At 52.4% G+C, this 55,927-nt stretch overlaps 3 protein-coding genes across 8 annotated transcripts in view; 2 read left to right on the forward strand and 1 right to left on the reverse strand.

The window, feature by feature from the left end:
• Positions 1 to 92, forward strand: part of MMP11 (matrix metallopeptidase 11) — an 11,864-nt gene extending 11,772 nt beyond the window's left edge. For all 3 annotated transcript variants that reach the window (XM_036076488.2, XM_036076486.2, XM_036076487.2), the window contains one exon: positions 1 to 92. This exon is cut by the window's left edge and continues 758 nt beyond it. The gene's annotated coding sequence lies outside the window, so the exon portion shown is untranslated.
• Positions 93 to 1,252: 1,160 nt separating this feature from the next.
• Positions 1,253 to 37,027, forward strand: SMARCB1 (SWI/SNF related BAF chromatin remodeling complex subunit B1). 3 transcript variants are annotated; one of them, XM_036076489.2, is made up of 9 exons: positions 1,253 to 1,509; positions 5,170 to 5,308; positions 7,064 to 7,193; positions 11,488 to 11,625; positions 13,698 to 13,825; positions 22,364 to 22,530; positions 28,733 to 28,923; positions 36,158 to 36,289; positions 36,680 to 37,027. In XM_036076489.2, the coding sequence occupies exons 1-9, from the start codon at positions 1,417 to 1,419 to the stop codon at positions 36,717 to 36,719; spliced, it is 1,158 nt and encodes a 385-aa protein (XP_035932382.1). In that variant the 5' UTR covers positions 1,253 to 1,416; the 3' UTR covers positions 36,720 to 37,027. The 3 variants fall into 3 exon arrangements, with proteins under 3 accessions (XP_035932382.1, XP_035932383.1, XP_077916828.1); XM_036076490.2 differs by having other exon boundaries at positions 5,170 to 5,281; XM_078060702.1 differs by lacking the exons at positions 36,158 to 36,289; positions 36,680 to 37,027 and adding an exon at positions 34,419 to 36,146.
• DERL3 (derlin 3) lies at positions 36,930 to 41,571 on the reverse strand. 2 transcript variants are annotated; one of them, XM_036076494.2, is made up of 7 exons: positions 41,435 to 41,571; positions 41,256 to 41,321; positions 41,102 to 41,175; positions 40,890 to 40,983; positions 40,191 to 40,386; positions 39,588 to 39,678; positions 36,930 to 38,639 (listed from the first exon to the last, which is right to left on the reverse strand). In XM_036076494.2, the coding sequence occupies exons 1-7, from the start codon at positions 41,525 to 41,527 to the stop codon at positions 38,636 to 38,638; spliced, it is 618 nt and encodes a 205-aa protein (XP_035932387.1). In that variant the 5' UTR covers positions 41,528 to 41,571; the 3' UTR covers positions 36,930 to 38,635. The 2 variants fall into 2 exon arrangements, with proteins under 2 accessions (XP_035932387.1, XP_035932386.1); XM_036076493.2 differs by lacking the exon at positions 36,930 to 38,639 and adding an exon at positions 39,228 to 39,482.
• Positions 41,572 to 55,927: the final 14,356 nt, after the last annotated feature.

A 55,927-nucleotide genomic window follows, 5' to 3' on the forward strand; every position in this document is an offset into this window, starting at 1 on the left:
GGACCCTCCAAAGTCATGTAAATGTGTGTACAGTGTATACAAAGCCTTTTTTTTTTCTACTGAGGACTGTCATTAAATATGGTTATTTTCTACTTGCCTGCCTGAGTTCTTTCTGCAACTATGAGGCCAGGAGGGGAAAAGAGCTGGGGAGGTGGGAGCAGGCTCAGGACCTACTCCACCCACCCACCCAAGCTTCTGGTCCTTGGGGCCGGACACAATGCGGACGGCTCCTCTTGCTCCATTCCTCCATCTTGTTTGGCTGGACACCTGGAGTGGCTGTGTAATTGATTCCAGGCTTCCCCTGCTGGCCCCTCAGGGCATCCTCCACGAAGTGGTGGTCACTTTATCCGATCATGTCCCACCCCAGCCCCGATCCTGTAATACTTTGTTTCTCACTGCTGTCAGGACACAGAACAAAACTCAATGGTTACCACAGCCGACCCCACTTAACTCTGAAGGGTGGCCTTGCCCTGCCACCAAGCCTCACCTATCACAGCTGCAATTGTACTAGACTGAACCACGTGAAATTGTCAGCAGTGGGCCGTTTTTGATCTGCTGCCTTGTGTAGCCGGACACGCGGACGCTTTGATGCTTTCATTAGTGTCAGCTCCACTCCCAGCTGTAAGCTCTGCAGGGCAAGGCTATCTAGTTTCGCTCACCACCCCACAGCTGCGCCTGTTGTAGGCACAAAGTGCAGAGTTAAGGAAGGAATGGAGAAGTTTGCCTCCCTTCCAGCTCACTGATGCCCCAGCCAAACCAAACACCACCTGGGTCCTGGAATGCTGCCAAGCCTGGGGAAACTTTGCCCATGCCACTTCCCCACCCAGTGTTGTCATTCTGCCCATCTCCACAGCCGCAGGAACAGCTGTGGACCCGGAAATAGGGTATCTGTTCCTAGGATCCCTCTTATCTACTTAACTACACTACGTTTTCCAGGTGGGGAAACTGAGGCACGGATAGCTCTGGCCTCCTACCGGCCTCAGACCTCATTTCACTCCTCCTCCACTGGACTGAGTGTCCAGCTGTGAGGCTGGGAAAACCACCGCTTGAGCCAGGGCCTCAGTTGCTATTTCTGTCCGTGAGAAGTTCTGCCCGGTACCTCCACTTGGGAAGCAGCCTGGAAAAGAAACGGTCGTGGTTCCTTTAAAGGGCCCGAAGAGGCGCGCCCCGGCCTTTTGTTTGGGCGGCGGCGGCGGCGGCGCGCGCGTCAGCGTCAACGCCCCGCGCATGCGCGCTGACAGCGGCCTGGTCGTCGTTTGCGGCGGCGGCTGAGGACCCCGGCGGCGGCACGAGCACCGGATCGGCCCGCCCGTCGCCTCCCGGCCTCGGCTCTCCTCAGCTCGGCACGCCGCGGCTCCTCCTCAGTCCTCTCGATCCCTCGCAGCCCGGCCCCGGCCGCCCGCCTCCGCCGCCGCAATGATGATGATGGCGCTGAGCAAGACCTTCGGGCAGAAGCCCGTCAAGTTCCAGCTGGAGGACGACGGCGAGTTCTACATGATCGGCTCTGAGGTAGCCCGCGGCGCGTCTTCGCCCTCCGGCTCCGACCCCGCGGCAGCCTCGGGGCGGGTCTGTGCGCCGGGAACGCGCGTCTCCATTCATCGCCGCGGGCGGGCGGGCGCGCGCGCGGGGTTGTAGGAAGGGGCGGGGCGGGGCCTGTCTGGCTCCGCCCCGCGCACCTCCGTGTTCAGGGTTTGCTTACTCTGTTCGCTGCCAGGGCTTAGGGCAGCGCGAGGAGCCGCTGGTTCCGCCCTGAGTTGGTACAACTCCAGGCAGCCGCCGAGAAACAGGATGTTTCGGTTAGCCCCTGGAGCGCCTGGGGGAGAGATTTTGAAAGCTTCCCATGCACCCCTCTTCTATTGCTACATCTGGGATCCTGAAATCGCAGGTTGGAAACGGGGGCTTACTGACGTCTCATCCCTCACTGTGTTGGTTATTTCTATTTACCAGTGAGGAAATAAGGAGGAGGATGCTTGCTTTTGCGTAGATAAGGCCCCAGTCCCTGAGCTAGATCAATCAGCAGTTCAGAAGAAATTGACACTTGGACTATCCTGAACTTACTCTGAATTTTGAGGGAGAGATTCTAAATATTTTCAATTCTGAACCAGAAGTGACAGCATTTTTTTGAATCAGCTGGACAGCTGACTTTAGGAAAACCCTACAGTTGGTCTTTCTGTGGGAGTTTGTACTAAAAACTAAGCTTTTTTCTAGATTACCTCAAACTAGCCCTGTTTGATCCAAAGGTAATCCCAAGCTAGTGTATATTCCTTTTTTTTTTTTTAAATTGGGGATATGCAGTTCAGATGTGCAAATACCCAAGCTGTAGAGTCTTTCCTGGGTAATGAGTTAAGTGCCAATCCTGGAGAGCTAAAGCAGTTACAAGACGCCCAGGGTTGTTTCTCCTTGTAGCAGTGTTCAGTATCATATGCCAACATTTCATTCCCGTTTTTAAAATAATGGGGGATTTTTTCCTTTGCGATTGAACATAGCATGAATGAATGGAGCCTCATGATGGTCACACTGAGGCTTTCAGGATACCCTGTGATTCCTGGCTTGTTACAATTGTATCAGGTTAGGAGACCAGTATCGTCAGTAGCATCAGGAGTTTATTGTCCATTTTTCAGCAACTTTTATAAAACAAAAAGGGCAGGATTTATAAATCAGTTTTTCACATTATCACATCAGTGCTGTTCTTCAGACATAGCAGGGAAGCGGAGTCCATGCCTGTCTGTGTGCCACAGCTCAGTGACCTGTAGGAAGCGCCTAAATGCAGGATACAGGGCATTTGAGGAGTTTCCTTTGATATTGGGCACATTATTTAAAGAAGCCCTTATCTGATCTAATGGACAGGAAAAGCACTCAGTTTGGCCTTGACTCTGAGTGGATGCTCCTTGAAAAGCAAGCTTTCAGTTATTAGGTGGAGTATATTGAGAGATGGGAAGAAGGAGGCCTGGTTCCAGCCCTGCTCTGCCTCCTCACTTTTCTCATGTATGTGAGATGCTTAGACTCGATGGTCTCTAAGATCTTACCCATAACACCTCTTAGTTTCTGGAAGGCTAATTGTAGGCTTCTTTTTCAACCCTGTTGAGTGAGAATCGTCCTGAGACCCAGTCTTTAGAACCTAGATGGGCGAGGGGAGAGGCATCTGCTCTCTTGGGCCGGGCTGAACAGTTGTCAGATCTCTGGAGGTCTGCAAAGGATTCAAGATCAGGAGGCTGACTATTGATAACCAGTAACTCCTGTCACAGCATTGGGTAGAAGGCCTCTGGGCCCCTTCCCCTTGGAAAACAGACACCATATTCAGAGAGGTTGGGTCAGCCACAGTAACAGCCCCAGGGCTGCCATTCCTCGTCTGTGGAGCGGCTCTGGGGAGGCATCTGCAGTTGCAACAAACGTGTGTGTCCCTGTTCTCCTGCCGTCTGCGTTCACCAAGCCAGAGTCACAGAGCTGAGAGCACCCTAAGAAATCCCCAGGTTCACACCTTCGTTGTTTTTTTTTTAAGATTTATTTACTTATTTTAGAGAGAGAGCACGAGCAGAGTGGAAGGTGCAGAGGGAGAGGAAGAGAGAATCTCAAGCAGACTCCCTGCTCAGCATGGAGCCGGACTCGGGACTTGATCTCACGACTCTGAGATCCTGACCTGAGCCGAAACCAGGAGTCGGATGCTTAACCGACTGCGCCACCCAGGCGCCCCAACCGTCATATTATGTTTGGGACACTTGGCGTCAAGAGAGGGTGAAGGCCGGTTTAGGGGAAAGCCAGGAAGGCAAGTCCTGGTCTCCCAAGTTCCAAAGGGGTCTTGGGAAGGATCTAGGTGTCCTGGAGCCCTACAGGACCTGCGAGGTAATGGTGGGGGGCATTGTTGTCAATTTCTTTCCAAAAACCTAGTGGAAACTATCCATTTGCCCTTGGATGATAATGGTACTCAAGCCAAATAATGCAGAGAGGGGTCTGTGCCTTCTGTGTGGAGAATGAGCAACTCGCTGTGGCCACTCTTCTGTCAGGCAGTTCAGCAGCCCTGGTTGTCGATCATAAAAATCTTTGATTCATGAAAAAGGGAGAAACCCATTCTAATTTAACAAATAATATTGTGCTGGGTAGGTAAATGGGAAGAATAATAGAAATGGTCTCCATGGGGCAAAGTTCAGAGTTGCTGCATGTTTGACGGATGAGTGAGGAGACCCAGAAAAGGGCTGTGCTTTGTGGCCCTAGGTGGAGCCACACATGGCACTCGGTCTACTGACTGTCCCCTTCCAGGGGACCCAAGTGGTCACTGTCTGTGAAATAATCGAGTTTTTTTTTTTTTTTTAAGATGTTATTTATTTATTTGACAGAGAGAGGGAACACAAGCAGGGGGAGTGGGAGAAGGGAAAGCAGGCCTCCTGCTGAGCAGGGAGCCCGATGTGGGGCTCGATCCCAGGACCCTGGGACCACGACCTGAGCCGAAGGCAGACACTTAACGACTGAGCCACCCAGGTGCCCCAGTAGTTGAGTTTCTTGACAAAAACTTGGAGACTAGATTTCTTTTCATTAAGGAAGTCATACTTTGAGTATCCGGTACAGACAAACTGAAGCAGTTGTTTGGGGCAGCAGTGATTTATATAGCAATATGCTGATTGCCAGTAAGTGCTTTTTAAACTCTTTGGAAAATTCCTTTGGTGTTCCTGGTTTGAGTTTTGTTACTAAACAAAGCCAACAGGGGCTATGGGGAAAATTATCCTGCATCTGTCTAAAATTAAAAGACCTTTTTGGTGTTTATTACATCATAAAAATATCAAAGTCTATTCTTAAGATAAAAGAAAGTCAAAGAGGCCTTACATTTCTGGAAAGGGCCCGGGATCCTTAGTCTAAAATCAAAATCATCACGAGCTTCTCAGTGAGCTCTGGGGGCCTGCCTCAGAAGCGTCTGGTCAGGCCTTTCAGAACTTGGTCCTGTCGTCAGGATGCAGATGTTATGGCCCCTGCCTAGAGGGGCAGATGTGGGCCAGATGTGCACTGCTGTTGAACCCTCGATGTCAGCAGAATGTGTTTTTATGGCTGCAGAAAGCCTGGTGCCCGGAGGCTAACTCGTGTTCTGCTTGTCACTCAGTCGGGCAGAGCCTCTGCACCACAACCCTCTCTTTCTGTGTCGAGACATCACCCTCATAATGAGCCTTCTTGCTTTACTCATAGGTGGGAAACTACCTCCGTATGTTCCGAGGTTCTCTGTACAAGAGATACCCCTCGCTCTGGAGGCGACTAGCCACTGTGGAAGAGAGGAAGAAAATAGTTGCATCGTCACATGGTAAAAAAACAAAACCTAACACTAAGGGTGCGTCTTCACGAGGGTTTGTAAACCTGTTTCAAAACCACTCGCTTATGTCATGAAGATAAAACGTTTTCACTCCAGAGTGTCTTCACTGCAGCCGTGACCTTAGTGTGGCAGGGAGCATCCGAGGGGCAGGGTCGCCCCGGAGCTCGCCGCGCAGCTCAGGCGAGAAAGCGGCTCCAGGGAGCTGGTGGTCCCTTGTCAGGTATTTTCAGCAGGGCCAGCGGGGGCGTGAGGGCGGCGGGGCCATGAGGGCGGTGGGGCCGGGACACGAGTGGGTGCTGTGAAGACATGTTGGTCTCAAAACGTTTTAGGAATGCTGTGATGCTCTGCCATCTGCCGTGGGCTTGTCGCCATAGTCACCCTCCATGCAGCCCGAGCGGCGGGTGGTGGCCCCAGCTCCCACTCCCCTCTGGGGCTTTCACCGCTTCGCTTCCCAGAGCACATCCATCCCGTAGCACCTCATTCTGACGACCAGCGTGCTAGTGCTCATGTGCATGTCCCTGCTCGGTGTGACTGAGGTGTGCCTGGGGCTCGCTGGCTGAACTGCCCGACACTCGAGAGCTGAGTGGGCTTTGGCAGCGGCAGCTCTGCGCAGGCCCAGAAGATGCTCTGCAGACGCTTGGAGGGCTCCGACGGGAGCGTCTCCCCTTACCTTTCGGGTTGGACGCGGCGTGGCGTTTGGCAGGTGGCGAAACTGCTTCCGCTTGGCAGTGGCGCCTTATAGAGAGCTGCCCAGGCCTGGGTGAAGACTCTGCCTGAAGCTGTGCATGCGTGTGTGTGTGTGTGTGTCTGTGTGTGTGTGTGTCTGTGTGTGGACGCGCGTGCGCGCACGTCCGCCTGTCCTGTTTGGTTGTGTCTGTAGGTACTGCTGTGGTCTTGTCCACTGTGGGCAAAGTAGTGGTTCTTTTAATGCAGGAGCCGGAGCTTCTTTTTTTATGTGCTGCTATAACATTGTCACTCACTTGCTTTAAAAAGTCTCCTTTTTTGTCCTCCCTCTGCCCCCCCGCCCCCCCAAGTGGAGCACCAGTCACTAACGCAGTGAGTTCCTAGCTTTGCTTTCACCCCCGCAAGCCTCAAGTGAAGTCTCAGTGGCTCTTCTGCCTTGTGCTTTGGAGACACGTTCCCCATAACCGATTTGTTTCTCCAGGAGAAGCCAGGCTGGATGCGCAGACAGGTAGCAGCTCTTGACCAAGGTTCCCTAGAAGAGCTATGGGTCGAGCTGCCTAGAACCTGTCCTGCTTCCCAGACGGCGTGCGTTGACTGGCACAGGGCCGGAAATTGACGTTCGGTGTGAAGCAGCTCTTTCTAACTCTCTGGGCTCTTGTTTTAAAAGAAAAGTATTTTTCATCTTTCATTCCATCTCTCCACTTTGCTTCGTGTCGTGGATTGCCGTGGTGTCAGACCTCTTCCCACTGGTGGTATTACTCTGGAGCCTCCTTCCCACCCCGCCCAGAGGACCTGTTGGCTGTGCTGTGCCGTGGCTGCTGCCGCCCCGGGCGCTTCCTCTGTGCCCCGAGCCGGTGCTCCTGGCACAAATTAGCATGAGTCAGTCCTCTGGGAGTGCTTCTTCAGTAGGACCCTGAAAGCACTCCGTCCAGATTGCCCTTTTGGAAGAGGCCAGCATTTAGCAGTAGTAAGGTTGACACCTGCTTTTCCCTCCTCGTGCATGTGAGGACCTCGATGTGCTGCATCCACTGGCTGTCGCTCCTCGCTGCCCCGCCAGCAGGGTGACCGCAGCGGCATCTCTGCTTGCAGATCACGGGTACACGACCCTGGCCACCAGCGTGACGCTGTTAAAAGCCTCAGAGGTGGAAGAGATTCTGGACGGCAACGACGAGAAGTACAAGGCGGTGTCCATCAGCACGGAGCCGCCCACCTACCTCAGGTAGTACACCCCCGGCCGGGGCATGCTCTCGGGAGACAGCCGCAGGTATTTTTCTCATACTCTAGAACTGATTGCGATTCAGTTGAACTGAAATACTTTCAAAGGTGTATTTATTTGAGAATGAGAGAGAGTGCGCGCACAAGTGTGCACGTGCACATGCAGGGCGTGGGGTGGGGCAGAGGGAGAAGGAGAGAGAGTCTTTTTTAAGCAGACTTCCCTCTGAGCTTGGAGGCGGATGCCGGGCTCGATCTCAGGACCCGAGATCACGACCTGAGCCGAAACCAGGAGTCAGAAGCTTGACTGACTGCTCCACCCAAGCACCTCTGAACCAAAATACTTTTAAACACTTCACCCACTGTGCTTACAAATTGTCTTAGCCAGGTTTCCAAGTTTCTTCTGTATCTTTGGAATTTCTAAGAAACATAAGCCAAGTCTTGGGTTCTGGAAAGTCATTAGGAATGCTTTGAAAGTGGGACTAATCTGTTCGAAAAATGAGTGGCCCAGATAAATTCACAAAAGAAACGAACAATAGCTTTTAAGATTTATTTATTCTTTTATTTTAGAGAGACAGAGCACGCATGTGCAAGCCTTGTGGGAGGCGGGAGAGGGAGGGAGAGAATCTCAAGCATACTCCGTGCTGAGCGCAGGGGGACTCAACCCCATGACCCCGAGATCATGACCTGAGCGGAAACCAAGAGTTGGATGCTCAACCGACTGAGCCACCCAGGTGCCTGTGAATGATAGATTTTTTTTTTTAAGATTTTATTTATTTATTTGACAGAGAGATAGCGAGAGCAGGAACACAAGCAGGGGGAGTGGGAGAGGGAGAAGCAGGCTTCCCGCCGAGCAGGGAGCCCGATGCGGGGCTCGATCCCAGGACCCTGGGATCATGACCTGAGCCGAAGGCAGACGCTTAACGACTGAGCCACCCAGGCGCCTCGAATGATAGATTTTAATATAGAAGCTTAGAACCTTTGAAAGAGTATTTACAGTAATAATTAGGTAAGTAATTGGAGGGTGGTTACATTATAGAGTCTGTTCATTCAGATTTATTTTTTAATTTTTTAATTTTTTCATTTTCATAGGTAGTTTTATTTGGTTTTTACACATTCACATTTATAAGAGAAACCTGGATACCCCGGTAGCTAAATAGGTAAAGAGTGGGCCCCCCTGGAAGCACATGGAGTAAACAAATAGAGGAGACGATGTTTGGCCTTGTGTGATGTTAAGAATTCAAAGTAAAAGAAAATAAATGACTAGCGACAAAGAATTGGGGAAGGTAGGATAGAGCTGGCGCACTCAGGCACCCTGCAGAGGCTTTGTACAAGGCCATGGTGATGACACCAACCTGTTTTTGTTCTCTGGCCCATTAATGTCACCCCTGGGAATGTGTCTCAGACAAATAATTTAAAAGGCCACCACCACCAGCAGAAATCATCATATGCACCAAGAGGCACTTGGTAGCATCCTGAGTAATGACGGACAGTATGGAGCCACTTGAGCATCCAGCCTTAGGGAGAGGCTTGAGTGAGAGAACGTGCAGCCAGCTGAGTAGACTAGGGTGTGACAGACTAGGCTATAGACCAGGAGAGACTATATCCTCGAACCAGATAGACTGGGACATAGGTAACTGTTTAGGTCATAGTTAATTAGACTCTGCGGCAACCAGAAACATGGTTCGCGTTAGTGAGCTGTGCAGGATACCTCCGTTACCCTCTCAGCTCTCAAGAACACATGCATTTAGATGCACAAAACCCTGGGGACACTGAGGGTGGGGGGAAGGAGGCTTATTGTTTTGAGTGATGTGGTTATGGAAAAATCATTTCTTTCCAGATTGTCTTTCAACTTTACTATTGGGTCGTTTTTATAATCCTCCCCCCACCCCCACCTAAAGGTGACACACCCCACCTGGCCAGTGTTAGAGATGTGTGCTCTGCAGATTCCTCTTTCCCCGAGGGATGTGGTAAGAACATAAGGACGGCTAGACTTTCCTAGGGAAGTGGCAGAAGGAAATCATGTACATATGGCTGGGGCTTTCAAGTCTGCACATGTCAGCCAGGAACCTTTTATGGGGCAGTAAACACTTCTTGAAGATTGTGTCACGTGAGGAACAGCTGAGGGAATAGAGTATTGTAGTTACCCCAGAGCCCAAAACTACTGGGAGGCAGGCACCTGAGTGGCTTCATCGGTTAAGTGGCCAACTCTTGGTCTCAGCTCAGGGCTAGATCTCAGGGTCGGGAGTTCCAGCCCCGCATTGGGCTCCTTGCTGGACATGGCCTACTTAAAAAAAATAAATAAAACTGCCGGGAGGGTTGGGGGTAGAGGTTGAGTGAAGCTGCTTTCCTCGGGCCCTGTGCTCAGGAAGTGCCTTCCCACTGCCCAGTCAGCTCCACAGGAGGACTGGCACCCCCCCTCCTCGTCACTGGAAAGGTAGGGCAGAGGCTGGATATCCCCTCTTGGGCAGACCTGCGTGTAGCAGAAGAAGGGTCAAATCCCGCCAGATTCTCGGATTCAGTGTCTGGCTCCCTCACTGTGTCTGGGACAGGATTTGCACGCTGCTTGAGACAGCTACCTGACAGAGGGGCGTGGCTGAGCCGCCCAGGCCTGGGAATGAGCGAGATCTCTGCTGAGATAAGGCAGCATTTTTCTGGCAGAGGGGAAGCCTCGATGCCAGCTCTAGGAGCCTCAGGAAAGAGGTGGTGGTCTTGACCTGAGGTTCCCAAATACAGGCCCCGCTGCACCAGCATTGCCCAGGGAAGTTGTAAAGAACTTGTATTCCTGGGCCTTCCTCAGGCTCAGAGATTTCCTACCAGAAATTTTGCACTCTTAACATGAGTCTGTGTAGCCAAGATTCGAAACCACTGGCCCAGATGGACTGTGGTAGGGGACCCCAGCCTTGCTGTCCTGTAAGCCCTGCCCGAATTAGTTCCACGTTCCTCCTTCTCCTGGGCCTCTGGTATGTGGTAAGGCCGGTCATCAGATGAGAGTAAGACGTGGGTACGGGGGACTTGAGAGAGTCCCAGCCGAGTTTGGTACTGTACATCTCTCCCTGCCCCACCCTTAGAAAAGGGGCGTTCTGGAACTATAGCATGGGAGACGAAGGTGGTCCCAGCTTTAGAAAAGGAAAGAGTCAGAGGGCCTGGGGCCCGGCAGGTCATGGCCACTGCTTCTGCCTTCCACCACCCCATGGAGAGAAGGGCTGCTAGCCGCGTCTCCCCGCCCCTCCTTGGGGACAGTGATGGGAGGGAAATCGCGCAGTTGCTGTCACGTTCTCTGAACGGTAGCCCACAGTTATTGAAGGAGATGTGGTACGGGTGTTGGGGATATAAAAGCAAATGACACACAGTCAACGCTGCCCTCACATTGCTCAGACTCACCAGGGAAGGTGGCCCTGAGGATGATAAAGTGATAACACAGGGCATAGTGGGAACCCGAGCACTTGTCTTTCAACCCAGCCCAGCCCTGGAGCCTCGGTTTAAAACAGCCTTTTGGTATTTTCCTGGTAGTAAGAGGAACCTGTAATTTGCAGAGAAGAGTGAGCCCTTTTATGGTATGCTACTTGAATTACTTTGAGCCTCACTTTCTAGAAAGTTTTCACTAACACAGCTTCTCATCAGCCCTACTGGTCTGGAAACCTGGAAGCCAGAAGCGTTGCCTTGTCCATCTCAAGCTGGCCTGTGTACCTAAAAGAATAGTCTGATCTTGTCTCTCCCTTCTTCAAACTCCTCGGGGACTCCTAGCCGCCTGCCGAGTGCAGTCAGTTCTCATGGAGCATGCCAGCCCCTGGGATTGGGACCCTCTCCTTGTCCCGCCTCTCCAGCCCCAGCCAAGCCCACAACCTATCCAAGCTTCCTCTCTCCTGCCACCTGTGCGCTTCTGGAAATGCCCTACCCCCCACTCCCAGTGAGCCCCAACTCAGTGCGTAAGGCTCCACTCCAGGGTCTGCTCCCCTGGGAAGCCTCCTCCTCATGTACATTCCCTGCAGAGGGGATAATGCTTCCATGGAGTCATGCCTAGCACATACCGTGTTATACTGCGACTCGTGTGCTGGGCTGGGCACTGTTCTGCTATGTCTGAAGCCCCTCTGCACCCTTCCCCTAGCACGGGTGCCTCTGAATGGGTGCCAGTGGGAGCCTCAGGAGTAGACACGTGCAGAATCCAGGGTGCTTAGGGGTCCCCACGGGGTCCTGGAGCCTGGCAGGGGTGCAGTGGGTGTCCACTGACCATGACTTGGAGGCTGATGGTCAGTAGTGGGTTCCTAGACTGAGCAGGGGCATTTCTCGTGTCTCCCCAGGGAACAGAAAGCCAAGAGGAACAGCCAGTGGGTGCCCACCCTGCCCAACAGCTCCCACCATCTGGATGCTGTGCCCTGCTCCACGACCATCAACAGGAACCGCATGGGCCGGGACAAGAAGAGAACCTTCCCTCTGTGGTGAGCATGCCTCACCCCCCCACGGATTCCACCTCAGTTTTAGCTTCTTCCCTCTGCCTTGACCTTGTGTTCCCTAAAACACTATGCTGCCTTCTTGAAACTGTCCCTTCGGCTTCTGGGACAGCCAGTCTCCAGCTTACTCCAGCCCCGGGCTCTGCCTGCTTTAGTCTCGCTGCTCTCTCCTGTGTCCCCAGCGCCTCCAGTGGGTGCTCCTGAAGGTGCAGCCCTTGGATCTTGTGGTTTGAGATGCCATCCCCCTGACATCCCTACTGTTAGTTCCCTGTGGCTGCTGGAGCACATCACCGCAAGCTGGGTGGCTTAAAACAACACAAATCTATTTCTTATGGTTCTGGGGGCAAGAGTTTCAGTGCAGCAAAATCAAGGTGTTGGCTGGACCCCACTCCCTCTGGAGGCTCGCGGGGGGAAGCTGTTCCTGCCTCTTCTGGCCTCTGGTTGCTGCCAGCATTCCTGGGCTTGTGGGTGCATCAACAGTTTGTGTCTCAGCGGGTCACAGGGCCTCCTCCTCTGTGTATGTGAAATTGTGCCCTGTCTTCTCTTAAAAGGACGCTTGTGATGTGATTTAGGGTTACTTGCGGAATCTTCTCTTAAGACCCTTAATTACATTTGCAAAGTTCCCTCCCCCGCCTTTTGCCATATAATGGTCACAGGTTTTAGGGATTAGCACTGGATATCTTTTGGGAGGCATTTTTTCAAGTTTCCACTTTCATCTCTGCAGCCCAGCCTCACCCCTACATGCTGTCCTCGGGTGTCCGTCACACACTGCTTGCAGACTTGTCCAACCCAGGACACAGTAATCCCATCCTTCCTGCACTCAGGATGAAACCCCAGAACTTCCTCCTTCTCATGCCACAGAGCTAGTCTCAGCAGATTTCTTCCTTCTCAACGTGCCAAATGTTTGGAATTGGACCGCCCTTGGCCAGCCCCCACTCAGGTGTGGGCCCCCTTGCCCAGGGCAGATGGCACCACTCCTGTCGCAGGTCTTCCAGATACCCTGTCACGTGTCCGCCAGGGAGTCCTCATAGCGGCCACCGCTCTCTGGCTTCTTCTCTTGCCACCCTCACTCACCCTCAGGCCCATGAGCCTCCACGCTGCTTTGAGAGCCACCCAGAAGCTTCTGCCCTTGGAGTTCCCTCTGCTGAGAGCTCACTCCTTGCCACCGTCTGCATGGCCGAACCCCTTCTCCCTCTTCCTTCCCGTCACTATTTGAATGTCCCTTTCCCAGAGCTGCTTCCCCCTCTTTAGAATGGCCACTCCTTTCCCTTTCCCTGTCCATGCTTTCCAGAGCATTGGTGTCTGGCATACAGTGTGTTTTCCTCATTTATTTGTCTGTTATCTGTGCCCCTCCTGAGAGCAGGTCTCAGCCGTCCGTATTCCACAGACACCCTTAGGGTCCCCTTACCCTCCAGCATTCCCCCATCTGCCTCACCACCCCAACCTGTTCCCTCTTTGTCTGCCTACAATACAGATATGACCTGCCTTGCTCTGGGTTCTCCTGGGGCTCCCTCAGGGTAGAAGCTGGATTCCGTAGCCTGAGGTGGAGAAGCATGGGTACCTGGGTACCTGGACACCCTGTAGCTTCTCTGCGTCCTCCACGCTGCTCCCCCCACTCCTCCCAATCTGCACCCCGCCTTCGGTGTTCTTGCTCTCGCTCCCTCAACAGCTCCTCACCGCTCCTGCCCCTTGGCTTTTGCTCAAGTATTTCCTCTTCTGGAAATACCCTTCCTTTCCTACAGTTTTCTGTGAAAGTTAGGCCTGCTTTGGGGCTTAAATCTCCTTTCCTTTGGGATACGTCAAGGTCATCTCCCGCTACCCAAGGCTGCAACTCCCTCTCCCTTCCCTGTGTGCCCTTGAAGTGTGGAGCTCTGCCCTTGTGGCCGCAGGACCCCTGTTGGCTCGTCTCTGCTGGCTCAGCCCTTAGTTGACAAGTTGCCATAAGAAGTAGACTTTTCCCCTCTGGCCAGGTTCGCAGTGACCAGCAGCGCAGAGAGGGAGGCCCTGAGCGTGGAGACACACAACACCCCTTGCTGACTTTGCTGCCACTTCTCTTCCAGCTTTGATGACCACGACCCAGCTGTGATCCATGAGAACGCATCCCAGCCTGAGGTGCTTGTCCCCATCCGGCTGGACATGGAGATCGACGGGCAGAAGCTTCGAGATGCCTTTACTTGGAACATGAATGGTACGTGGGCGGTTGGGCTGTGCGCAGCCCAGGCCCGGCTGTGGTGCGAACAGTCCTTTTTCTTGACTACTGCTCGTTGGGATCCTGGACTCTGAACGCGACATTCAGAGCCTCGTGGCATAGATGGGGAGGGTGTGGACTCTGGGTTCAAATCCTGCTTCTGCCTCCGTTTCCTGTGGGTTGGGCACATGAGCCTCAGGTTCCTTCCTCTCCCAGTGAGCTTGGGTGGGTCAGGGGCCAGTCATGATGCAGGCTGTCTGTCCACAGAGCTCGATGATGACCTTGATGCTGCTTAGACCAGTTTGGCCGCATGGCCCTCCACGCACCTCCCATCAGCCCTGTGCACCCCTCTGGTCTTTCACGATGCTGTGTGTGTATGTGCTCGTACCTCTCTCGGCCCCTCGAGGTCTGCCCTCACTCTGTCTGTTCTTCCTCTTCCCATCCTCGCTCCATAAGTCCCGGGTCAGGTGCCTGCTCTTGCCTGGCTCCCAAAATCTGAGCATGACTCCGTGCAAATGAGCAAGCGAAAGCATAGGAGATGTTCGCCAGAGCGTGTCGTCCTTATCTCATGCAGGAAGGAGGATTGCACCCGTGCTTATTTTTTCTTTATTGTTTTCCTGAATCTTTCAGACTTTTTGCAACAAACACATTATTTGCATTCAGACCAAAACCAAACAACAACAATGAAAAAACCCAGTGAGTATCATTTTTAAATGAAGAAAAGTTGAGAATCCCCGGAATCTCACCGTCCCTACTAATAGTTTCCCTGCCAGTCACTTGCACGTGCAAACATATTTAACAGAGTTGTAGTTATAGTGCAAGTATAATTTTATTTTTCTTTGCTTAGAAGTATCTTCCTGGTTTCTTTGGGCTTCATAATTGGCGCACAATTTTCTGATGAGTTGTAGCGCCTCTGTTTGCTAAAACTCCTTCTGCTATTAGACGTTTCCAGGGCAGAGAACATAATCGCTAACAACTTTTTTCTCCCAGAGGGCATTTCCTCATGGAGGAACGTGTGTAGTTGTTGATACGTGGTTGCCTGGAACTTTCTGGAGGCATTAGCCTGCTTCCTTTGGTCATGTCCTGGCACTTGATGTGCCAGGCCTGAGTCCAAGGGCCTCTGCCCAACTCTGGGAACAAGGCCTGAGAGCCGGGTGCCTGTCCTCCAGGGCCCATGGGTTAGCTGGCGAGAGAGGATGTGGCCAAGGGGAGATGTGATAGGGGTTCCAGGACGTTGTAATGAGTGTAGACAGGGCAGGCGTGGTGCTCTGGTGATGCTCCAACATGGGGACAGGACAGCTGATGAGCGCCAGGCGGTGGCCTGTGCCGCACATTTCTGTTACACCATTCTCTGCTCATCTCAGCTGGCGTTTGTTAGAGTTAATTGTTAATTCATCTTTCTCTCTCCCCATTTCAATCCCTTCAGGTCAGGGAACATGTTTTTTATCACTGCTTTTATTACAACATTTAGCGTAGAAACTGGCCATAGGCCATGGCATGGGAACTTAGCTGTTCCAGTTGACTCCCTACACGTATTATCATGTTACTTTTCTTTCGATAACATGTAGAAAGCTCAGACTATTTATACTCCCACCCTGGTCCAGAAGGGATAAGGCATCTTACATGAGAATGCTTGGTAGGAAAGAATAAAGCAAATGCAAAAGATGCCGTGAGGAAAAATTGGATGAAGCGGAAAATGAAATGAGAAGATACAAAATGAAGCCAGTGCTCTGGGTCATATTCACAGTTCAGTAGGCGTACGTTGCGAGGGCAGGGCATGACGCTCGGCCCTTTAGAACCAGGCAGAGAGCGACAGGATGATCAGTTCTGCGGTTCCCAGTGTGGTCAAGATGAGCAGCCACTCATGGGTCAGAAGCCACAAAATCACACATAGTACTTGAATCCAAGAGAACCTTTCCCTCTGGCCCTCAGGAGGACACAGTATAATTCAGTGAAGACCTATATCTGTCTGGGAACCCTGCCATGAGTTTCTCCAGGCTGTTCCTCAGAGGAGTTCTCCGGTAACATACCATATCCCCCACGAAGTATAATTTGTACAAACCCTTGGAGAACCAAAATAATTTTGTTCTGTGGACTCTTCCTCAGCCCACAGTGGTATTTAGCATATCTAAGAGCTGTAATTCTTAACTGGTGGTTAGGAAGCTGTGCCCCTGGCATGAGAGTTAAAATTGCATGTTCAAAATCGCTGGTGTTTTTCATGGTCATATCTAATTTACTTTGAAATTTCAAGTAATCATAAAGGTGGGTGTGAGACATTTTATCACAAAGGGACTAAAAATGTTGAGCGGCATGAATGAGCTACATGTCCTTCAGAACCAGGACATTCTTCATAACCAGGATTTGTCTCCGACAAACTTTGGGAAGGTATCTGTTAACAACGAGTTCAAGGTTATCTTCTCTTAGAAGGACATGAAAGAGAGCTTATCTGTGAGTTGCTGGTGAAGTATGACATTACTGTCTCAATAGCCAGCCTCCTTGGGGTATGTTGAAATCCTCCAGAAAGGATGAGCTGCTGAACAAGAACACATGGATGCTAGTATGGCCCCACCAGGGGATGAGGGGATCCCAAGGCAGGGCCCTGAGCTGCCTCAGGAGAAGGTGTGGAATCTGCTCCTGCACCCAGGCCAGGGGTGACCCGGGCCCCGCAGGTTAACTCTGCCAGGCATGGCTACAGGAAGCAGGTTCTAGAGATTTGTGTCCATGTGTTCACTTTGGATGCCTAAAATCCCCAAATGACAGATTCAGAAAGCTGAGTGGATCCCAGCAATATAAACCCAAGGAAATCCATGCCAAGACTCATCTTAGTTGAACTTCTGAAAACTAAACACAAAGAAAAGATCTTGAGAGCCAAGAAAAAGAACACCTGACTTAGAGGGAAAGACCTGGGATGACAGCAGATTTCTCATCCAAAACCACGGAGGCTGGAGGAAATGGCACATGGTTTTTCGAGCCCTGGAAGAAAAGGACTGCCAATCTTGAATCTTACACCCAGTAAAAATATCCTTCAGGAATGAAGGGGAAATCCTCAGATGAAGGAATACTATCGCCTTTAGATCTAACTAAAAAAAGGGAGATGATAGGGCGCCTGGGTGGCTCATTTGGTTAAGTGTTTGCCTTCGGCTCAGGTCATGATCCCAGAGTCCTGGGATCGAGCCCTGCATCAGGCTCCCTGCTCAGTGGGGAGTCTGCTTCTCCCTCTGCCCCTCTCCCTGCTCGTGCTCTCACTTGCTCGCTCCCTCTCAAATAAATAAAATCTTAAAAAAAAAAAAAAGGGAGATGATAAAAGAAACTGGAACATCAGGAAGGAAGAAAGAATATGATAAGCAAACGTACGGGTAAATATAATCTTTCTTACTTCTCTTGAAATTTCTAAATTATTTTTAGTAGTTGAAGCAAACGTGGTAATGCTGTCTGATATGGTTCTAAATGTATGTAGAAGAAATATTTTAAGATACTTATAAATGAGGAAATGTAAAGGGACATGATGAGAGGTACGGTTTCTATACTTTATTTGAATTGGTAAAAATGAAGAAACCAGTAGACTGGTAAGTTATGTGTATATGATGTTACATAGAGAAGGGCACTTAAAAATTCTACACAAAGAGATATACTCAGAAATACTACAGATAAATTGAAATGGAGTCCTAAAAAATGTTCAAGTAACCCACAGGAAGGTAAGAAAAGAAAACAGGAAAAACAAAAACAAAGTGGCAGATGTAAGACTTAATATGTCAGTAATTACCAGTTAAAAAAAGCAGAGATTCTCAGAGTGCAGTTTTTTTTTTTAGTATTTTATTTATTTATTTGACAGAGAGACACAGTGAGAGAGGGATCACAAGCAGGGGGAGTGGGAGAGGGAGAAGCAGGCCTCCCGCGGAGCAAGGAGCCCGATGTGGGGCTTGATCCCAAGACCCTGGGATCATGACCTGAGCTGAAGGCAGATGCTTAACGACTGAGCCACCCAGGCACCCCCAGAGTGCATGGTTTTTAACACTTCATTTTTTAAAGTAACCTCTACACCCGACATGGGGCTCGGCCTCACAACCCCGAGATCAGGAGTCACATGCTCCAAGAACTGAGCCTGCCAGGCACCCCTGGCAGAGTGCATTTTTTAAATGACCCAATGATATATTATCTACAAGAAACTTATTTCAAATATAATGATTAGGTAGGTTGGATGTAAAGTCATAGGAAAAGATACGTCATGCAGGCATTGATTAGAAGAAAGCAGAAATGGTAGCGTTAGTATCAGATAAAGCAGACTTAAGAGCAAAGCAAATTACCACAGGTAGAGAGATTAAATACAGTAGTACCCCCTTGTCCACAGGGAATATGTTCCAAGGCCCCCAGTGGATGCATGAAACTGCAGGTAATGCCAAGTCCTATATATACTATGTTTTTTCTTAAGCATTCCTACTTATGGTAAAGTTTAGCTTATAAACTAGGTACAATAAGAGATTAACAACAATAACAGGACAATTATAATATTGTAATAAAAGTTGTATGAATGTGGTCTTTCTCAAAATATCTTAGTGTACTGTATTCACCCTTGTTCTTGTGATGATAGGAGATGATAAAATGCCTACATGATGAGATGAAGTGAGGTGTAGGATTAGCCTACTGTGATCTTCTGATGATATATCAGAAGGAGGATCATCTGCTTCCAGACCAAAGTTGGCTACAGATAACAGGCTGTGGAAAGCAAAGCCACAGATAAGGGTTGGGGGGACTACTTTAATGATAAAAGGGTCAGTCCACCAAAAAGACATAGCAATCCTAAGTATGTATGCACCAAACAGCAGAGCTGGGAAAGATGTGAAGCAAAAACTGATAGAACTGAAAGGAGAAACGGACAAATCCACAATTGTACTGGAGACTTTGACACCTCTCTATCTCAACAACTGAGAATAACTAGACAGAAAATGAGCAAGATGATATAAACCCAACAACACCATCAACCAACAGTATCTGGCATTTATAGAACACTGCGTCTATCACAGCAAAATACATATTTTCTTTAACTTCATATGGGACGTATACCATACAAACCATGTCATGGGTCATAAAACAAACGTCAACAAATTTAAAAGAATTGAAATTTTAAATTATGTGTTCTTCAACCAGAATGGACGCAAATGCTTGTTAGCTAAATAACACATTTCTAACTAATTCATGGTTCAAAGAGGAAATCTAAAGGGAAATAAATGTATACATGGACCTGAATGAAAATATCACATACCAAAATTTGTAGGATATAGCTAAAGTAGTACTGACAGGGTAATTTGTAGCATCAGTGTTTACAGTAGAAAAGTTTGAAATCTATAAGCTCCCACTTCAAGAATTGAGAAAAAGAAAAGCAAAATGAAACCAAAGTGAGCAGAAAGCAAAGCATAAGAGAGCAGAAATCAATGAAATTAAAAACAGAAAAACAGGGGAGAAAATTAATGAAATACACATGATAATTTGAAAAGCTCAGTAAAGCTGACAGACCTAGCAGGACTGACAACAAAAGATGAAAACAAAAATTATCAAATTCAGGAAAGAAATGGGCTATCATTACAGACCCTGTGGATATCAAAAGGGAGTACCACAAAAGCTCTACACACATAAATTTGACAATTTAGACAAAATGGAGCAATTTCTTGTAAAACATATGCTAACACAGTTCACTCAGTATCAAATAGATAATTTGAGTTGCCCTATCACTATTAAGAAGTATGATTCATAATTTAAAAACCTCCCCAAAAGGAAACTTCCAGGCACAGATGGTGGCTCTGGAGAATTTTACCAAACATTTAAAGAAGAATTAACATCAATTCTCTGCAGTCTTTTCCAGAAAATAGAAGAGGGAACACTTCCCAATGAATTTTACTTTTTTTCCCCCAATGCATTTTATAAAGCTCGTATTACCTTAATATCAAAACTAAAGACAGTACAGAAAAAGTAAACTATAGACCAGTATTCTTAATGATTATAGACATAAATCCCCCCCCCCTTTTTTTTTAAGTAGGTTTCATGCTCAGTATGGAGCCCAACGCAGGGCTTGAACTCAACTCCAAGATCAGGATCTGAGCTGAGATCAAGAGTCAGACACTTAACCGACTGAGCCACCCAGGCACCAGGACACATAAATCCTTAACAAAACATTAACAAACAGAATTCAGCAATATAAAAAAGAATTATACACCATGACTCAAGTAGGGTTTGTTATTCCGGGGATGCAAATCTAGTTAAATATTTGAAAATTGATCAACATAATCCACCATATTAACAGACTAAAGAAGAAAAACCATGATGATATCAATTTGATGCAGAAAAAAAAATTGACAATACTAATTCTTGATTAAAAACTTTAAGAAAAATGGGAATAGTGGGAAACTACTTCAATTTAATAAAGAGTATCTACAAAATATCCTATAGCTAACATATTTAATGGTGAGAGACTGGATGCTTTCTGCCTATGATCAGGGACAAAGCAAAGATGTTTGCTCTCATCACTCTTGTTCCTAGCCAGTGCAGTCGGGCAAGAAAATTAAATAAAAAACATACAGATCAGAAAGAAATTAAACTATCCCTGTTTGGGGGCGCCTGGGTGGCTCAGTCAGTTAGGTGGTTGACTCTTGATTTTGGCTTGGGTCATGATCTTGGGGTCCTGGGATTGAGCCCCATGTTGGGCTCTGCACTCACCGGGGATTCTGCTTCAGGATTCTCTAACTCTGCCCCTCCCTCTGCTCACACACTCTCTCTAAAATCTTAAAAAATAAATAAGTAAACTGTCCCTATTTGTAGATGACATGATTGCCTACATAGAAAATCCCAAGAGATCTACAAAAAATCCTGCTAACACTAGTGATTGAGTTCATCACAGGATACAAGATAAACATGCAAAAATCAATTGTATTTCTGTGTACTATTGGTGAACACATGGACACTCAAAAATACATTACCATTTATATTCACTCAATAAGAAAAGGAATACTTCGGGGGCACCTGGGCAGTGCATTTGGTTGAGCAACCAATTCTTGGTTTTGGCTCAGGTCATGATCTCAGGGTTGTGGCATTGGGCTCCACGTTTAGTGCAGAGTCTGCTTGGGATTCTCTCTCCCTCCGCCCCTGCCCCCCACCCCATGCACACACGAATTCTCTGTCTCTAAAAATAAATAAATCTTTTAAAAAAGAAAAGCAATACTTCGGTGTAAATCTAACAGACATGTATAGGACTTGTATGCCAAAAACTACAAAACACCAATAAAATTAATTAAAAAGATCTAAATAAATGGACAGGCATACCATTTTTATGGATTAGAATACTCAAGATGTTAGTTCCCCTAAATTGATATGCAAGTTGGATGCAATTCCTGTGAGAATTTCAGCAAAACTTTTTGTGCATATAGACAAAATTATCTAAAATTTATATGGAAAGGCAAAGGAACTAGAATAATCAAAGCAATTTTGAAAAAAAAAAAGAATAAAGTAGGAGAATCAGTTTCCCCAGTCTCAAGTCTTAATATATAGCAACAGTAATCAAGACTGCATATTAATCTATAATTATCTCAAACTAAAAAGTTTAATAATGTTCTGCACATTGTACTCATAGGGTGCTTCATAGGGCACTTCAGCTCCATGCTGCAATCTCCGAAATTAACTATGCTTGCTTGCTATATGAGTTACTGATCATAGACTGGCTGAGTGTTCTGGGTCTGTCCTGATGGTACTGTTAGGATGGCTGGTCTCTAGCCCTTCTGGGCTAGTAAGGAAATAGTGGGGTAAGTTGTTGAGCAGACCTGGTTCTTGATGATGGAATCATGCCATGTACCAATAAGGGGATTCATCCTTGACTTTCTTCTTGTCTGTGGCTCATCCCAGAAGTGGTGTGTGGCTGTTAAATTTGGGTTACAACAACAGGGCAGAACAGAGAGAAAACATTTGACCACATGGGACCTTGCTGTAATCTGGCCAGTTGCAGATGGCCCCTGCAAGTTCATACCTGGTATGGCTATATTTCCAGGATCCAGGGTCCATTTACACCTGCATATTTGTCACCTTGTTATGTGTATGTGCTGCCCAGAGAGTCGGAAACTGAGGGAAGGTCCATAAAAAGCCACAAGCGGCCTAATATCTCAGGGATTTCTCTACTGGGGAGGAAGTTGGTGAATGATTGTGTGCCAGTGGGACACTGACCTCAAAGTGACTTATCTGGAAGGAGACTGTGCTATTTTGCTTGGGCTTCCATATCAAAGTACCAGATTGGGTGGCTTAAACAACAATTTATTTCCTCTCAGTTCTGGAGTCTAGAAGTCCCAGATCAAGGTATCAAAGGATTGTGTGTGTGGAATGAGGGCCAGAAGGGGGTGATGCTCGTCCTGTGCTTCCTCCCCCAGCCCCATGTCTGGGAGGGTCACCCTCAGTTATCATTCTTTGTTGGGGATGTCTAGCAGAGGAGGAAGGGGATGGGGAGGCTAGGGCCAAACATGGTGAAGTTAGGTCCTGTAATCAGCTGGCAATTCCTGATTTCAGAGAAGCTGATGACCCCTGAGATGTTTTCAGAAATCCTCTGTGATGACCTGGATTTGAACCCACTGACATTTGTCCCAGCCATCGCCTCTGCCATCAGACAGCAGATAGAGTCCTATCCCACGGACAGCATCCTGGAGGACCAGTCAGACCAGCGTGTCATCATTAAGGTGGGCAGCTCTTCACCGTGCTCCGGGGTCTTCCTTGTCCTGGGTGGGTCATAGGGTGCTGAGAGTACATTGAGGCCTTGGACCCCCCTGGTTTTGGGTCCATGCTGTGGGATTGGACTTCTGGAAGGCTGCCTTAAAGGTAGTATGTGGCTGTTTACCCCAGGAAGGGTTGTGGGCTTTCTGATTTCTCTGAGTAAGAGTTGTATTCTGGATGTATTCAGGGCACCGCCAGGTGTTGAACAGAGCCTGGGTGATACAGAGGAGATGAAGCCAGATGCCAGGCAGAGCAGGGAAGCCCACAGTGAGATGAACAGCAGTGTGACACTCTTCCTGTGGACTAGCTGGGTCAACCACACTTCCCACTGTCTAGTAACCCACCTCAGTTCTGGAGGAAGTTGCTGCCTTACCCGTTGTGTTACAGGTAAAGAGGTTGCCACATGGAGAGGTTACACATCACCTGCCCCATACTGTCCAGCTGATAAGTGGTAGTGCTAAGATTTGGGCCTTAGGCCTGCCTGCTGCAGAGCCTGCTTGGTGTGAGGTGTTATCTCATCGTGGCTTTGGTTTGCATTTCCGTTAATTAGTGACATTGAGTATCTATCATGTGCCTATTGGTCAGTTGTAGACCTTTGGAGAAATGTGTGTTCAAGTTCTTTGCCTTTTTTTAATCAGATATTTTGTTCTTTTGTTGTTGAGTTTAACAAGTTCTTTATATATTGTGGATATCGATACCTTATCAGATATGTGATTTGCAAATATTTTGTCCCATTGTGGAGGTTGCCTTTTTACTCTTTCTTGATAGTGTCCTTTGATGCTTAAAAGTTTTTATTTTATGAAGTACAATTTGTCTTTTCATTTGTTCCCTGTGCCCTTGGTCTCATATCTAAGAAATCACTGCTAAATCCAATGTCATGAAGCTTTTTTCTGTTTTCTTTTAATAACTTTATAGTTTCAGCTCTTATATTTGGGTCTTTCATCCGTTTTGAGTTAATTTTTGTAAATGGTGTTAGGTAAGGGTCCAACTTCATTCTTATGGATGCAGCTAGCCTCTTTCCCCAGCATCGTCTGTGGGAATGATTGTCCTTCCCACATTGAGTGGTCTTGACACCCTTGTCAAAAATCATTTGCCTGTATATTTGAGAGTTTGTTTCTGGGATTTTGTTGGTCTATATGTTTGATTTATGTCAGTACCACACGGTTTTGATTACTGTAGTTTCTGAAATTAGAATGTGTGAGTCTTCCAACCTCGGTTGTCTTTTTCAAGATTGTTTTGATTCTTCAGGGTACTTTAGATTCAGTTTAAGTTTAAGATGGGTTTTTACTCTATTTCTGCAAAAAACATTGTTCAAATTTTGATAGGGATTACAATGAATTGTAAATTGATTTGGATAGTCTTGACATCTTAGTAATACTCAGTCTTCCAATCCATGAACATGGGATGTCTTTCCATTTATTTATGCTTTCTTTAATTTCTTTGAGCAGTGTTTTGTAATTTTTGTTATACAAGTCTTTCACCTCTTTGGTTAAGTTAATTCATAAGTATTTTATTCTTTTTGATGCTGTTCTGAATAAAATTGTTCTCGTAATTTTTTTTTCAGATTGTTTATTGGTTGACGTATAGAAATGCAGCTGATTAGTTGTGTGTTGACTTTGTATCTTGTTGCTTTGCTGAATTTATTAGTTCTAACAGTTTTTTGTGTGTGTAATATTTAGGGTTTTCTACATATAAGATCATATCATTTGTAAATAGAGGTAACTTTACTTCTTCCTTTCCAGTTTGGATCCCTTTTATTTCTTTTTCTTACCTAATTTCTCTGGCTAGAAATTCCAATACTGTGTTGACTAGAAGTGGTTAGTTCCTGATCTTAAAGGAAACGCTTTCTGGTTTTTACCATTGAGTATGATGTTCATTGTAGGTTTTTCATATATGGATTTTATTATGTTGAAGTAGTTTTTTTCTTTTTGTAGTTTGTTGAGTGTTTGTATCATGAAAGTTTGTTAAATTTTGTCAAATGCTTTTTCTACATTGAGGTGGTCATGTGGTTTTTCAGTCTGTTAATATGGTGTGCTACATTGGTCAGTTTTTGTATTGAACTATCTTTGCATTGCTAGAATAAATCCCACTTGGTGATGGTATATAATTCTTTTAATATGCCACTAAATTCAGTTTGCTAGTATTTTGTTTAAGATTTTTACATCAAGGGACGCCTGGGTGGCTCAGTCGGTTAAGCGGCTGCCTTTGGCCCGGGTCATGATCCCAGGGTCCTGGGATCGAGTCCCACATCGGGCTCCTTGCTCAGCAGGGAGCCTGCTTCTCCCTGTCTCCCTCTGCTTGTGTTCTCTCTGTCAAATAAATAAAATCTTTAAAAAAAAAAAAAAAAAGATTTTTACATCAAGTGTATAAGGAATATTGGTATGTAGTTTTCCTTTCTTGTAGTATGTGGCTTTGATATCTGGACAACGAGTTACGAAGTATATTCTGTCTTAAATTTTTTGGCAGAATTTGAAAAGGATTGCTGCTAATTCTTTCAGTGTTTGGTAGAATTCGCCAGTGAAGCCATTGGGACCCAGGGCTTTTCTTTGTGGGGAAGTTTTTGTTTACTCATTCAGTATTCTTACTAGTTAATTTCTTTTTCTTTTTCTTCTCTTTCCTTTTCTCTTTTTCTTTCTTCTCCTCTCTTCTTTTCCCTTTCCTTTCCTTTCCTTTTTCCTTTCTTTTTCCCTTAACGTTTTTCCTTTCCTTTCTTACGTGGAGCTTGAACTCGTGACCTGAGATAAAAAATTGTATGTTCTGGGATGCCTGGGTTGCTAAGTCGGTTAAGTGTCTGCATTCAGCTCAGGTCATGATCCCGGGGTCCTGGGATCAAGTTCCGCATTGGGCTCCTTGCTTGGTGGGGAACCTGCTTCTCCCTCTGCCTGCTTCTCCCCCTGCTTGTGCTCGCTCGCTCTCTCTCTGACAAATAAGTAAATAAAATACTTAAAAAAAAAAAAAAGCACCTGGGTGGCTCAGTCGTTAAGCGTCTGCCTTCGGCTCAGGTCATGATCCCAAGGTCCTGGGATGGAGCCCCACATCGGGCTCCCTGCTCAGTGGGAAGCCTGCTTCTCCCTCTCCCACTCCCCCTGCTTGTGTTCCTGCTCTCTCTCTCTCTCTCTGTAAAATAAATAAAATCTTAAAAAAAAACAAAAAAGAATTGCATGTTCTACTGACTGAGCCAGCCAGATGCCCCACTGGTTAATTTTTTTGAGAGAAATAAGAATCTTTTTCTTAACCCATTTTAGTTTCATATTATGGCCAACCAGCAGCAAAAGGGCCTGACTGAGAAAGAAGAGGAACTTCACAGAGAAATGGGAGCCTCACCTGCATTCTTCATGCCTAGCCTCTCACCTCTAAAGGATGGCCCTGAGGACTCTGCTCTGTGCCAACTCTTTGTCCTGTAACTGTAGTGGGGAAGTGGCCTCATGGAGTTAGCCACACCCACCAGCATGCTGCCAAATGCATGGGGTTGGCCACGATCAGGGTCCTCATGAGTCTGACCAGCTGGCTTCCTGATATTTTTCTCAGAATTTTTTTTTGTTTTAAATCCTGATGGAGCTTGTGGGCAGCCGTACAGAAAGTTGTCAGGCAGTTGCAAATCTGCCAGGAGTTGCCACCATCTCTCCTGACCAGAGGCTTTTTTGGCTACTGGACAGCTGTGGGGCCCCTTCAGGCCCTCCATCCCACCTGTCATCCCCACCCCCAGGTTGGGTTTCCTGCCCGGCTCTGACGCAAGGGCTCGCTGGCACCAGGGTCGGACACAGCTGGCCCAGAGAAGTTTTGCTGCTATAGGACAGTGCTGTGTCTATCAGGTCAGAGCCCTCATGGGCATGGTGGCCTAGGGGACAGCACCCATCTTGTAGGTGAGGAAACTGAAGGTAACACCCCAGGTTTGGGTCACAGGGACTCAAGGAGAGCTGGGTACTTCTGTGAGGGTATTCTTTATTGTCTGGCTCCTGGGACATGGTGGAGGGCTGGGAGCTTGGCCGCGACGGCACCTGAGGAGTGTCTCTTCACGAAGGGGTGCCTTAGTGTGGAGTGGCCATTTACAGATGTTCTTGGGGACTCTGGGACTACAGCCCAGGCCTGGCTGCCTTTACCAGGGCACCTGGAGCAAATTGGCTCTGCTCAGTCTCAGGGGGCTGGGGGGCTCAGTGTTTCTTACACGTCAAGCCATGAGGCTCTGCAGGGCTGACTGGGCCCGTTCTGTGCAGGTGTATGTGGTGATAAGGGTTGGCGGTTGGGGAGATCGCTGGAGCCTGGCCCCAGTGCTGCATGCCTACTTAGGGGTCCTGGCCCTGCCTCATCTCTGAGCCCACTCAGAGTCCAGCCACTCCTCACCACCCCACCATCCCCACTGCTAGACGGCTCCCTCCAGCAGAGGTCTCAGTGGCAGCCAGTGTCTCTTCTCTGCTCAACACACTCCCCAGGCCTTCCAGATCCCCTTGTGGAGGCTGGAGCCCTTCTGACAGCCTCAGGCCCAGCTCTGCCCAGGACCCTTCTCTCCAAGGAGCCACAGGGCCTGCGCTTTTTGCCCATTCAGTTCTTCCTAAAACGCCACCTCCCCCAGGGAGGCCTTCTTGGCCTCCTGTGCACTTTCTATCCTTCCCCTCATTTTCTCTTTAGGACTTGGCCACACATGACAGGTACCATACATTCACATAATTAACTTGCTTAGGTATCTCTCCCCCAACTGGAATGTCAACCCATGAAGACAGTGTTTTGTTGGTCGTACTCACCATTGCATTCCCTGTGCCTCTTCCTTGGTAGGCACACAGTCTGTATTTTTGAATAGATGCAAGCATTAATGACCAGTTACTGGCGGGGCACAGGCACCCCAGTCTGCGCAGTGCCGCCTGGTGGCTAGGAGGACTCCTGCCGTTGCAACCGGGGCAGGGCTTGCTGGGGCTGCGTGTGCACGGCTACACCCGTTGCTCCTATTTGGCCCTGTTTGATGTTTTTCTGTGGGCTGCCTGCTGCTTCCCATCTTTTTGGTTCCAGCGTGCCCTCGGGGCTCACTGGGCATTCGGTTCCTATTAGGCCAAGAGGCAGCTCTTCTGGTTCCATTCTGTTAACCATCATTGGTTGGTCGCCCAGCGTGAGCAGAACACGGAAATGGGAAAGGACAGGGGGCTTGTTTGCAGAGAGTGAAAAGTGGTGTGCGGGGTCCAGAGGTGCAGGGCTTTGTGAACGGGGACAAGGAGTGAGGTCCCACACTTCTCTGAGGGCAGCAGGGTGGGCCCTGAGCAGTGGCCACCCTGATCTTTGTCTTAAAAAGCTGAGCACGGGGTCGCCTGGGTGGCTCAGTCGGTTAAGGGTCTGCCTTCGGCTCAGGTCGTGATCCCAGGGTTCTGGGATCAAGTCCCGCATTGGACTCCCTGCTCAGTGGAGAGCCTGTTTCTCCCTCTCCCTCTGCTGCTCCCTCTGCTTGTCTGCTCTCTCTCTCTGTCAAAAAAAAAAAAAAAGCTGAGCACACAGGGATAGTAGGGTGAACGGGCAGGTGCATTGTGGCCTGCTTACCTGGAGAGCAGCAAGGGGTGCTCCCAGCCCCACAGAGCCATAGGAAGGAGACTCGTGGACACGGCGCCCAGCGAACACAGCCAGACCCTGATGAGTCCTTCCTGTTTCAGAGCAGGCCTGCTCATCTGTGGTGTGACGAGTAAAGATGGTGGTTCTGAGTGCAGCTGTCAGTGGGGAGCCCCCGGGGCTCAGGCTGTGTTCCGTCTTGGTCTGGGTGCTGCACAGGCAGGGCCCGGACTCTCTCCCGGTGGCAGGTTGCATGTCAGCAGGGTGTCTGCTGGGAGCGTGGTGGGCGGGGCTGGCCGTGGGCCTCTGCTGCCCACCCAGGCTTTGCGGGCGCCTTGTGGGCTATTCAAGTGGGGTGTGCATCTGTGATCACACTTATTAAGTAAGATGGGTGACTGTGCCACGTCTTGAGCCAGAGCCCCTTGTGGCATCCCAGTAGGTATGCGGTGTCATCTCCGTTTTCTGGATGGGGACCTGTGGCCAGAAGGACAAGGGCCAGCCCCAGTTCTCAGCTAGTAAGTTGTGGGCAGGGTCCAGCCTGGCCTGGTGGCTCCCTAGTGGGCTGTCCCACCTCCTTGAGGTCTCCCAAGGTTGGGCACCATTCTGACTCCTCTCACTTGTGTTCTTTGGTTCTTGCCCCAGCTGAACATCCACGTGGGAAACATTTCGCTGGTGGACCAGTTTGAGTGGGACATGTCAGAGAAGGAGAACTCACCAGAGAAATTTGCCCTGAAGCTGTGCTCAGAGCTGGGGCTGGGCGGGGAGTTCGTCACCACCATTGCGTACAGCATCCGGGGACAGCTGAGCTGGCATCAGAAGACCTACGCCTTCAGGTAGGAGACCAGATGAGCCCCACCCTCATTCCTCTGCAAACATGTTTTGGGGAAAAGACGGCTCCCTATGTGTGGTGACGCTTTCGGGTCTCTCTGGAGCCTTAGCTGATCAGCGGCCCTTTGTTGGCTCGCTCCTCCCGCCTCATGTGTCTCAGTAGCAGGGCTCCCCATCCTCATCACGGTGGGGGGGGGGGGTGTATCTGCCCGCTCTGTACCCAATAGCGCCCCCCCCCCCCGCAACTGCCCAGGGCCACACTCGGCTACCAGCAGCCCCTCTGCACGCTCCCGCCCCGCTGCCTCTGTACTCTTGCCCATACTCTTCCCTCCATCAGGTACTGATCGCCCACTCCAAGAGCTGTCATCTGATGGACTTGCTTTCTGTCTCAAATAAGGGCTGCTCCAAACAGCCCTCCCCAGCTCGTGAGAGTCAGGGATCTCCAGCAGTTTCTTTCTTTTTTTTTTTGAAGATTTTATTTATTTATTTATTTGACAGAGAGAGAGAGACAGCGAGAGAGGGAACACAAGCAGGGGGAATGGGAGAGGGAGAAGCAGGCTTCCCTCCAAGTAGGGAGCCCGATGCGGGGCTCAATCCCAGGACCCTGGGATCATGACCTGAGCCGAAGGCAGACGCTTAATGACTGAGCCACCCAGGCGTCCCCAGCAGTTTCTTTCTACTATTCTAGCTCGCCGTCATTAAGTCAGAGACTAGTCGAGCACCCATGTTGGCTGGACCCCGAAACTGGGGGCCATGAAAGATAAAGAGCCACATCCTGTTCCCTGAGCTCCTTTTCAACCCTTGGGAAAGTGCATCTGGGGGTGGCGTGGAGTATCCCTGCATCAAAACAGGATGTTAGGATTTATTCTGCTCATCAAACTGTCATCGTCTACATTTGGCAATCATTACTCAGGGACGGGAGCCTAAAATGGCACATGAGGAGCCCGTACCAAGGTCTTTTTGCAAAGATAGGACAGTTAATGGAGCTCGTGAGTATGTTTGTGTCTCAGCTGATTTTCCCAGAAATCCCAGGAGACTGCTTTCTGACTGCTTCCTGTAAATCTGAGCAAGAGAGAAGGAATGACCGTACACTTTCAGGCCTTGAGATCCTGGCCCCAGGAAACCACTGAGCTCCGTGGGGGTCCAAGCACTGCCTGCACTCCCGGCATCCGGGCTGAGACAGCACATATGTTCCCTCCCGTAACCTCCCAGCAGCCCTGCCGACCAGGTGGTCTTGCTTCACAGACAGGGTCCAGGCCCTGCCTGGGAGGAGGCGTCTGTGAGCCACGATGTGGCGGCGTCTCGCTCTTGTGAAGTCTGGCTGGAGGTGCGGCCGTGCATGTCCGTTCATGCTGTACTTGAGCCAAGGCCGATGGGCCTGAAGGCCAGTCTGGGGTGGCCTCGCTCCCTGGAGTGCCTCCTGGGGTCCTGGGAGGTGGTGATGTGGTACAGGTCATGGGAGTGACATCGACCCCAGGTACCTTATCCCCGAGATGCTGATTGGGTCAGAATCCACATTCTGACTGGCAGATGCTGTGTGGGGTGGGGTTGTCATGCTGCTCAAAGCAGCAAGACCCGGAGGGTGGCGGGATATGTGGTGGCGTCCCTCCTGCTCTGATCCCGGGGTGATCCCAGGCGTCCTCCTAAAAGCCCCCGCCAAGGCTTCAGGCCGTTGGCAGTGTGCCAGACAGTTCCAGAGCAGGCCCCCCTCGGGAGTCCCTGGTGGCGGCAGGTCAGGACTTACAGACGATCCCCCCCGCCCCTCCATCTCAGAAGCCACTTAATGAATTCCAGCTGGGTGGATGGGGGCATCGCAGAGCCCCGGGCCGCTGCACTCAGCGAGTGCTGAGCATGCAGGTTTCATGTCCTCAGAATGGAAGGCAGGGCTGCTTGCCGGAGACCGGGGTGAGCACACATCCCCCCGCCAGCAGCCCCGGCCCGTGGGACACAGCCTGCCTAGGATCTGGGAGGCAGCCTCAGCGCCTCTCTGGCATCGGGACGGCTGCTTGTGTTTTCCCAGCTGACCAGGCCTCCTGAGCTCCTCCTACTAGGCCCAGCCCGTCGTGTGTGCTGTGTGTGGCCTGGGCAGCTGGACGCTCTGGAGAGAGCTTGCAGGACAGAAAGGGGAGCTTAGGGTCAGAGGCTGGCTTCATCATCCAGGGGACAGATCTGTGGCCTTCTAAGGCAAACAAGGAAGGGGACTGCAACTTCTGTCTCTTGACCCTGACCCACATTATCACCACTGCACCACGCCATCCTTTGGGAGCTCCAGCCGCTTTTTTTTTTTTTTTTTTTTAAAGATTTTATTTATTTGACAGAGAGAGACACAGTGAGAGAGGGAACACAAGCAGGGGGAGTGGGAGAGGGAGAAACAGGCTTCCCGCGGAGCAGGGAGCCTGATGCGGGGTTCGATCCCAGGACCCCGGGACCATGACCTGAGCCGAAGGCAGATGCTTAACAACTGAGCCACCCAGGCACCCCTCCAATTGCTCTTGACTCTCCCCAGGGAGACCAGTGTCAGTCCTTCTCTCTGGGCCGCTGCCTGGGGAGAGTAGAGTGGGCTACCACGTCTCCAGGGCCAGGGACCACCTGGTCTATGGAGGGTGGAACCAGGAGCCCTGGCCTGGTCTCTGCTACACCCAAAGCTTGGCAACTGCTGAGTCACATGACTCCTTAAAAGGCGCTTTAAGTCCTGGGCCTCCGTCATCCCGTGTTGTAAATGCTCTGACTTCCCGCAAGCCAGTGCCGTCTGTCTGCCCCCAGACCGAGCCCACTGTTGGGCTCCAGTGCCTTCCTCAGCGATGGTGGCACTGAGTTGTGTCCGCGGTGGAGCAAGGCGAGCTGCTGGTCACAGGGCACGTGTGAGCGGAGGCAGAATGCCCACAGATAAGTCAAGGGAGCCAGGGCAGAGAACAGGCTTCCCTTCAGCCGTGGCAGGGGCAGGCCTGATGTGGGCAGGCATGAGGAGGGGGCACGGCATGTGGCAAGTAGATTGGGGGCCCCAAGCTCCTAGAGGAGAGCTGAACTGGAACAACACACATGTCTAGGGGCCAGCGGAATGGAACAAAGATGGTGAGTGGCAGGAGGGGGACAGGGCTCCACCACGGGAAGGGCCTGGGCTGAGCAGTCCATGCTAGGCTGTCAGACATTCACCCAAACCCGCGAGCCGCTACCTATGAGGAAAGTTGCATCAGTAGAGTTCCTGGCCCCTCCGGTACCTGCGGCTGGGGGCAGAGAAGAAACAGTACGCTGTCTAGTAGAGGAGACTTGTGTGTGGCCACCGAAGGTAATCGGCAGGGAGCATGAAACCCCGGAGGGAGGTGGCCGGGCAGGGTGCCAGCCGGGAGGAACCTGGGGACAGGCAGGGGAACCTGCCAGAGAACCTGGCAGCTGGGCCTGATGGGGGACAAAGAGGCAGTGTCACTGGTGCGTCTCAGGGCTGAGAGACACCAGGGTCACTTTGGACTTGTTGACCAGGAGCCACAGAGGTTACTCCTGGAACTCTGCCCACCTGACGGCTGCAGCACTTGTTTGCCTGCTTGTCCGTTGTTAGAACCACTTCCTTGAGGTATAGTGCACGTACGGGACAGCCCAGCCAGCTAGCATGAGCTTTGCAGGATCCGCAGTGGTGCAGCCATCACAGTTCGAGAGCGTTTCCATCACCCCAAAGGAAGCCTCGCCCCCTTTCCCGGCCATCGCCCTGCCCCCATGGCTCTCAGCCCTGGGCACCTACTGATCTGCTTTCCATCGCCTTGCCTGTTCTGGGTACTCAGTATAAATAGAATCCTAGAACACGTGGTCTTTTGTGGCTGGCTTCTTAGTATCACAGCTCCCTGTGGTAGCCTGTATCGGAGCCTCATTCCTTTTTGAGGCTAAGATCTTGTCATACAGATGGACCCTATTTTATTTACCCAGTCAGCAGTTGATGGACAGTTGGGTTGTTGTCACTTTTTGGCTGTTAAAGAGTAGTGCTGCAAGCATTCGTGTACAAGTTCTTGTTTCAACACCTCTTTTCAGTGCTCTTGGGTAGATGCTAGGAGTGGAATTGCTGGGTCACGTGATAGCTATGTTTAGCGTTTGGAGGGACTGCCCAACCCCTTTCCAGAGGAGCCGCCCCATTTTACTTTCCTGCCAGCAGAGCCAGGCTTCTGGTCTCTCCACGTCCTTGAGCAACATCTGTTATCTGACTTGTTGATTCTAGCCATCCTAGGGGAAGGGGGTGGGGGATCTCACGGTTTTGATTGGCATTTCCCTGGCCACTAATGACCTTGAGCATCTTCTCAGGTGCCATTGGGCATTTGTATATCACCTTTGGAAAAATGGCTGCTCAAGTCTCCTGTTTTTTAATTGGGTCATTTGTATTTTTATTATTGAGTTGTAAATGTTCTTTATATAGTCTAGATATGAGTTCCTTATCAGAGATATGATTTGCAAGTATTTTCTCCCACTTTGCGGCTTGTCTTTCCGCTTTCATGACAGTGTCCTTTGAAGCACAAAAGTTTTATTCTTTTTGTTTTACATTTTATTTATTTATTTTTTAAGTAATCTCCACACCCAGCGTGGTGGGGCTTGAACCTACAACCGCGAGATCGAGAGTCGAATGCTCCACTGACTGAGCCAGCCAGGTGCCCCTGAAGCACAAAAGTTTTAAGTTTTAATGTAGTGCAATTTATTTTTTCTTTTGTTGCCTGTGCTTTTTTTGTAAGATTTTATTTTTAAGTAATCTCTACATCCAGCGTGGAGTTCGAACTCACAACCCGGAGATCAAGAGTTGCACGCTCCACCAGCTGAGTCAGCCAGGAACCCCCACCTGTACTCTTTTTAATGCGATGCCTACGAAACCGCTGCCTAACCCAGCAGGTCATCTTGTCCCGGCGCCATTTGTTGGAAAGACTGCTCTTTCCCCATTTTGTGGACTTTGGCACCATGTAAAAATCAGTTGACCATGAAGAGGAGGGTGATGTCAAGTTTTGTCCCCCCTGCTCCCAGTTGAGTGGCCGTGGACAGGTCATTTCCCTCCAAGATTCTGTCCTTTTCCTTTGTGAAGTGGGCATAGTAGTGCTTCTTGGCTGGCATTTTGTATCACCTGAGGGCGTAACAGTAAGATCACCCAAAGATAACCCTACAAGCTGTGGCCCCGGGCCGTCTGTCACCTCAGCCACAGCCCTCCCCTGCCTAGGCTCTGTGTCGCCACCTGGACTCTGCAGGGTGGTAGGAGCATCTGGGATCCCAGGTAACCTTGAAGCCATGATGCAGAATCCGCTCAGAGGAGTGGGAGGCAAGGTGGCTCCCCCGCCTGTGTATTTGTCCCAAACCCGAGGCAGGCCTGCTGGCTCTAGGCCCATTCTTACAGGGTTGGATCGAGCTAGTTCTTATTTTAGAACAAACCCACTGGAGTGGAATCTTCCCAGAGCCAAGGGGAGGTAAACAAAGGGGCCTCCAGGACCTACTCACAAGCTCTTGTTTAAATTAAGAGAAAAACATGTTTTGCTCCCCTCAGCGTGGGCTTGGCGCCTTTCATGTCTGTCCTCCCGAGGAAGGCGGCCGGGAGCCCTTGAGGTGAGGAATGATGTTTGGGTCTGTGGCTGGGGGGGCTCAGGATTGCCAAACCACCGCACTGGCTGCAGAAGAGCTGTCAGGAGCTCCTGAGGAGGGCTGGCCTCGGGGAAGCACGGGTGGGGGCTTGGCACTGCCTCTGTCACTGGCCTCTGAGTCACCAGCACAAGCTGGGGCTTTGGGGCCCAGCTTCGGCAGCAAGAGCTGAGCCCCACTTCTGTAGGGAGCCAGGGGTAGCCCTGGGTTGTGGTGACAGCCTCAGCCCACACGCTGGGACTCCCGGCTGAGGAGAGTAGCCCAGGGGAGGCTGGAGCAGGCCCTCGGCCGCTGTGGGTCAGCTGGCAGCGTGAGGAGCAGAGCCTCTGGTCAGGCCTGCGTGGACGCCCCTCTCCAGTGGGCCACTCACAACCTTGGGCCCACGTTACAGGGAGACTCCATGACAAGGCGCCTGGACCCTAGGGAGTTTCTTCGGTGCACGTACATTGGCTGCTTTAACTAATAGTAATCCTCCGAAAAGCTGTCACAGCCATGATACTTTTCCTGTTTCCCAGATGAAGTATCAAAACCAAGGCTGCCCGATCAGGGGCCCGTCCCCTTTTATTCTGTCCATGTCCTCCAGGTGCCTCCCCTGGGCCCTGCCCGCCTTTACTCTTCCCAGAGTGAGCCGTGTTCTGCAGGTGGGCAGACACCTGATAGGGCTGCAGTGGAGCAGGGCTGGCCTGGGGGTGCTGAGCCTCGGGACACAGGTGCAGGACGCCCAGCTGGAGGACAGAGAAAAGGGCCTCGTGAGGCCGGGGTGGTGACGGTGGGAAGGGGCTGGGAGAGGTCAGTGTTAGGGCCACGCTCTGAGGCTTGCCTCCCAGGCCAGGAGTTTGAGCTGTCAGCTCTGAAGCATCCTTGCCTCTTCAGCCTCCTGTCACATAGGCTTGGAAACCAAGGCCCAGAGAGGCGGCAGCTCAGCTGTGTCCTCCCTCCCATGGTGCTCCTGTGTGTGTCTGCCCCCCCCCACACACACACCCACGCTGTGTCTCCTTGGCAAGAGGGTGCACAGGTGGCCATCGGGGTGGTCACTGAGGGGCCGTGGAGTGTAGTGATCAGGGGACCAGGGTCCCAGGCCCAGCTGTCTGCCCTAAGCAAATAGCCCAGCTCTCTGGGATTTAGTTGGACCAGTGAAGTGGGCTGAGGAGCAAGTGTGCAGAATATTCAGGGGCAGGCTGGCCCAGCGGTCTTCAGTGATGAGGCGTCGAGGCTGGTGGGTCCAGGCCCTGGGCACTGAGTGGGGTAGACCGCCCTCCCCTGCCTCCCCAGCAACACTGGTCATGGGGAATGCCCTCCCCAGGCTTATAGACCAGACACACCTAGGCAGCAACAAAGGGCCTGTTTGAGAGTGCTTTGAAGAGAAGCTGTTGTGGGGGGACCTGGCATCTCCAGTGACTCTGCCTTGAGGTTTGCATGACAGGTGATGACCAGGCCACTCCTCTCAGGAGTGCTGTTCTGAGGAGCCAGGCACGGAAACGGCCCAGTAGGGAGGAGGCAGAGGAGGTGGCAGGAAAGGCCTGGGCCTTCCTGCCGTGCCCTGGCTTCAGTGTTCTGGTAGGGGGTGGACGCTGGTTTCTGGTGGCCTTTCTAGCTGCTACTCTGTGCACTAGCAGTTACTACCCCCCACCCCACCCCGGCCCACAGTGAGAACCCCCTACCCACGGTGGAGATTGCCATCCGGAACACAGGTGATGCTGACCAGTGGTGCCCGCTGCTGGAGACTCTGACAGACGCCGAGATGGAAAAGAAGATCCGCGACCAGGACAGGAACACAAGGTACCCCTGACCCCCCCAGGCCCCCTACAGCTGGCTCTGCCCAAAGGTGACCTGGTTTCTGGGAGGGTGCCGAGTTGCCAGAGGCAGGCCCCTGAGTGGTAAGTCCCAGTCTAGCCCCTGGGTGGGTTTCCCTGCCGGGAACAAAACTAAGCCCTCAGGTTGGGTCTGACCACAGCCCAGACCTGCGTGTCTGGAGCCCTGGAGAGGTGGACAGGACCTGAGCAAGCTGGAGAGAGGGCAGCCTCAGGGCCTTAAGCAGCAGACAGGCTCAGAGCGAGCGAGGGGCTGGGGATCCCCCCCCCTTTCCGTGTCCTGTCTCTGTCCCCACTCCCCTGGCTGCACTAGAGATCCCCGGGGGGATCTGGGTCACTGCCTGCTCTCCTCCTGCAGGCGTATGAGGCGTCTTGCCAACACTGCCCCAGCCTGGTAACCAGCCCATCGGTGCATGGCTCCCACGGAGCGTTCAGAAGATCGGACCACCTCTCCTTCATCTTCTGGAAAGGAGGGCGGCCAAGGGGGCAGGCCGGGGCCATCCTGAGGAGCATGGGGTGTGCGGAGGGCTTCCGCTCACCCTTCCCTGGGCACACATTCCATTTGTTGAGCCCCAGTCCCCACCCAAGTCTCTGGTCAGAAAGAGGCCTCGTTTTTGGGTTGTGTTTTGTTTTTGTATAGGAGCCCCAGGTAGGGCTAGCAACACTTTTTAAATAAAGACAACAGGTCATGTTCCATTTTTTCAAAGTGGTAGCATAAAAATAAGAAAGGGGACGAGGAGCAGGGTCTGGCTTGGGTGGTGTGTGGCCAAGGTTGGCATGCCAGGCCTCTCGCCCTTCTGGGCCTCAGAGCCCCAGCTGGGCAGGTTGGGGCTGATACGGCTGCAGCCAAGGCCAACGGCAGCACAGTCGTGCTTTCCTCAGGCCCGCCGCCCGCCACCTGTGCCGTCCTCGTACCGACGGACAGAAGTGAGGTCACGAGGCTCAGAGGGCAGGAGGCCCGCTTACCTTGCAGTGACAGCCCCACCCCGCCCCCTTAGCTTGGCCTTGTGAAGCCGCTTAGGCTTTCCTGCTGTCCTTGGGCTCTGCTGTGTCCAGATTGTTGTCGCTCCCCCCCCCCCCCGCCCCCGCCGCCCCGGAGCATTGCTTCTCTGGAGTCCCTTGCAGCAGCCATGTCCTTTGTGGGTGCTACGGGGGTGTCAGCAGCCTGGGTGCCCGAGGGCCCACGCCTGGCTGTTCCAGCTGCACCCCTGGCTATCGCCACGGGCCAGGCTAGCTCTTCTCTCTCGGGCCGGTTGTGAGGAGTGAGGCGCGTGGAGCAGCACTCCTGCCTAGGGCCGGCCGTGGGGGGATGTGGTGTGTTGAGAAGGAGGCATAGCCCTGGGCCTCTCCTCAGCTCTGCCTCCAGTGAGCTGCTTGCCCCGTCTGCATCCTTGTCTCATGTGGAAGTGTCCCCACTCTACAGAAGGGATGTGGGCTGCGTGAGGGTGGCATGTGGGGGTCTCCTCGTGGAGCCGAGTGGTGCTTGGTGAGTTGGGCACACAGCTGCAGTCGTACCGAAGAGAACAGACCCCCAGCTCTGGGCTGGTGCCTTCAGCTGCTGCCAGGTCTTCCCTGTCAGGTCAGGGCTGCTCTGCTCCCCAGGAGCATGGCAGGAGCATGATGCCACCTGGCTTCCAACCTGAGCCCCACACTGGCCAAGGGCAGAGCTCTTGAGTAGGCATTGGGGTCTTGATTGCCAGGATAATAGGGGTAGATGGGCCTGGCCCTCTGGGCTGGGGGTCCTATGATCATGTCCTGGGACATGACGGCTCCTACGTCCCAGGGAGTTTGTACTCAAGCCCCTTGCCCTTCATCCAGGAGTGCAACTTGCTGGAGCTCCACAGCAAGGAGATGGTTGGGCTTCACTGGAAGGCCCTGAACAAAGAGGAAGATTCCAGGCCCAGGCTCCGCTGGCCTTGGAGACAAGTGGGCTCCATTGCTGAACGGTTTGCTTGGTCCATGTGCCCCTACAACTGGTGGGATGGAATGAAACTGCCCACCTCAGCCCGTCTGGGCAGGCCAGCCCACCAGGCCCGCCCAGGGGCTGAGCCCTCACTTGGAGCACTGCTGCAGAGCCAGCTGCGACTCCACACGGTTTCCCTACAGAATGAAGGTCAGACTCCATGGTGAATACTTGGGCCATCCGTGAATGTGACAGCCTGCAGCTGGAGGGGCCCCTATGCTGCTGATCATCCAGGAATAAACCAGAGTTCCGACTGGTCCAGGGCAATGAGGAAAGTTGGCCAGGGTGTCTGGTGCCCACTTTACCAAAGAAAAAAGTGAGCTGTGGGATCAGATCAGGCTCCCATGGTTCTCAGCTAAAAACATAAGGGAGAGAGCTTTGTAGAACTCTGCCGAGGTGAAAATTTCTCAAAGCTTTGGGATTGCAGAAAGGGCAGAGGACCCGGTCCTGGCCCTCTGCCGCACCTGACCCCATGGAGCCTTGGCCAAGTCCATTGACTGCTCAGCTGGAAAGTGGGGCAAAGGTCCACTTGTTGCCACTGAGGGGCAGGAGGAGCCAAGTGAGGCATCAGCCTGAGGGTACCACGGGCAGGAGCCCCTGCAAACTGGGCTTGGCATGACAGGGACATCCCAGTCCTGGCCCCAGCCAATGAGACCTGGCCAGCCCCCTGCTGCCTGGCCCGGAGCAGAGATCAGTGCAGGTAGGATTTGCCCAAGGCTCCATTAAGGCATTGGCAAAGCTGGAGTGAGAACCCTGAGTATGCCATCTGTGAGCTCAAAGCTGCTGGGCAACTGTGGGCAGGTTCTTGACCCCCTCTGGGCTTCCCATGCTACCATCTACAATTGGTCTGAGAGGGCCGACCAGGCTTGGTGGCCCTAGATCAAGGCCAGTAACACCTGCCCAGCATGGAAGGATGTGGCCAGCCAAGGCAGGGAGCCAGTGCTGTGGGCAAAGAGACGCAGGTCATTCTGTTTATTTGGGCGGGCCCTGGGCACCAGCCCAGTCTCCAGGACAGGTTGCTCTCCTGTAAGCGGGAGTTAGGGGTGGAATGGAGGCCTGCCAGAGGCCAGGAAAACAGGCCGCTGGGGTTGGGGCTGGCCTTGGCCCTGGGTAGGGTCATTGCTGCAGGGGTCCTGGCTGCTCCTCTGGGAGGGGCAGGTAATCGGGGTCCTCCTGTGGGGCGTCCAGTAGCAGCTTCCTGTAGGGAGGGGCCCACACTGAGCTGAGGCCAGCAGGCGTCCCCATTGGTATAGGGAGCCATCTGAGGGAGGGCAGCGGGAGAATTGTCATCTCTAGCACTCACAGGAAGCTGGGGGTCAGCAGCAGCCTCTTGCCTCCAGGTTGGTTGGGGAAGACATCCTCTAGGAAGTAGTAAATGTGGCCCACAGCAATCCCTGTAGGAGAGCCATGGATGGCTGAGGCCACTCTCCACAGTCCAGAGCCCGAGGCCAGCACAGCCTGCTCCCTGCCTCCAGGCACAGTTCCGGAGGCACAGCCAGGCCAGGCAACCTCAGGCCCCAGAGTATGAGCGCCCAGTGTTCTGCACAGACTGCCAGCCCCCGCCCCGGGGTGGGAGAGCAGGGTTGACCCTGAAGGACAGGCTTACCTGGCCCAGAAGTGGGCAGGACCTGGGGAGGGGAGGGCCTGAGAACAGGGGAGGAATAGGAGCCAAGGCTGGGAACTTGACACACCTATCCCCACCCTGGTCAGGACCCACACGGGCATCAGTACACCGAAGATGGGGAGCCTATAGCTGGCTGGCTTGTTCAGGGGCCAGAACAGAGGAGCTAGCAGGGCAGGAAGGGGGGGTGGGAGGACAGGTGAGAGGTCCAGTGCGGGTGGGAGGGAGGGCTCTGGCACAGCACGCAGGCCTGTCTGGGGAGGGCGAGCGCACAGGCAGGCTCACCCAGCAGGTCCACGAGAATCGAGTTGCCCAGCAGCAGAGAGAACCCCATGAGTGCCCAGGGCAGGAATGGTGCCTGGAAGGTGAGGAGGCCGAAGAAGTTGACCCTCACTCGGGGGTTTCGGCGGCTCCATACATACACCAGCATGACTGTGAGGGCCTGGCCCAAGAAGAACAGGCTGCCCAGGAGCCCTAGCAGCTTGAGCCAGAGTCAAGGTGCTGGAGGCCTTCTGGTGCAGGCCTCAGAGCCCCTGCCCAGGACACCTCTGACTTGCGAACCCCCTGGAATCCTCCCTAGTTTCCCTTCCCTCATCACCCCTATGTGCCATTCCACTGTCCAGATGTGCCCTTCCAATCAAAGGCCACGCTTCAGGCCCCTGCTTGTCCACCGCGCCCCAGCCTCCAAACACTGCCATCATTGCCCCAATTTCTCCTGGCTACCAGCATGCAGGGCACGCAGGGCTCAGCCCCCAGCACCCCACCTGGCTCTCCTGCACATCACCCTGTGGTATTTTGTGTACAGCACTGAAGAGCTGGCGCTGACATCCGGAGCTGAGCACACGATGTACGCTAAATACATCCTAAGCTGGAGTGAACTACTCTGTCCCTCCCCGGCCCGGGCGCTCATGTCAGGCCCCAGGGCCAGCACAGGCTGGCCCCAGAGGCGCTGCGCCCTGAAGTTTCAGAGCCCGGGAAGGATACGGTCATGAGGACGCCCCCGAAGAGAAACATGAAGACGAAGTCGGCCGTGCGGCCGCGGAAGGAGCCCTCCTCCAGCATGCGGCAGTAGCGGAACCTGCGGCCTCGGTAAAGGAAGTGTCACAGGGCGGAGCCTCAGTTTCCCCACTCCGGGCCGCCCCCAGCCCCAAGAGCCGCCCACCGCCCTACGCCTGGGTCCGCGCGGGGCAGGATACACGAAGAGCATGTTGAAGAAGAAGCTGAATCCCAGGGGCCCGAAGAAGAGGAAGTTGGTGACGAGCCTCCAGACCTACGGAGATGGAGGGAAGGCAGGAGGTCAGGCGCAGGGCAGGCAGGGCCTGTCAGGTGCAATGGGTGGGGCCGCCTCACCTGGAACTTCCGGAACACGAGGTGCGGGTTGAAATAGAGCTGGAAGGGGCTGAGGAGCTCCAGTTGCTGCGGAACCAGGGGCGCGTCAGGTGCTTCCCCCGGGAATCCAGCGGTAACCATGACGACACCCCTCCCGGGCTGCAGCCATGGAGACGCCCCCGCCCGCCCGGCCAGCTTACCACAGCAGCGGTGGTAAGGACGCAGGCCGCGGTATAGGCCCGCGTCACCGCGGGCACCTGCAGGAACTCGGCCGTCAGCCCCTGCCACGCCATTGAAACTTCTCTGACACGCGTGGCGCAACCTGCTGCACGCTCTTTAACCCGCCTCCAAACCCCGCCTCACTCCCGAATTCGGCCAATCCGCGTCGGAGGCGCAGCGCGCCCAGGGCCGAGGGCGGGACCCTGGGCCCGGTAACCAATAGGAGGAGGAAGCGGGAAGCCGAGGGCGGGACAGGGGAGTGGGCGGCTCGGGACTCGGGACCAAAGAGCAGGCCCCACAGGTGAGCACGTGGCGGTTGTTGTGATGGCTGTCGTGGTGGCGCGGGAGAACGTGTGGCCAATGAGGAACGGGTCGCTTCGCGGCAACCTAGAGAGAACCAACAGCAAGGACCCACAAGACTTTGGGGGCGGGGCTAAGATTACTCCGAGAGTGAAGATGAGACGGGACCGAGTAACTGAGACCGGAAGGGGCGGGGTCACCCCGGGGCGTGGGCAAGGCGGGACCAATGCGAGTCTGGTCTGGAGGCTCTGTGAGGCCCCCCGGGGCGGCAGCGACTCGGTCGGGGCTTTCTCCCCTACTGAGAACCAAAGACAGTGCCACCTGGCCCACAACAGAGGAGGCGCTCAGCACTGTGTCCAGCCACGCCCCACCCCCGCCGCGGTCCACTTGACCGCGCGCGGACTCCTGTGGGGAGTCTTCCCAAGGACCCCAGAGTGCCGACACTGGCCAGAGCAAGTGGGCGGCCTGGAGAGGGCCTCATCGTTTCTTTTTTTAAAAGATTTTATTTATTTATTTGACAGAGAGAGACACAGAGCAGGAACACAAGCAGGGGGAATGGGAGAGGGAGAAGCAGGCTTCCCGCTGAGCGGGGAGCCCGATGTGGGGCTCGATCCCAGAACCCTGGGATCATGACCTGAGCCGAAGGCAGACGCTTAACCGACTGAGCCACTCAGGCGCCCCAGGGCCTCATCATTTAATGGAAAAGAGAAACTCCGTTTATTCATTCATTAAGTCAACCTTCAACACAGACTGTGCTTTTCTGGATGTGGGAGATACAGCAGCCAAGAAAAGATGAGGAGACAGGCAGTCATAGGCCTGTACTAATATGAGAGCTGGTGTTCACAGGACAGTGAACTGATGCAAATAATGCCAAGAATGGAAGGTTGGGTAGTGAGCCATCACTGTAGATGGGGTGATCTGAGAAGCCTCTATGAGCAAGTGACACTTGACTGTCACTTTAAAAATGTCCCTGTGGCTGCTGCAAGGACAGTAGACTGTCAGAAGAATCCGTGAGCAGGGGGAGGCGGCAAGGCACAGTGGTGGCTTGGGCAGGGTGGAGCCTGGAGAGTGGGCGAGGGGTGGGAGGTGGGTTTGCCCATGGATGGGACAGAGCTGTGAGAGAGGAACCAAGGGTGACTGGACTGTCTGAGCCACAGGGCGGATGGAGGGTGGCGGCCTTTACTGAGATGAAAAACGCTTCGGGAAAAGGCAGGCAGATGGAATCCCATTCTGGCCTTGTTGAGTTTGGGGCATCTGTGTGACATCCACCTGGAGAAATCCAAGGGTGGTGTTGGGGGAGAGATTGGCCAGGCAGTCCAGTTGTGGATGTCAGTCCACAGTCCACAGGATGGAATTTGTAGTCTTGGGCCTGCGTGAGGGATCCAAGGAGCGAGGCTAAACGGAGAAGAGAAGAGGCCCCGCCTGGGCAGCTTACCCTTCCACAGTCAGAGAAGGCAGACCTGGCCAGGGAGGCCAGGGGAGGCTGGAGAGGGCTTCCAGGAGCTGAGCCAAGAAAGGGCTTCAGGAGCAAGGCAGTGAGAAGCTCACAGAGATGAGGCCTGGGAACAGACAGTGGGATGCAGCCATGCCAAGGCCCCTGTAACCAGGATAATGGAGGATAGGAGGGAGAGGAAGGTGTCCAAACAGATGTGCCTTTACCAACATGGGGAGCTCAGGTGTGGACATAAGTGTAGGAGATGCGGCATGCCCTGGACAGGGCCCTGAAGTCCCCCGAGGAGACTGGAAAGGCCGAGAACCAGCTGACAAAGTTATCTCAGGTGGATCCTAAGAAAACAAGGGTGCTAAAAGGGGTTCCCTAGGGAGTGGCTCAAGGAGTCCCCAGGGGAGGGGAGGGAGAGGCTGGAAGCATTGAAGGGGGATGTGCATTTGGCTCTGGAGTGAGAACAGGTCTGGCCTGATACAGGGGGAATTGGACCAATGTGCTGAGAGTTTGGGTGGTGGGAGCCCCCCCCCCCCCGCTGGCCTCCATTTTCCAGCGAAGCAGGCCAAGGTCATGTTTGAGGTGGGCCCCCACAGAGTAGATCCCATCAGGTGGAGGCAGGGCAGCAGGGTGGGGATGCAGGGCCTCAGACGCCAGAGCTGGCGCCGGCCATTCATGAAAGCCATCCAGGGAGGTCAGGTTTCATGTCAGCATGGGTAAGTGGAGGTTATTCCTGCCTCCAGGCACCCAGCAAGCTCTGGGCCCTCCACTCAGGGTCAGGCTGGGGCTAATAGGAGGGGCTGTCATTGCAGACAGGGGCATCTGTCTCCCCTTTGATTGGGGCCGATAAGGCAGGCGCCTGGCTTGGGGACGGAGAAGCACATTCCCCGGGAGGCCGGGAGCCCAGGATAGGTGGGGACTGCCAGCTGAACGGGACATCCAGGGGAACAGTGGCTGGATTCCACTGCAGATGCTCCCTCCTCAGAAGTCTGGGTATTCTCAGATGGGGAAACTGAGGCCCGGCAGGAGGCCCAGCAGAGCCTGAGGCAGATCTCCTTCACCAGTCCAGACTTTTCCTGTCCGGTGTCAGGCCCAGGGCAGGTCCACTTCTCTGACTCAGGCACCTGCAGACAGTTATTTATGGAGAGAAGCCCTGGACACCCCACGGTCCCAGGGGCCTAGAGATGTAGGTAGGCAGTGTGCCGGATGCTAATGTCTGTTTCCCTGCCTGTCCTAAGCAGGCAGACCTGCCACCTGGGCCCACCCTCCCTCCTGGGCTGAGGATGTGGCTGAAGGAGGGCCTGTGGTCCCTGGGCAAGGTGACAATGAGCCCTGCTCCTCAAGCTGCCTCTCGGGCCTTGCCTTGCGGTGTTTTCCTTTTGACATAAACATGCCCCTTTCGGACCCTGGGCCTCCTCCGTCGGGGGCTTTTCCTCAGGGGCTGTGAGCTCAGTGCCCACCCACTTCCAGCACATGGACCCCAAACTGCAGTGGAAAGGCCTCCCCCCCCACCGCAGCAGCTCCAGCCAGCCCCTCCCAGGAGCAGCTGTGTCCCCGTTGGCCCTTCCTGTCTGGGTCATGGGGTATTTTTAGCACCGAATCCGGAACCTATGAGGCAGCAGCTGCTCATGGCCAGAGTGCAAGAACAACAAACTGTCCAGGTGGGCTGTGTCAGGCCTGGGCCTGGCCCTCTGAGCTTGGTAGCAGATTCCAGACTTTCCAGGAATCAGCAGGTCTCTGGGGTGGATGGGAAGGGAGGAGGCAGTTTGGGGCAGAGGATGAGTAGCATGAGCCAGGCCCATCAGGAGATCAGCCTGTGCAAAGGTCCTGAGGTGCCATGGTGAGGGTGCAGAGAGAAGAAGGCGTCGCAAGGAGGAGGGGCTGCGTGCAACGTGAGGCTGAGCAGGGCTGTGTAGGCTGCGGTCTCCGTCCCAAGGGCAATGAGGAGCCCTCAGAGTGTTCAGCATGGTGGTGGGTGACGATCAGATGGCAGCTCTCGGGAGGAAGAAGGAGACAAGAATAGAAGCGCTCATCTGAGTGGAGGAAGATGGCAGCGGCCTGCAGTAGGGGTGAGTGACAGAGGGAGTGAAAGGGTCAAGGAGGTGGAAGCCACAAACCTTAGTGAGTGATTGGCAGACAGGTGAGCGTGGGTTTCTGAGGGAGACCTCCCATTGGCTTGGGACAGGTCAAGTCTGGGGTGCTGTGGGACATGACCACCTCAGGGAAGCCCTCCCTGGCCACCCCAGCTTGGTCCTCCCAGCACCTTGTCACTTAGAGTGCGCCTCACACCCACAGACGTGCTGCACCATGCTCTCTATCCCCGGAAGTCCCCAGTGACCTTTGAGCCTCGAGAAGGCCGAGACCTGTGCTAGAGGGCTGGCACTGAGACCTGACCCCGCCAGGTCCCCACCCTGGGCCTCTGTGTCCCGGTCTGTGAAATGGGCTGGTGGGCAGAGCCTGTCTGTACAGCCTCCTGCAGCTGTAGTCTGTCCTCCTGCGGCGGGGGGGGCGGTGATCAGACTTCTGGGCAGGGGCCCCTTCCTGTGACAGTCATGGCTGCCCCTCCTCCAAGGCTGGTCTCTGCCGTGAAAGAGCGAGAATGCACCAAGGCAGGACTCTCTCCCCGACGCTGGTTTTCTCGCCTGCCTCCTCCTGGCCCAGAGCTCTCACAGAGCTGCAGTGGAGAACATTCCTGGAGGCCTCAAGGGCCTGGGAGGGAGGCAGCAGGGTCTGGCTCGGGTGCGGTTGTGGAGGAAAGCCCAGACATCATGCAGGGAGAGGACAAGAGTTGCGGTGGGGAGAATAGCTTGAGCAAAGGTGTGGAGGCATGAAAGAATCCATGTCTCGGGGCGCCTGGGTGGCTCAGTCGTTAAGCGTCTGCCTTCGGCTCAGGTCATGATCCCAGGTCCTGGAATCGAGCCCTGCGTCGGGCTCCCTGTTCAGCAGGGAGCCTACTTCTCCCTCTCCCACTCCCCCTGCCTGTGCTCTCTCTCTCTCTCATTCTGTCAAATAAATGAATAAAATCTTTAAGTTAAAAAAAAAGAATCCATGTCTCATGGGGAAGGCAAGGACAAGTGGGGGCCTGAGAGCCAAGGTTGATGCCAGTCACCATGGTCAGAACAGCTGTTCGGTGACCCCTCACCAGATTCTGCACCCCTCACTTAAGCCCAGGTTCCTGGACCCAGTTCTGATGCGTGTGTGGGGGGGGTATGTGTATATGTGTGTTCAGGCTTCCCCACACCAACAAGCAACTCAGACACCAACAGGGTGTCCAAGAATTCAGCTCAATTCTGACACTCTACCCTGAGATAGCATCAGATTCCACAGGTTAAGGGCTCAGTCCCCCCAAGACCGCCCCCCACTTCAGGGGAGAGTCAAAAGGTTATTACCTGTACTTGTTGGCTATAAACCAGAGGTTCCCACGACCCCTCTTTGGGCTCCATTAATTTGCTAGAGTGACTCACAGAACTCAGGAAACCTGTTTACTCACTAGATTACTGGTTTAATTCAAAAGATATTAAAGGGTACCCATTGGGGTGCCCGGCTGGCTCAGCCTGCCACTCTTGATCTTGGGTTTGTAAGTTTGAGCCCCACATTGGGTGTAGAGATCACTTCAAAAAAAAAAAAAAAAAAGGATATCAATCAGCAGCCACAGGAAGAGATACCTGGTGTGAGGTCCCAAACAAAGGCGCTTCTGCCCTCGTGGAGTTTGGAGTTCTGCACAGTGGTACAGGGAAGCATTCTGGTTTCCCAACCTGGACATTCTCGGAACCCCATCATTTGGAGGCTTCATTACCTAGGCACGATTGATTAAATCACGGGCCACGGGTGATTGAACCCACCTCCAGCTCTTCTCCTCCCCCCATCCCCATGTCACGGGGTGGGACTGAAAGTTCCCCTGGCAACCAGCCCCCATCCTTAAGTGCTTTCTGAAAGTCACCTCCTTAACATGAACCCAGTTGTGATGGAAAGAACCTTGTTATGAGTATTAGACACCCATTTCACCTTTATGGCTCTGAAGAGTCTTCAGGAATTGAGGATGAGAGAACAAATCAAAAGATGCTCCCCTTGCTCTTATCCCTCCAGGAATTTCAAGGGTTTGGGGAGCTGTGAGCAAGGAACTGTGGGTGAAGACCTAATATATACGAGAAATATATTTTGGTCATCTGAATGACCAAATATATCTATTTCTTATGAATCACACAATATCACACGGCCACCTTACCAAGGAGGTTACTATTACAGATGAGGAAACAGGCTCAGAGAGATTAAGTCACCTACTTGAGGACACTCAGCTAGAGAGAGGGAGGTACCGAGACACCAGGGGCCAGCGCCGGCTTGGCCACCATGAGGCGTGATGGAAGGGGCTGGTGGCCAGGCAGTGAGCTGCTCCTATCCTATTGTGGGGCACGGGGGGGTTCAGCGCGGGGGGCCGAGGGCCACCACCTGCAGGCACCTGTGAACGGTACCACCAACCAACCAGCATCGTGCAGCCTCAGACTCTTCTCCAGCCAGAGTTTGGAGGCAAAACTTCTTAGCCACCTCTGGGCTTCTGGAGTGTCTCCATCATGAGCCTCAGCTCCCTCGGTGATACCCCCCTGCTGAGCAGTGTGGGTGCCTGGCTCTCTGCCTGGGCCTCAGTTTCACTGTCTCTGACCCTAGATAGCTGGATGAGCTGGTCCCTCCCCAACTTCAGCTGCCAGGCCAGCCCGAGCTCGGGCCCAGCCGTCTCGATCCTCAGCAACTGCCCTTAATTCCCACTTCCTTCTGTGGCCACTGCCGGAATGTCAAAGCCACCTCCGGCCTGCCACTCGGAGCCCCCAGCGCGTGTGGCGGAGCCTCGCTCTCCCCGGCCTCAGCTGTTTTCGGGCTCAGCGCTGTGGGTGGTGTTTCGGGAGAAGCGGTCAGTCAGCCACCTGGCAGGGCCAGGATGCCAGTTCACTGAGACCGGAGAAGCGCGAGGCGTGGTAAAAAGACCGGACAGCCCCGTGAGCGTGTGCCGCTTTTCTGTGCACCCAGGGGGCCACAAATGTGGGTGTGGTTCGTGCGGCCCTGAGGTGAGTGTGTGGAACCCGGAGCCACACTGTCTTCCTGCTCATTAGCAGATCATCAGGCAGTGCCGGCCTGTCCGCCTGTGGCCGTGGCCTGTCCGCCTGTGGCCGTGGCCTGTCCACCTGTGGCCTGTCTGCCCGTGGCCGTGCCACCAGAATTCTGCCTCCACGCCCTTGGCTTACCCCAGCGACTGGGGCCTCTTTAACAAAACAAATGCAAAATGAAAATGGCAAGATTCGGTGCAAAAGGAAGCACTGACTTAGAAAGAGAACTCAAACAAAACAAACACTAAATTCATAAAGGCTGGCAAATACCACCCAACATCATAAAATCCAGAAAAATAATCCCTCCATCTTGAGAAGCCTGTGGCCAGACGGCCTGCTGTGGCAGATCAGGCAGGGACTGGTAAAGCAGCAGCGTGCACGTGTCCCCTTGTCCCCTCCGGGCCGCGGAGGTGTGGGGAGGGCTCCATGAAGGGGTGAGGGGGGACCCAGGAAGGGCTGGGAGGCCTGTCCAGCTCCCACATCCCCCCACTGCGGCAGGTGGCCCGGCCACAGGAGAATGGCCGCTTTGGTGCCCTCCCCTCTCCTTCTTCCCTGGGCCCTGCTGGGAGGGGGTCCTCTCCTCCCCAAGGAAGGCATCAGTGCTTCAGACTCTGGCCTGACCACCCCCCAACCCCCCCCACCTTCCACCCTTCCCCTCCAGATGTGGGCACAGCTGTATTTTTAGAGCAGCCAACCACAAGGACATTCTTTCCTTCTAATTACGATGGCTTCAAATTTCCTAGCCGCAACCAGTCTCATTGTCCAGTCCTCAAATATCAAAGGGTGGCCAGGAGGGGCTGCTTCAGCTGCTTGTAGCCTGCCCTCCCTCCCTCCCTCCCTCCCTCCCTTCCTTTCTTCCTTCCTTCCTTTTCTTCTTTTTTTTTTTTGAACCATTAAATTGGAAATGAGACCCAGAGCTGGAATGAATGCCCGCCAGCTCTGAGGAGGAGGGTGAAGCAGGATTTGGGGTAGGGCCTGCACCCCTGCCCCTGCTGGGGACAGCCAACTAGGCTGCAGCCCCCTCTGTGTTCACATACCCGAGGGTAGGGCCTATTTGGGACAAGTGTGGGGATCGAGAGAGGGACCGGTGCCTGTCCTCAGGATGCTCAGGGCAGGGAAGGTCACCAGACACACACAGGGGCTTGGAGACACAATGCCTGTGCAGTGGGCAGGCCAGTTGTTACGATGTCCCCATTTTACAGTAAGCAAACAGAGGCTCAGGGAGAGGAGGTACCTGTTAGAAATGCAGGTAGCTGGCATGCTGTGCTTGGTGGCCGCTCGCTGCCACCCTCTCAGTCTGGTGTCCAAGGTCAGCAGGCCTCCTGACCTCTGCCCCCCCACCCCCTACCTCCTTGGGAGGCTTCTGGGGGTGGGGCAGAGGTGTCAGTCCACGTGGGAGGAACAGGGAAGACTGCAAGGAGGAGGGGCCTTTGAGTGGCCTTGAACCAGAGGCATAACAGGCTGCTCCCACTGTGCGGCACTTTTGGGAAATAGAGGCCCAGAGAGGCTAAGAGGCAGGCCCAGAACGGGGCCGCCCTAAGTCAGGGGCTCGGTACCTCGACCTGGAGTAGTGGTCCGGTCCGCCCACCGCTCAGCCCCAGCGATGGCCTGGCCTTCTCCTGGCCTGAGCCTCTGGGTCCAGAGTGAGCCCCGGTTCCAGGGGCGGAGGCGCTAGCCCAGACCACTGGCCCGCGCTCAGAGACGAGGGGGCTGGGGTGGGGGTGCGGAGGGCCAGGCCCTGGCCCACGGGGTGTGACACAGGCTGGGTGCGCGGGACAGAGCAGGGGAATCACCCGGGGGGAGGAGGGGGCGCCTGGGCCCGGGCGCACAGGCCAGGGTTCAGACACCCAGGGTTTGTGGGGGCAGCGCCCTCTCCTGAAGTGCCACCGCACCAGGGGGAGCACTGACAGAGGCCTTTTGGTTTCCCGGCCAAATCAGACCCCTCCGGAGGCGGCGGAGCGCGGTGGAGCTCGCTCCGGCACAGCCTGGGCTTTGTCGCCCCCTCGTGGCCAGAGCGGGTGGCGGCGGCGGCGGGGAAATCTCGGGAACCCAGCAGGGAGGGTGCCCGCTGAACGGGTCCCTGAAGGGTCTGGAGGCCGGATCTCTGGGACGCCCCCCACCCACCCACTCCCCCTGAACGCGCCAGCGCTGGGACCCAGGCCCGGGAAACAGGCAGAAGCATTTTCTGGGACAGGCCGGGTGGGAGAGGGGGCCCTGCCGCTTCTGTAGGGTAACGAGCAGCAGAGCCGGCTGGTTAGGGGTGGGGCGCGGACCCCCATGGAAGTCTTACTGGCTTTACTGTACTGATTATTATTTTTTTATTTTAATTTCAATTAATTAACATATAATGTATTACTGGTTTCAGGGGTACAGGTCTGTGATTCATCAGTCTTATATAACACCCAGTGCTCATTACAACACATACCCTCCCCTATGTCCATCACCCAGTTACCCCATCCCTCCATCCCCTCCCCTCCAGTAACTCTCAGTTTGTTTCCTATGATTAAGAGTCTCTTGGGGCGCCTGAGTGGCTCAGGCAGTTAAGCGTCTGTCTTCTGTTCAGGTTCTGGGAGCGAACCCCACATCGTGCTCCCTGCTCAGTGGGGAGCCTGCTTCTCACTCTCCCTCTGCCTGCCTCTCTCTCTATCAAATAAATAAATAAAATCTTAAAAAAAAAAAAAAAAAGAGTCTCTTATGGTTTCTCTCCCTCTCTGGTTTCGTCTTGTTTCATTTTTTTCCTCTCTTCCCCTATGATCCTCTGCCTTGTTTCTTAAATTCTTAAGAATTTAAGATCTTAAGATCATAATTGTCTTGCTCTGATTGACTTATTTTGCTTAGCATAATACCCTCTAGTTCCATCCAGGTCGTTGCATGTATTGATTATTTTTAAACAGACTCTTTTTTTTTTTTTTTTTAAGATTCTTTTTATTTGACACAGAGAGAGAACATAAGCAGGGGGAGCTGCAGAGGGAGAGGGAGAGGCAGGTTCCCCGCTGAGCAGGCAGCCAGATGTGGGACTCGATCCCAGGACCCTGGGATCACGACCTGAGCCAAAGGGAGACACTTAACTGACTGAGCCACCCAGGTGAAATGAATGAAAAAAATTCATTATTTTTAGTGTGAGCAGCACTCCTCCCTGCTTCCTGCTGAGTGCCAGGGGCAGATCCCCGCCCACTCTGGGCCTCAGTTTCCCTATCTCTAGAGTGAAGGGCCCTAGCTTGTACGAGGGGGCATGGAGGTGTGGACTCGCACCGAGGGAGAGAGTGGTCGCTGCGCCTATTGTGAGTGGCTGGTGGCTGTGGCAGGTCACCCCTCTCCCCTGCCCCTCACTTCCACCTTCTCAGGAAACCAACTAGGTGAGAATCAAATGCAGAAAGCCAAGGGCTGGAAGAGTCAAGCGGTGTTCTTCCGACGTTCCCCCCAACTCTTTTGTGGTTTGGCGGCACTATTGGGACTGGGTGGGCAGGGCTCCCCCATCTGGCAGGGTCTGCATGCCTGACTTGAGATCTGAGGAAAACCAGCTTCGACTTCTGGCAGGGTTGTTGTGGGTCCATCTTGACCTTGTGAAGTCTCAGATGATGTGGGAAACACAGGCAAAAGAAAAAAAAATCCTTACTACCTACAGCCCATTGACAAGTCCTTGAAAAGGCAGAGTGACCTTCCTCCGGGAGCTCCGTGGCCTCCATGTTAACACTTTGCTAAGGGCAAAAGGCCCAACCCCCCAGGATCCTGTAAGTCTTCTTTAACATATAAAAGTTCCTTTGGAAACATCCTTTATCTCTACTCCCCAAGATGCACGTTGGCAATCATTGTGCAAGCATATGGCCCACGGATACACATCTGAAGGATCTCACGACTAGGGTTTTACTAGACAGTAATAAATGACCTTTTCCTAACAGCAGCTAGCCTCTCAAGGTCCTGGAAACCTTGCTTCCAAATTCCTTACAGACTTACGCTCTCCCTAACCCCCTCCCAACTTAAAAGTATATAATCAGCCACTTGTCACAAGCCCAGTGCATCTTTTTCTGCCCATGGGTCCTGTCCCAGTGCTTTAATAAAACCACCTTTTTGCACCCAAGATGCCTCAAGAATTCTTTCTTGGCCGCCAGCTCTGAATCCCAACAATTTCTACCTCATCAGGGACTCGTTTGCAAAGGAGACTGAAGCCTCCCACAGAGGAATTGCTGAGAGGATTAGCATGTAGCACGGGGCCACCAACTACTCACACCTTGACCTTCATACTCAAGGTTTAACTCCCAGTTAATGTTTGCTGAGGAGAAACCTCAAGCTTCCTGGCTTAAGGATAATAATTAAAGGCTGGGGAACCCAGGTACCTGGGTGATGTGTCAGGTGGCATTTCAGGGAGAAGGGAGGGGCAACTGAGTATTATCCAAGTATTAGTTGTGGTCCTGGACACACAACATTAAACCCAGGGGCGCCTGGGTGGCTCAGTCTGTTGAGCGTCTAACTCTTGATTTTGGCTCAGGTCATGATCTTGGGGTCCTGAGATGGAGTTCTTTGTGGAGCCCCGTGCTCAGCTGGGAGTCTGATGGGATTCTCTCTCTCCCTCTACGCCACCCCCGCTCATGCTCTCTCTCTAATAAATAAATATTAAAAAAAAAAAAAGAGGGCCTCCTGGGTGGCTCAGTTGGTTGGGCATCTGCCTTTAGCTCAGGTCATGATTCCAGGTTTGTGGGATCGAGCCCCATATCAGGCTTCCTGCTCAACGGGGAGCCTGCTTCTCCTTCTCCCCATTGCTCGTGCTCTCTCTCTCTCTCAAATAAATGAATAAAATATATTTTTTTCAAATAAATGAGTAAAATCTTAAAAAAAAATTAAAACCCAGTTCTGAATTTGGTACTTATCCCATGCACACCCTCAAGCTTTTACTACATATGCATATATTCCTACCTAAGACATAGGTATGATTTTGTATATTTCCAAACAATATAAAGGCTTTAGGGTTGCCTGGCTAGTTGGGTTGGTGGAGTGTGCAATGCTTGATCTTTTTTTTTTTTTTAAGATTTTTTATTTATTTTTTGACAGAGAGAGAGACAGTGAGAGAGGAAACACAAGCAGGGGGAGTGGGAAAGGGAGAAGCAGGCTTCCCGCGGAGCAGGGAGCCTGACACGGGGCTCGATTCCAGGACCCTGGGATCATGAACTGAGCTGAAGGCAGACGCTTAACGACTGAGCCACCCAGGCGCCCCATGTAATGCTTGATCTTGAGGTTGTGGGTTCGAGCCCCAGGTTGGGTGTAGAGATTACTTTAAAAAATAAAATCCTTAAAAGTATATATAAAGGGAGGCACCTGAGTGGCTCAGTTGGTTGGGCGTCTGCCTTTGGCTTGGGCCATGATCCCGGGGTCCTGGGATTGAGCCCGGGGTCGGGCTCCCTGCTCGGTGGGAAGTCTACTTCTCCCTCTCCCCCTTGCTCATGTTTTCTCTCTTGCTATCTCTCTCTCACTCTCAAATAAATAAAATCTTTAAATATATATATACATATATAAAGGCTTTATAGTCTGTGCAACTTTCTGCAACTTTATTCATGCCGTGTTGATTCACCTAACTTTATGCTAATGCTGTTCCTCCAGTTCATCACTCTCCACTGATGAGTGGCATTCTCCTATAAACCACAATTCACTTCTCTGTTTTCCTGATGATTGACATCTGGGTTGTTAACAGTTTTCTAATATCACAAACAATGCTGCATGTGTATACAGAAGTTCTCTCTTTTTTTTTTTTAAGATTTTATTTATTTGACAGAGACACAGTGAGAGAGGAAACACAAGCACGGGGGAGTGGGAGAGGGAGAAGCAGCCTGAGCTGCTGAGCAGGAAGCCTGATGTGGGGCTTGATCCCAGGACCCTGGGATCATGACCTGAGCCGAAGGCAGGCGCTTAACGACTGAGCCACCCAGGCGCCCCTAACATAGATTTTTAATTTTATAATTTTATTACTATTTCTTAAGTAGGCTCCATGCCCAACATGGGGCTAGAACTCATGACCCTGAGATCAAGATTCGCATGCTCGAACACTGAGCCAGCCAAGTGCCACTAGATTTTTATTTTTATTTTTATTTTTTTTAAAAGATTTTATTTATTTATTTGACAGGGAGAGACACAGCAAGAGAGGAAACACAAGCAGGGGGAGCGGGAGAGAGAGAAGCAGGCTTCCTGCGGAGCAGGGAGCCTGATGCGGGGCTCGATCCCAGGACCCCGGGATCATGACCTGAGCCGAAGGCAGACGCTTAATGACTGAGCCACCCAGGTGCCCCTAGATTTTTATTTTTAATGATGTTAAATCCTCATAAGAAACCTGTATGTTTTATCCTTGTTATCCTGAGGTTATTGTAGAGGCCACTTTTAAGCACCAACTTGAGCAATGGACACCTGAGTAAGGTAGAAGGGCACACAGTGACCACCTAGCCCCTGGGTGAATACAAACAGGCCCATTAAGTGACCCACCTCAAAATATCCATAAGCCCTAGCTGACCAACACAGCTATTTGTGGGGGGAAAAAAGTTTTTTTTTTTAAAAGAAATCTATTGGGGCGCCTGGGTGTCTCAGTCGTTAAGCGCCTGCCTTCAGCTCAGGTCATGATCCCGGGGTCCTGGGATCGAGCCCGCCTCTGGCTTCCTGCTCAGCAGGAAGCCTGCTTCTCCCTCTCCCACTCCGCCTGCTTGTGTTTCCTCTCTCGCTGTGTCTCTCTGTCAAACAAATAAAATCTTAAAAAAAAACAAAACTATTTCAATATTAGCAACCGAAACCAACAACGTGTTAATAGCAACAATGACAACACTATGAGCAAGTTGTGTTTATCCCAAGAATTCAAGGATTAATTACCCTTAGAAACTCTATTGATGTAACTGAGCTCATAAACAGTGAAGTAGAACCCATATGATCATCTCAACAGGTGCAGAAAACGCATGCAATTAGCAACTGCTACTATTTTATTGTATTTTTCCTTAAAAACGCATGGTGTTTTTAGAAAAACATTTTTAAAAGATTTTTATTTATTTGTCAGAGAGAGCACAAGCGGGGGGGGGTGGGCAGCAGGCAGAGCAGGTAGAGGGAGAAGCAGACTCTCAGATGCTGAGCAGGGAGCTGGACTCGGGGCTTGATCCCAGGACTCTCAGATCATGACCTGAGCCCAGGGCAGAGGCCCAACCGACTGAGCCACCCAGGCGTCCCAGTGGAAATCTTTTAAAAGTTCAGAGCAGCAGGGACTCCTGGGTGGCTCAGTTAGTTAAACAGCCGACTCTTGATTTTGGCTCAGGTCATGGTCTCAGGGTCTTGCGATGGCGCCCCCCAGCTGGGCTGGGCGCTGAGCGGGAAGCCTGCTTGGGATTCTCTCTCTCCCTCTGCCCCTCCCCACTCCCGCGAGCTCGCTCAATCTCTCCCTCTCTAAAAAAAATTAAAAATGTATTATTAAAAAAAAAAGTTCAGAGCAGCAAAAATCAAACAAAAACCAGGCATGAGCAAGAGAGATACTGCGGTCTCCATTCTGGGGTATGTCCTGGCACAGTCTTTGCTCAAAGGGCTTCCTAAGGCCATTTTCGGGTATACGTTTCTATGACCACAAAGAGCATCTTTGGCAAGTCTGGTTTCGGTTTGGCCTTTATCCACGTCCTGGATTC

The sequence above is a fragment of the Halichoerus grypus genome, chromosome 13 (assembly GCF_964656455.1).
Source record: "Halichoerus grypus chromosome 13, mHalGry1.hap1.1, whole genome shotgun sequence".
NCBI classification, from domain to species: Eukaryota; Metazoa; Chordata; class Mammalia; order Carnivora; family Phocidae; genus Halichoerus; species Halichoerus grypus.

Coding starts and splice junctions, on each gene's coding strand:
- SMARCB1 (XM_036076489.2), top strand. CDS start 1,417: ATGATGATGATGGCGCTGAGCAAGACCTTCGGGCAGAAGCCCGTCAAG. Junction 1,510..5,169: donor TCTACATGATCGGCTCTGAG/GTAGCCCGCGGC, acceptor CTTTACTCATAG/GTGGGAAACTACCTCCGTAT. Junction 13,826..22,363: donor CTTTACTTGGAACATGAATG/GTACGTGGGCGG, acceptor TCCTGATTTCAG/AGAAGCTGATGACCCCTGAG.
- DERL3 (XM_036076493.2), bottom strand. CDS start 41,527: ATGGCGTGGCAGGGGCTGACGGCCGAGTTCCTGCAGGTGCCCGCGGTG. Junction 41,176..41,255: donor TCGTGTTCCGGAAGTTCCAG/GTGAGGCGGCCC, acceptor CCATCTCCGTAG/GTCTGGAGGCTCGTCACCAA. Junction 40,984..41,101: donor TTCTTCAACATGCTCTTCGT/GTATCCTGCCCC, acceptor CCGAGGCCGCAG/GTTCCGCTACTGCCGCATGC.